A 67,332-nucleotide genomic window follows, 5' to 3' on the forward strand; every position below is an offset into this window, starting at 1 on the left:
GCTCGGCTCCAGCGGCCACCTTCCCTGGTGGGCTCAGGCTACACTGTCCCTGCTGGCCGCACCGTGCCCAGGGCACAAGGGAGGTAGGCACCCCTTCAGAGCATGTCCTTTCTCGAGGGGAAATCTTCCCCAAGGGCCCAGGAGCTGCCAGAGGTCTCGGCCAGCGCGTCCTCACACTGTGGCCCAAAGCCGTCCCCAGCAGGCTGGTGCAGAGGTACTCATGCCGGCCTACAGCTGAGGACGTGTGTCCCCGAGTCCCCAGGAGACTGACACCAGTGAGGGGGGGATGTGGGGGCCAGGCCCTTGGGCGTGGGGGGATGGGTGTGTTTCTGGAATGAGCAATGGTCACAGGGCCTTGGGGGGCCACAGGGGCCGAGTGGGGGGCCACGGAGGGCGGGCCGCAGGCCAGGGGAGACGGGCCATCTCCCCCCTGTTACGGACTTCCCTCCCCCGGCTTCCCAGCCTCCTCATGCTGGCGGGATGGGCCTTTTTGGAACATTCCAAGTCTCACTGGCCGTGCCTGGGGTTCCAGGCCCTGGGGAAATGGGACAAGGGACGGAGAACAGTCCTGCCGGTGGCATCTAATGGAACGTGCTGTGGGGCCCCGTTGGGAAATTTGGTGAAATGAAGAATCTTCTGGAAAAGCAAATATTTTCCCGATATCCGAGGTTTGAGTCTGGGTTTCTCCTCTTGGGGGTTTCGGGAACACCTGCCACTGAGGTCGAGGGTTTTGCATCACGTGTGCTCTCAGGGTGCCCAGGACAGCACCTCCCTGTATACCTGCCGGTCACCCCCACGTGGGGTGTGTTGCTGAGGGGACCCCAGCCGTCCCCAGCCCGGCAGAGGCCGTCCTCTGGAGCCCGTGATTCAGAGCGAGGGCCGCTGCCCCTGCTGGGTGCCTGCGGCGGGGATGCAATTAGATTTAATGGGACAGAGCCCTTTCTCCTGCGCGTCTTCGCTCCCGCCCACCGCCTCCCTCCAGCGGCAGGAGAGGACGCGGGGAGGTGGGAGGTGGGGGACCCACAGGGGCCTTGACGTCAGCTCAGCCTATAAGAGGCCGCCTGGCAGAGGGCTGTGAGGCGAGCCCCGGACCCACGCCGGCGCCATGCCCACTCCCAACACCGCCTCGCCGCAGGCCAAGGGCTTCCGCAGGGCTGTCTCGGAGCTGGACGCCAAGCAGGCCGAAGCCATCATGGTAAGGGGGCTGCCGGTGGCCAGAGGGACCGGAAGTGCAGAGTGTCCCCCGAAGGCTGATGGGGGCCCCGGACTCAGCGTCCACATGACACCACGGACCTGGGCACAGTGTGGGGTCCTGGCTGTGGGCACCTGCTCTGCCCAGGCTGGCAGGCGACCCCCGTGCCTGGGTGTTTGCATCTTGTGGGTGGTTCCTCCCGGGCCCTGGTGGCGGCTCCTGGTGGGAGGCACTGGCCACCCAGGGGTGCAGGACCCGGTGCTGAGCCCAGGGGTGGCCGGGGCTCCGGGGTGATTTCCACCTGTCCACCGGCCACGCGTCCATGCCCATGAGTGACCTCCTGTCCTGAACCCCACTTCCCCTCCCTAGCACCCCCGGGCCCCCCTGACAACCAGGACAGCCTCCAAAGCATCGCCCAGCACCCCGGGGACCCCGAGGTCAGCAGCTCTGTGCTGGCCAGCGCCCCCATGAAACTGGATAATTGGAGGCCTCTCCGGCTATCAGAGGGTCTCCGTGCCCTCGGGGATTGGCCCGGGATCATCAGCTCCCAAACATTTCAAACGGGCTTTTGTTTTTAGACCTTGGATGAGAGCATGATTTGGGTTCTGGAAATGTGATTTGCAGGCACCTGCTCAGGGAACTGCCCCCCTGTCCCCTCAGTGGTTCTCCTCACCCCGGGAGGCCCAGGGCTCTCCGACCTAGGGCTGCAGACCTGCTCTGTCCACACCCGGAGGCCAAGTGGGGGCTCGAGGGGTTTCTCCTGCTCCCTCCCCACCATGTTATTGGAAGTTCAGCTCCGAGGGATGAGCCCCAGACGTGCAGCTCCTCCTCCATGCAGGCTCTGGGGCTCATGGCCTTGGGGACAGGCTGTGGATGGGCACCTGGGTCCAGATGAAGGGCCACATGTCCCTGTGCTGTGGGGAAGGGCCGGGGGAGGAGGGTCATAAGGAGAGGTCATTCAGAGGGGCTGGTGTGGGGGGCCCTCCTAGGAGCCAGACTACGCCCTCTGGCCGATGTCCACCTCAGGATTTTGCGTCACCTCCTGTCACCTCCTCCGGCTGGGGGCCCAGGGGCCGAAGAATGCAGGCTGAGGGTGCCAGGGGCACCTCCCCTCACCACACCCGCCCCTAGCCTGTGACTATACACCTTCCTGGCTGCCCCCGGGCTTAGTTCTGTCCCCGCAGGCGAGGCCTGGCCGGCCAGTCCCTCTCCCACGGGCAGCAGGTGCTCACGGACACCGGTGGGTCAGAACCGGGATGGGAGCGGCCGAGGGCTGGGGGAGCTGGGCGTGCCCTGTCCCCGCAGTCCCCGCGCTTCATCGGGCGGCGCCAGAGCCTCATTGAGGACGCACGCAAGGAGCGAGAGAAAGCAGAGGCCGCGTCGGCTGCCTCCTCGGAGCCCGGAGACCTCCTGGAGGCCGCGGTGTCCAAGGAGAAGGACGGGAAGGCCATGCTGAACTTGCTCTTCACCCTGCGGGGCGCCAAGACCTCTTCGCTGTCCCGAGCCGTGAAGGCATTTGAGGTGAGAGGGGTAGGTGTGCACCTGCGGCTGCTGTGGGCAGGGCTGTCCTCTCCATGGGACTCACACAGAAGTGTGGCTGCCCAGGTCACAGAGGGCGATGAGGGGAGAGGGTCCCAGGAGCCCTGGGCCTGGGGTTTTGCCCGTCTGAGAGCTCCGGGGGGCCCGACGGCCCTCAGAGTAGCCCTCATGTCCTTGGGAACTCCCTGAGCCCCAGCTCTGGGGCTGAGGCCACCAGCCCTGCCACCCCTACCACCTCACACATGGGGTGACACACGGGGTGAGTGGGTATAGCTCCCAGCAAGGCAGCCTGGAAAGTTGGGGTCCCCCACACCCACCTGCCCCTGACGGACTCTGGCTAATGTGACAGCTGACGGCATTAGCTGCTCTGGCCACACCGGGCCGGGCGGGACACTGGCTCCTGGCACACGCACCCAAATGACATTAGAGCTGGACTCTTCCAGCAACTGGACCGCTGTGTGGCCCGAGGGCCCGTTGAGACCCAGGCGCCCTCGTTGCTGGGCGACGGGAGGTGGTGCGGAGCGGAGCCTTCCTGCCAAGCCCCTGGGCGCTCCGCGGCGCTGAGCGGGGGCTTGAGGCTCCTGGGGGCTGCAGTGGGCTCCACTCCCAGCCCTGGATGGGGCCACCAGGGGTGGCAGACCTTCCAGCTGGCAGCTGGGGACTTGGACTGTCTGGGTGTGGCCGAGGGACACGTCTCGTTACCCCGAGCACTGGATGCGATGACTCCCATTACACAAGGTGGACAAAACCCCATCTCCCGGCCGCAAGCCCTGCCCAGGCCGCAGGCTCTGACCCGAGTGGGGAGAGCTTGGGTGTCCCCGGCCACAAACATCTGACCCCACAGTGGCTCCTCCTTCCCATCTCCCCGTCTCCCGTCCCCCTCTATCTCTCCCTTGTTCCCTAAGACGTTTGAAGCCCAAATCCACCATCTGGAGACCCGGCCCGCCCAGAGGCCACGGGCAGGGGGCCCCCACCTGGAGTACTTTGTGCGCTGTGAGGTGCCCAGTGCTGACCTGCCCGCCCTGCTCAGCTCCGTGCGCCGGGTGGCGGAGGATGTGCGTGGTGCCGGGGAGAACAAGGGTGAGGCTGCTTGAGGACAACCCCTGACCTTGAGATGGGGGTGCAGAGGCTCTCACAGGGGACCCCTGGGGTGACCCACGTGCAGCTTGGGGGGCCCCCTCCCTGCTGGTTCAGGCCCTTGTCCGTCTGTGTGCTGTCTGCCTGGCAGTCAGAGCCCCCTGCCCCCCTGCCCTCTGTCCCCTGCCCTCCTGCCTCGAGGAAGCCCCAAGGGAGGCTGCTCCTGGGGTGGCCTGACACTCATGAAAGCTTGTTCCATCCAACACCATGAAGTCCTCTGGTTCCCAAGGAAAGTTTCTGAGCTGGACAAGTGCCACCATCTAGTCACCAAGTTTGACCCTGACCTGGACTTGGATCACCCGGTGAGCCGGTGCCCACGGGCCTCCTGGCTTCCTGTGCCCCCGTAGTCACGGCTAGGGTGGTGGGGTGGGCCCCAGGCTGACCCCAGATGGGGCATTTGTCTGTCTGCTGTCTGGCTCCCAGGAGAACCACTAAGGTCTGGCTAAATGCAACCACCAGGCACCCCGCAGGTGGGGTGGGCAGGGAGGCGATGGTGGGCAGGGAAAGGGTGCTGGGCAGGGAAAAGGAAGTGGGCAGGGAGGGGGCGGCAGGCAAGGAGGGGGTGTCAGGAAGCCTCTCCAGCGCGACCACTGTGCCGCCAGGGCTTCTCGGACCAGGTGTACCGCCAGCGCAGGAAGCTGATTGCAGAGATCGCATTCCAATACAAGCAGTAAGGACCCTGGGGCTTCAGTCTCAGCCCGGACCCATCCTGGAGGGTAGAGCTGGTGGGGGAGGGGACGTCTCTGTCACCATCACTGTGGACACTCAGCTGAGGAAAGCAGGCCACTTGCCGAAGCTGCATGGCTGCCAAGTGCTCAGCCCCAAGGCCTTCCTGTCGGCCCTCCCCCACATCCTCCCCGACGGTGCCCCGCTGACTGCCACCTCCCCCCGCAGTGGTGACCCCATTCCCCGAGTGGAGTACACGGCCGAGGAGATTGCCACCTGGTAAGGTCCCTGCCGGGGTGGAAGGGACAAGGAGGGCCCTGTGCGAAGGCCATGGGTAGAGGAGGGACTTCCCAAGGCCCTGACTGTCCATCTGGAGCGAGAGGCTGCTGGTGGGTTGGCCTGGCCCTCTGACCCTCTGTCCCTCAGAACCCCACCCCTGAAGCCACAGGCAAAGGTCCCTCCCAGTGGCCAGGGTCTTCAGGGTCCGGCCAGAGGCCTGCCGTGAGGGGCCCCTCAGAGTGCCCACGAGGGGATGAGGGGATGAGGGGATGGGATGGGGGGGCCCGCAGCCAGGCCTGGGCTCCTCATCTGCAGGAAGGAGGTCTACACCACCCTGAAAAGCCTGTATGTGACCCATGCCTGCCGGGAGCACCTGGAGGCCTTCCAGCTGCTGGAGCGCTTCAGCGGGTACCGTGAGGACAGCATCCCCCAGCTGGAGGACGTGTCCCGCTTCCTGAAGGGTGCGTGTGCCGCAGGGGACAAGCCCAGGGACGGAGGTGTCCCCCCTGGGCACGGAGGCGCCCCTGCCCTGGCCCCGTGCCCTGACCACCCGTGGTCCTTGCAGAGCGGACAGGCTTCCAGCTGCGGCCCGTGGCCGGTCTGCTGTCCGCAAGGGACTTCCTGGCCAGCCTGGCCTTCCGAGTGTTCCAGTGCACGCAGTACATCCGGCACGCGTCCTCACCCATGCACTCCCCCGAGCCGTGAGTGTGCACCTGCTCCCCCCGGCCTTGCCCACACTGCCCAGCCTCACGCAACAGGGCCAGCAGGGCGCCCGTCTGCGGGTGGAGGGCCTGGGTGTGGAGCATGAGGGCGGGTGCAGGGGGGTGGGCTGCTGGTCCCCCAGCCCCCCCGCGCCACCCCTCTCCCCACCCTCACAGGGACTGCTGTCATGAGCTGCTGGGGCACGTGCCCATGCTGGCTGACCGGACCTTCGCTCAGTTTTCCCAGGTGTGTCTTCGAGGGCTGGAGAGGGGGGCGCTGTGGTCCTGGGCTGTGGTCCAGGGCTGGGGGCTGGGGGCTGTCCGGGGCTCCTGCCACCTGAGCCATTCCACCCGAACTGTGCCCAAATCCCTTAGTGGCTGGACGGTGGCCACTTGGGTCCAGGAGGCTTCAAGGACCTGCGTCATCCTGGGATAGAGGGGCAGGTGGGCCGTGTGGGGTGTGCCTGGACCCCTTCTGGGAAAATCACCTTATAAAACAGGAGTCAGCCCCCCTGGTGCAGAGCTGACCTGGGGAGGGCAGTCCCATGGCCTCTGCTGCCACCTGCTGGCGTCCTAAAGAACAGCAGGGAGCGGTCTTGGTCTTTTGATTCATCTTGAGGGCCCCTCATCCCTGGAGGGTCCTTCACCCCTGCAGGGTCCCCCCATCCCAAGAGTGTCCCTACATCCTTGGAGGGCTCCCCATCCCTGGAGGGTCCCCATACCAGGAGGGCCCCTACATCCCTAGAGGGTCCCCCCATCCCTGGAGGGTCCCTCACCCCTGCAGGGTCCCCCCATCCCAAGAGTGTCCCTACATCCCTGGAGGGCTCCCCATCCCTGGAGGGTCCCCCATCCCTGGAGGGTCCCTACATCCCCGGAGGGTCCCTCCATCCCTGGAGGGTCCCTCACCCCTGCAGGGTCCCCCCATCCCAGGAGTGTCCCTACATCCCTGGAGGGCTCCCCATCCCTGGTGGGCCCCCCATCCCTGGAGGGTCCCTCACCCCTGCAGGGTACCCCCCATCCCAGGAAGGTCCTTATATCCCTGGAGGGGCCCCCCATCTCAGGAGGATCCCTACATCTCTGGGAGGTCCGTCACCCTTGCAGGGTCCCCCCATCCCAGGAGGGTCTCTATATCCCTGGAGGGCCCCATCCCTGGAGGGTCCCTGCATCCCTGGAGGATTCCCCCATCCCTGAAGTGTCCTTGTATCCCTGGAGGGTCCCTATATCTCTGGAGGGTCCCTCACCCCTGCAAGGTCCCCCCATCCCAGGAGAGTCCCCATATCCCTGGAGGATCCCCCATCCCTGAAGGGTCCTTGTATCCCTGGAGGGTCCCTGAATCCCCAGAGGGTCCTTGCGTTCTGGGTAATGTCCAGGAGGCCCCTGGAGCAGGCGCCCATGCAGTGGTGAGCTGAGCCCTCCCTCCTCAGCTTCTCCTGCCTCCACAGGACATTGGGCTCGCGTCCTTGGGGGCTTCTGATGAGGAAATTGAGAAGCTGTCCACGGTGGGTGCCTTCCCCTGCGGGGCCTTGGGGGGTGGACTCAGGACACCTGGGCTCAGGCCAGGGACCCCTATCTGAGCTGAGGTGTCCACCTCTGTCTAGGGAGTGTCACCTTTACTCTGTGACCCCCAGAGCCTGGCCAGGCTCTGCTAGGGGAGTGGGGGGTGCCCGAGGGGTGGGGGGTTGGCAGTGCCCACGGCTGCCTCTGCAGCAACACTATGGCTGTCCTGCCAGCTGTACTGGTTCACAGTGGAGTTCGGGCTGTGCAAGCAGAATGGTGAGGTGAAGGCCTATGGCGCTGGGCTGCTGTCCTCCTACGGGGAGCTCCTGGTGAGGGCCCCCCTGCCACGGCTCCCAGCCCAGGGAGGGGGGTGGTCACACGGGGCCTCCCGGGGACCAACCCATCAGGGGGCCAAGAAACTCATCCCACCCACACTGGGCCCCAGGCCTGGGGAGGAGGCTGTGGAGTCAGGCCATGAACTCCCCCACCCACGGAGCCTGGGGTGTGGGGCTCCTGAGACCCCTGGTCTCCCCCAGCACTCCCTGTCTGAGGAGCCCGAGATCCGGGCCTTCGACCCAGACGCTGCGGCCGTGCAGCCTTACCAGGACCAGACCTACCAGTCGGTCTACTTTGTGTCTGAAAGCTTCAGCGATGCCAAGGACAAGCTCAGGTAGGCCAGGGCTCCAGGGCCTCGACACCCGCCCCCCTCCCCCGCCCCCAGATGGGCTAGCCCACAAGCAGGGCCTGTGAGCCCTCTGGACAGAGAAAACTGTGCACACCCTGCCCACAGCAGGACCCCCAAAAAGTCCTGGGGAGGGAGGGGCACACCTGCCAGACTGGTGGCCAGGGCAATGTCAGGTTCTAGGGGACAGAGTTTGACTTTTACCAGAAGGATGTGTGGGACCCTTCCCAGCCTCCTGCAGGCTGAACAGCTGGGGCCGTGGGATGGGAGCAAGGAGGGGCGGGGTGGCTGGGAGGGAGCAAGGAGGAGTTCGCAGGGGGGCCGGGGCGGGGGCTGAGGGCCGGTGACCAGCGGCCTCGGCAGAGGGGGCTAAGCCCCGTGCATCCCACCTGCTCGTCCTCAAGAAGGGCCTTGTTTCGCAGCCAGAGGCTGTGTGTTCAGAGGCGGGAGACGGGGAGGGCTGGATCCCACAGGCAGGGGGTAGTAGGGACAGGAACAGACCTGGAAAGGACTCCTGGAGGGGTGGGGTGGGACAGGGGTCCAGCAGAGGCCTGCATGGGAAAGGCCTGCCCCTCCCCTGCCGCCTACCCTTGGAGCAGGCCTCGGCCCTCCGCCCCCCCCCCCCCCCCCCGCTGCCCCCATCCCCCCACCCCCATCTCATCCAGTCGGTTGGTCTGGTCACAGGGAGCTCTCGCCCTGCACTGATGAAAGAGGCTGCAGACTCTGCCCCAGGCTGGCCCACTCCTCCCTATCTCCCCAGTGCCCCCCGAGTCCCCACCAGGTGACCGAGGGCCCATATGCCCTGCCCTCCCTAGGAACTACGCTTCCCGCATCCAACGCCCCTTCTCCGTGAAGTTCGACCCATATACGCTGGCCATCGACGTGCTGGACAGTCCCCACGCCATCCGGCGCTCGCTGGAGGGGGTCCAGGACGAGCTGCACACCCTCGCCCATGCGCTCAGCGCCATCGGCTAGCTGCAGCCGGAGAGGCCCCTGCAGTCTCCTCACCCTTCCCCGGCCTCCCCCGGCCCCTGCCCAAGCAAGGGGCTGGGGCACTGGGCACCCCCAAGAGCCTGCCAGAGACCCTCCCCACGGGAAGGCACCCCACCAACCCCCACCCTGCTGCTTCCTGGCTCTGCCTGCAGTGTCCTCGTCCTGCCCGTGATGCTGTGCGCTGCCCACTCACAATCCCAATAAAAGAAAGAATCCCTCTGAGTCCCCCTGGTGTCGTCTGTGTGTGGGGCTCGTGGGCCATGAAGCCATCCTGGGCCCCTCTCGTCCCGCTCCTGGCCTGGCTCAAAGTTTTCTGTCTCCCTCCTCCTCTAAGACCCCACCAGGCAGCCCAGGCCCAGACAGGGGACCCCTCTGTGCCTGGATGCCCTGCTTGCCCCGGAGGACCAGCCTGTGCTGAGCTCCAGCAGCTCTGAGGGCGTAGGTAGGGGGTCCTGGGTGAGCCCCCCATCCTCATGGTGTGGCAGTGCAGGGGTGGGGACTGGCCATCAGAGCCATCCCGGGGCTCACAGCTCTGCGTTGGGAGGTTTCCAAGGCAGGGCTGCAGGCTGGGTCCTCCCCACAAGCCAGCAGTCCCCACTGCAGGGGAGACAGGGCCCCAGGGGCCAGCCCGTAGCAGGTTCAGGAACAGGGCCCTGAGGCATCCCACTCGCACAGAGCAGGGCCTAGAAATTGTCCCAAAAATGTGTTCTGAGCTGGTTCCCAGAGGGCCTCTCTGGGCCTGTGTCCCCAGCAAGGCAACTGGGGGCTGGATTCTGGGCTCTGTAAGCTGCGCCTCTGCTCACTCGACGGGGCTGCACATGGCCCTCCAGCCGGGGCCCCAGCCTCCTCCAGCGCTGGCCCGGTCTGTGGTGCCCCTTCTCCTTCCTACTCTGCCCTGGTCCTTGGAGAGAGCAGCCTGCGGGCTTCCCAGGAGGGGCCGGGCTCCGTGCTTGCCACGGGGTGGAAATGCCAGCTGGTGTCCTGGGCCCTGCTCACTCCCCGCAGCCACACACAGCCCGGGCCCTGGCTTTAAGCTTTTAGGATGTCAATCCCAGCAAACTCCTACTCGTCTGTCAGGGCCCTCCGGGGCAAAGGCTTCTTCCCCAGCCCTCCCTGGAGGTCTGTCCTCCTGTCCTCTGTGCCTCAGGTACCGTGTCTGTGCCCAGACCTCCCATACCTTCCTCTCTTGAGCCCATGAGACCCCAGTGGGGCATTTCTGATGGCTGTGAGCTCCACTGAGACCCCGAGGGAAGGGCTGACAGCTGGCCCTCACCCCTTGGGCCCTCCGCCCTCTCACCTGGGTCTGCCTCCACCCAGTTTCCCAGGCTGCAGACGCCACGGGCTCCGTGGTGGCCTTGGGGATTGCCGCACAGCCTGGGTGGACGCGACAGTGGGGATAGCACCCCATGACAGTCGGCATCCGCCCTTTACAGAGAGCGGCATGGGCACAGCCTGAGTTCAGAGTGTGTGGACCCTGTGCAGGGACACAGGCCAGGGCTACCTGGGCAGAGGGTCCAGACTGGACACTGGGGTCCATGCCTAGGCAGGGGTGCAGGAAGCCCCCAGCCCCTCCTGCCCCTGGGTGTGAAGTGAGAGAATGGGGCAGGGCTCAGCCTGTCCCAGACCTGGTGGCAGGGGGAGGGGGAGAGGGTCCTGACCTCTCTCCTGGCCCTGTCCATGGGATTGGGGAGCAGCACAGGGGCCCCAACCATGTGACAGTCCAGGGCATCGATAGTCTGGAAGGGGCCAGCATGGAGGGGGCGGGTGCGGAAAGAGCTCCAGAAACAGGGGCAGACACGGAGAGGGAGCGTGGGCAGGACATATGGGGCCCCACACAGGGGGTGTCTGCAGCCCCCACAGTAGAGTTGAGAAGTGCGGCCCCACCTGAATGTCTGCACAGCGGCCGGTCCCCGAGCTCGGTCCTCTGCACGGTACTCTGGGGTGCTAGGGGTCTCAGGGCTGCTGTGCTGGGGCTGGGGGGTGGGCTGTGAGCAGGGAGGAGATGCTCCCCCACAAGCGCCCCCCTCATGGTCTTGCACCATCCTAGGGACCTGGAGGGCAGACCAGGGACTGGCTGGGGTCCAGGGCCCGGGCAGAAGAAGCCCCCAGCTCTGGCCCCCAGCTCCCCTGCACTAATGTGGAAAATGTGGCTCAGGCAAGGCCCAGGTGGGGGGCTCTGCCCCCGTGGGGACATTTGGTCCCAGCTGTTAGTGGCCATCAGGCCCCTCGTTAAGACTCTAATGACCCCGAGGCCCGGGGTGCTGACGACCAAGGAGCTCTTCCCGCAGACCCAGCACTGGGGAAATGATCCAGAAATTGCAGCCTCAGCCTCCAGCCATCTGCCACCCCCTCATGGCCAGGCCGTGGGCTCGGGAGCTATAAAGCCAGGAGGGCCCAGCAGCCCCCAGCCCCCGGGACCAGCTGCACCCCGACACGGCCGGCAAACAGGTCTGTCCCCACGGGCTCCCCGCCGCCGCCTCCCCGCCAGCCTGTGCTCTCAAGGCAGCAGGAGGAGAAGAGCTGCCTCGGGGCCTTTTCGGGGTGGGCTCAGGGTGGGGGGGGCCGTGCCCCTTGCCAGCCTCAACCCTGCCTGTCCCCAGGTCGCCATGGCCCTCTGGATGCGCCTCCTGCCCCTGCTGGCCCTGCTGGCCCTCTGGGCGCCCGCGCCCACCCGAGCCTTCGTTAACCAGCACCTGTGTGGCTCCCACCTGGTAGAGGCTCTGTACCTGGTGTGCGGGGAGCGCGGCTTCTTCTACACGCCTAAGGCCCGCCGGGAGGTGGAGGACCTGCAGGGTGAGCCCCCGCCGCCCCCGCCCTGGCTCCCTACCTGGCCCCAGGGGCAGGCCAGGTGGAAATATTAAAAAGAAAAATGACTTTCCCTTGGTCTACATCCTGCAAGGGACCAGCTCCTTGGTCAGGGTCGGGCACCAAAAGCTTGAGGGCAGCCTCCCACCTTGGCACCACCCTGGGGCCTGGGAGCCACTGGCACGGGGTGGGGTGGGCGGGGCGCGCTCTCTCCCTGACCCTGACCCGCTCTCCGCCTGGCTCCTCCGCAGTGAGGGACGTGGAGCTGGCCGGGGCGCCTGGCGAGGGCGGCCTGCAGCCCCTGGCCCTGGAGGGGGCCCTGCAGAAGCGAGGCATCGTGGAGCAGTGCTGCACCAGCATCTGCTCCCTCTACCAGCTGGAGAATTACTGCAACTAGGGGCGCGGGGGGCAGGACGTGGCAGCACCTGCTGCAGGTCACGGTGGCCGCAAGCCTTCGGCTCTCTGCACCCCAAGTGATTCAATAAACCCTCTGAATGAGCCCTAGTGGTGTTGTCTGTGCGGCGCAGGGGTTGAGGTGTGGGCCAGGGGCCCTTCCAGGGACCCCCTGTTTCCTGTTCTCTCTACACCAGCCCCCCCAAACTTGGCCCCTGCCCACTGGGTGCCCAAAGGCAAGCTCCTGCCCATTGTCGGCTGCCCCCTGCCCCAGGTGCTAGGAGGTCCCATGGCCCCTGGCTGCTTCAGCACAGGACAGAGAAGGACCTCGGGGGCTCTGGGGGGCCTGGGGGCTGGTTGGGAGCAGATTTCCTTAGCTCAAAAGCCTTGAGCTCTCGGGGGCCCCCAGAGAGCTTTCCAAGGAAAGGGAATAAGAATATTCCAGCAGTTTCTCCCCACCTAGGCCTGCAGTGCTCTACCTGTAGTGCTATTTCTGATGGAGGCCATGCAAAGGGAAGAGACTGAGTGGGGGCCGGGGACAAGAGAGTGCCCAGGGCTGGGCCTTTCTCCTGCCCCGCCAGCACCCCCGCTCTGGACAGGCCTAGCACTGCCCCAGCCGCAGCCCAGATCCTGCCAGAGGAACTCCTGAGTGCCCTGGAGGAATCAGAAGCCAGATGGCAACCCTTGAGCTGAGGGACGGGCTTGGATCCTGTGGTTACTGGGCTGGGGCCTCGGGCCTAGCACTTAGGGAGGTCCTGGCTGTGTTCCCCCAAGAACTGCAGCCCACAGGGCCAGGGCCAGGGCTGGGTCTCCCTGCTGCCCTGAGGCCCTCTCTTCCCACTCGGCAGCCCCAGACCCAGTGGTCAGGACTAAGGATGAGGCCACTTGAGGTTCAGGTGTTCAGGGCTCCTCCAGCGTGGGTCCACTGGGCACCCCGCCTGAGCCGTCATCCGGCGTGCCAGAGGACCTGGGGGCTGTCTGGGCTGGCTGTGGCCTGGGAGGTCAGCGGGTGACCCTGGCTGCACAAAAGTCTGGCCGGCCAGCAAGTCGCCCAAGCCAAACCAATCTGCACCTTTCCTGAAGGCTCCGCCCGGGCTGGGGCCTGGGATGGCTGGGCCTGGGGCTGGGTGCCCGGGTCCCCTGAGGCTGCAGACCACTCAGAGGTGGCCTCGGAGCCCGAAGTAGATCCTCCTGCTGGGGCCTGGCTGTCCTGGCAGCCTCTCTGAGCCCTGAGGTCCCTTCCCGGGCCACCCCCTCCCCGCGACCTCGACACCCCCAGAGGCAATGTGGCCATCCCCAGCTAGCTCCGCCCCTGGAGCGGCTGGTCGGACACTGGACCCGGAAGAGGAGGGGAGGAGGTGGCTGGCATCAGTGGCGAACTGTCCATGGGAACAGCCAGGTGGCCCCATCCGCAGGGGTAGAGGCCGGGGCGTCCTGCAGGAGTTGAGGTATGTCAGTGCCCGTGGGCCGGGCTGCGCGCAGCTGGGACGGGGAGCAGGCTGGTGGGGTCAGGGCGTCCCAGAGTCAGCAGTTAGCCCAGCCTGGGTCCTGGCTGCCTGGCTGCTGGCGGGCAAGACCCTGAAAGATGACACAGGGGCTCCTTTCTTTCAGGTGCCAGTGAATTCTGGGAGCCCCCTGGAGTCCAGGAGCATGTGGGGCCTTCCCAGCTGGGGGACTCAGCACAGCCGGTGTCGGGTGGTGCTGGGGGCTCGGGGGCGTCCCTGAGGTCTTCCCTCCTGGGGGGCACGGTTCAGGAGAGGGCTCATGCCCTTGCGGTGGGAAAGGCTGCCCACCCAGAGACCCGGTTACGATATGCGGTCCCTCTGGGCCCCCCTGCCTGGGCTGGGGCCTGTCCCTCCTGAGACTGACCCCAGGCCTGAAGCCCAATCCAGCTGAGCCTTCTTGCCCGGCCCCCAGCCCCCAGCCCCCCGCGGCTGTATTCTTAAAAAGGCAGGAGGGAGACTCCCCGCACCCCCTGCACCAACGGATCCCGGCAGTGGGGAGAAGTGGGTGCCCATGGTCACCAGGGTCCAGGTGACAGAGGCGGGATCAGACCCAGTCTCCTGCTTGGCACCACCCTGAGTACCGAACCCGACGCCCCCCAGGTCACCCTATGGAAGCCAGGCCCACAGACCTTGGCTCTGCCACCCCATCAGGGCGCGCGCTCCGCCTCTTCTGGGAATCGGGAGGACAGTCGTCCGGTGCCCTCAGACCCTGCCTGCCCTTGGAACCTGGGCTCTCCTCGCCGGCGGGGCTGCCAGTGGCGCTCAGCGGCATCCAGTCCAAATGCCCTTCGGCAGGGGCAGCGGAATGTGGAGGAGCAGCCCCCTGACCCTGCTGGGCCCCCATCCCCCTCACTGGAGGGCCAGGGTCTCCCGGGGGACACTGCAGGCCCCCCTCACTCCCCACGCACTTGCTCTCCGGTCTGTTCTGTGTCCCACTGTCACTGTTGAACCCGTATTCTCAAGGGGGAGACTGAGGCTGGAGCCAGGATGTCTGTCCCTCGGTGCCCACACACAGAGGACGTGCTGCCAGTGCAGCTGCCTCCAGGCTGGCTCCCCAGATTGCACCTGCCCCTGGCACCGATAAACTGGCACTTCCGCCTGGCCATTGGGGCAGTATTTGCCTTGTCGTGTCAGTAAATATTGACCGTCCTCGCTGCTCTCCAGGCCGGAGCAGACCCTGAGGGGCAAGGGAGGCAGATGCAGGGATGCCAGGGTGGGTGCCCTGCCCTTGGGGGCCTGCTGCCTGGAGGGGGCCAGCCCCGGAGAGGGAGCGAGACCAGGAACCGGTGGCCTGAGCTCTTGGAAAGGCCCCCCCGGCGGAGCCCCGGCGGAGCCCTGGGCAGCGTCTGTGTCCCTCCGGGCCGCGAGGGGAGACACGCGCGTCCCCTCTTGGGGAGCCTGGCCTGGGACCCCGCCCGCTCGGGCCCCTGCGCGGCGCCTTCAGGGAGGGGCACCTGCCTGTGCCAGGAAGGCGGACAGGGCGGCCGTTTGCAGACACGACCAGCAGAGGGCGCCAAAGCCCCACTTTTGAAGTGTCCCTCGGTCCTGCCGCCGCCTCCTCCCTGCAGCTCACAGGAGCTGCCCTGGCTCTGAGGCCTAGAGGGGGCGGGCGGGGGTCTCCGTCCCCCGACCCCCACCCTGCCCTGGCCAAGTACGGTCTGGGCTTCCCTGCGGGACCAGCTAGACAAAAGTCCATTCTGGGAGAGTCTCCAGGGAGAGCCTGAGCCCCGGCCCCCCGAACGGCGGGGCCCTGGGGCCTGGGGTGGACAGGCCTGGGGTGGCTTTCTCCAGCACCCCCACCCCAGCGGGGGCTGAGCTCCCGAGGCCAGTGGAGGGCCGGGCGCCCGTGCCCAGTCCGTGCTCTGCCGAGGGGTCTGAGGGTGCTGAGGGCTTCGCAGCGGGGGGGCTGTGATCACTGTGGGGCCAGGAGGTCCCTCCAACCCCAAGGCTTTGGGGGGGCAAAGACCCTGGGGCCCAGGAGGCCTCAGGCAGGGGTCCAACTGGGTCAGGGTTATTTCTTTCCCACGTGTAGCCTCGTCCCCACCCAAGTGCCGAGAGGAGAGAGGTCAGTTCCAGAAAGAACATTTTGGGGTAGGAGGCGGACAGGGATCTGGGAAGTGTGGAGGCCAACAGGGTGGCGGGGGGCTGGCTCTCCTCCCCCCCTCCCTCCGGCACTATTGTTTCTGGCCTCGGCACAGGGACAGCAAGGCGGATTCCTTCGAAAGTGGACACTGATGGAGGCGCCTCCCCATCATCCCCTACAGCGTGGTCAGGCCACGCCGGCGCCGAGCCCCACCGGCCCCCCACGCCCCTCGGGTCCACAGCTCCCAGGTCGCCCACCAACCCCTCCCTACCTCAGTGCCTCCTGCTCATCTGTGGATGTGGGGGGACCAGGGCCCACGGCCTCCAGGGCTCCACTGAGAGGTCCCTGATGCTGCCCCCGATGCAGAGCTCTGGGCTATACTGAGAGTTCACCCCAAGACTCCCACGCTCCCAGGCACTGGGCAGAGACACGGGGCTCTGGGGGCACTGCCGAGCCCACGGCCAGGGGGAGGCTGGAACCTGTAGGATGCGGGAAGTCACCTGGGGCTGCCTCCCCAGCTCCCTTCACGCAGGGAGTCTCAGAATGTCCCGACCCCAGAGACTGGGACTGCCGGACCATGTCGCAGGGTCACTGGGGGGCTGAGCCTGGGCCCCTACAGTCACACTTGGGGCTCCCCGTCTGTGACCCCAGGAGGGCAGGTCTCCCCAGGGAGGACAGAAGGCCTTGAGGTCCCGGCCTGGGGGTCACAAGCCCCTGAGCCTCTGGGCAGGCCCCGCCCCCTCCAGCCCCGCGTGGACGGGGCTGCTGAGCCATCAGAACTTGGGGGGGCGGGGGCCCGCATTCGCCGGCCTCGCTCTGACCCTCTTCCCAGCCCATCTGTGTTTTTGGAAAACAGAGCCAGCGCCCCAGCAGCCCTGCCAGCTTGTGGCCATTCCCGCTGTGACTCCGAGCCCACTCCTTTGTTCTTCAAAGGCCGTCCTCCCTCCAGAACCTGGCCCAGGTCCAGGCCAGCCTCCCGCGGGGCCACCTTGCCTGCCCCCCGACGCCTAGGCCCAGTTGCTGAGGGACGTTGGAAATTCTCTTCCCTCTCTGGACCTCGGCTTCTGCACTGTGGCTCTGGCCCGCGCGGATGCTCACTGGGCCTCAAGACAGGGCTGGGAAGAGGTGAACTGGGGAGGCCTGGAGTAAAGCTGAGGCTCTGAACCTGCGGCTCTGGCTTTTCCTGACCCTCTTCGACCCTCCCTGGTACTCCCTGGCCCTACCCGACCCTCTCTGTCACCCCCTGGCCTTCCCTGACACTCCTTGACACCCCCTGACCCTCCCCGGCCCTCCCTGGCCCTCCCTGATCCTCTGTAATCCTCCCTGACCCTCCCTGACACCCCTGACTTTCCCTGACCCTCCCTGAACCTCCATGTCCCTCCTGACACTCCCAAACCCTCCAAGGCCCTCCATGGCCTTTCCTGTCACCCCCTGGCCTTCCCTGACACTTCTTGACACCCCTTCACTCTCTCTGGCCCTCCCTGGACTTCCTGATCCTCTGTCACTCTCCCTGGCCCTCTCTGACACCTGCTGGCCCTCCTGACCCTCCCTGACACCCCCTGGCCTTTCCTGATACTCCCTGAAATTCCATGGCCTTCCCTAACACCCTGTGGCCCTTCCTGACACTCCCTGATCATCTGTAATTCTCCTTTACCCTCCCTAGCCCTTCTTGACCTTTCCTGACCCTTTCTGACATCCCCTGGCCCTCCCTGACCCTCCATGGCCCTCCATGGCCTTCTGCAATCCTCCCTGACCCTCCCTCACAACCCCTGGCTTTCCCTGACACTCCTCAAACCTCCATGGCCCTCCCTGATACCCCCTCCCCTTCCCTGGACCTCCACAGCCCTCCACACCCCTCTCCCATCCCCTGTAACCCTCCCTGACCCTCCCTGGCTCTCCCCGACCATCTCTGTCACCCTCTGATCTTCCCTAACACTCCTTGACACCCCTGACCCTCTCCGACTCTCCTTGACCCTCCCTGACCCTTTATGGCCCTCCCTGGCCCTTCTTGGTCCTCTTCGACCCTCCATGCCCCTCTCTCATCCCTTGTAACACTCCCTGACCCTCCCTGGTCCTCCCCAACCCTCTCTGTCACCCTCTGGCCTTCCCTAACACTCCTTGACACCCCATGACCCTCCCCGGCTCTCCCTGGCCCTCTCTGACCCTCCCAGACCCTCCCTGGCCCTCCCTGGCCCTTCTTGGTTCTCCTCAACCCTCCATGCCCCTCTCTCATACCCTGTAACCTTCCCTGGTCCTCCATGACCCTCTCTGTCACCTCCTGGCCTTCCTTAACACTCCTTGACACCCCATTGACCCTCCCCGGCCCTTACCTGATCCTCTATAATTCTCTCTGACCCTTCCTGGCACTTCCTGGCCCTCCCTGGCCCAACTTGGTCCTCCCCAACCCTCCACGGTACCCTGGTGAGGTCTGACATGCTCAACCTGTCAAAGAGATCTTTAAGGAGCAGGGGTAGAGGAAGGGTGGAAAGGCCCTCCCCAGGCCTAGAGGATGGGTTGGTCCCTGGGGGCCCACGGGGGTGCTTTCTGGACCCTGGCCCAGTTGTGGAGAAAGGAAGTGGCAGAGAGGCCCAGCTCTGGAGGAAGGAAGAGTTGGCTGAGAAACACTTTGGTGCTAGCCACACACAGAGCTCAGAACAGAGGTCAGGCTGAGAGGCTGCCTGGAGGAAGTGTCGTGGGCCCCTACACAGGCATCTCAACCTTGAGGACAGGTCCATGTCAGGCTATTGCTGTGGGTCAGGTACAGCCTAAGCCATCCTCCCTGGAGCCACAGTGGCAGCTGTATTCACCCAGATGCCCCCCAGGAACCTCCTCATGGCTGGGCATGAGCTGGTCCTGGCCAAAAAGAAGGGCAGGCTGAGTCTGGGGGACACGATGGGGCAAGTCCTGTGAGCACTTCCCGTGCCCTCAAGCCTCAGCGTGTTGGGGACAGCTGGAGTGTCCACCCAGGCCAGTGCCACGCTGAACGGGGATTGCTGGTAGGCCAGGTGGACCAGGGTGCAAGGCCTTGCTCTGCTGCTCATGGCTGGGTGGCCTTGGGAAAGTTTCTGAACACCTTTGGGGCTCAGTTTCCCTGTCTCTCAGAGGGAAACCAGAGGAGGCTGTCCCTGTGGTGGCTGCTGAGAGGGCCCAGCATGGGGCACTATGTGTGTAAGGATCCCCTCCCAGGGCCTGCCCAGCAGGACAAACTTCATCCATGTCACTGTCACCCCATGAAACACTGTACTGAGGGCCAGGCTGGTGAGTGAGGGGTTGAGGAAGGCCAAAGCTGGGCTTCAGGCTCAGTGATCTGTCCTGAGTCCACTACTTGCTTCCGGTGTCAGCAAGCTGCTCCCCTTTCTGGGATCTGGTGGCACAGGGACAGCGCCATGGGTCCAACTGTCCTCCCAGGATCAGGGGCGAGAGGAAGCTGATGCAGTCCCCACGGTGTGGCCTGTGGGTATGGGGGGCCCCTGCCAGGACGACCAGTTCCCCAAGGGGGTAGCCTCAGAGCCTGGAGTCCTGAGGCAGCCCCCACAGAGAGGAGACCAGGAATGGAGAAGGAGCTAGACAGGCCCCTGCAGGCAGGCATCCCAGGACCAGCCAGGGCCTGCAGCCGCCCTACCAGCCACCTGGGGTGCATCTCTGTATGGCACCAGGGAAGAATGTTCTAGTGCCAACGGTGAGGGGAGTGAGGGACAGGTACACATTCGCATTGGGGCAGTAAAATAGTGAGCATTTATTGGCCTTACTCTGCGCCAGACACTGATTCCAGGCTTGATGCCCCAGTACATGGGACTCACGAGGTCAGGAGGAGGTGGAAGCTGAGAGCATGGCCCAGCTTGCTCACCTCCATGGGCAAAGCCGGAATGTGAACCGAGCCAGCCTCCAGGCCTCCCCTTGTCCATCCGTCCCTTGCCCCCATCAGGCTGAGCTGCCCCAGAGCCCTGGTGATGAGGCCTGCGGAGCCCTCAAGTCCATGAGCTGGCCTCTGCAGTCTCCTCCCCAACCCAGGGCCAGTCAGACTGCCTGCTGTGCAGATGCAGGGAGTCTCCTGGCACAAAACCTAGCGCATTCAGGATGGGGTTCTCTCAATTCCCAGGTTTGGTAAAGTGACCCTGTCATCGTCCAGGTGACACTATTACCTATTTAAGGGAAACTAGACTTTCTGAGGCTGTAGCTGCACTTCTAACAGATAGCCACAAGGTGTCGGGCTCGGGCCAGATTTGGAAAACCCCGCTCCCCGTCGGGCTTGGAGGGCAAAACTCAGGCTGCCCCAGCTCCTCCCCAGGTCCCTGCCTGGGGTGGGGGTCCCAACACCCCTCCCAGAGCTTCTCAGTAATCCATCTGATATTATCCTGATACAAATATAATATAGACACCTCTAATTTTCAGAACACAGCAATGCTTCTGGAAGGTGTCCCAGCTTGCACCTGTGGTTTTGGGCATCTGTGCCGCATCCGCTGGTGTTGGAGAGTCCCCCAAGGGGGGCATTCCCTTAGGCCTCCCTCCACCACCTGTTCTGTCATGCCAGGATGGAGGCGGATAGGAGCCTCCGTTCTGAGTACATGAAGGTGCAGAGCCCACCTGTAAGTACTCTGACGCTTTCAGGGGCTGCCTGGGTGAGAAATGTCCTTTGGCCCACCCCCAGCCTTCTCCCCAGGTTGTTCTAAGACCAGTGGGCTCTTTCGCTGTAAATCTAAAAGTGGCCACCAGGTGTCAGCATGAGGCCGCTCAAGCCGCCAAGTGGAGGAAACTCCGCACTTCATGATTTCTGGGGGTGCCCCAGGAGTCTCCTGAATAAATGAGTTCCTGGCCAGAACTCCAGGGCGGGATGATCCTCTCCCAGGCCTAAAGGTAGGGCAATGAAGTTTTTGTTATGAGGTGTCCCTGCAAGCTTGGAGGACAAGTTTAAGTTCTCAGTGAGATTTAGTTCCATTGGGCACTCCAAACTTGTCCCTTTTGTGTTCCCACTATCTGTATCCCCTTTTGGCCATGTGCTCTCCCTCCACCATGGAAAAGAAATGGAATACAGGGCCATGGGTCCCAGCCCTCACCCATCTCTCTGACCCAATGCCTCTAGCACTGCCTTAGTGGTGACCTGGCTTAGCTAGTCCTCCTGGGCCCTCCCCACCCTAACCCATCCTCCGCCCCCCTCCCCTTGCTTAAGCACTCTGGGTTCCAAGATTCTGGTGGGTTAAAATCGCCCTGCATATTCCCTTTTGGGCCAGGCCTGAGATAAGAATCCAGATTAGGGCAGAACTCAGATTCAAGACACTGTTTTAGGGATGGGAGCTTCCATGTTTCCAGGAAGTGATCTGTGGGTTTGAAAAGCTACTTCCTTTTCAGCCCCTTGGCTGCCCACCTTCTCAGTTTGGTGGGCCTCCTGTAGAACCCTCATGTCTGCCTTGGAGTCAGCTCTTGCACTCCCCAGCCACGCCTGTGGCTTGGCAGGTCCCAGCTAGGTCTTCCCATAAGAACCAGGCAGTAGCTCCTTGCAACATCTGAGTTTCTTGCAGGGGACAGCACGGGATGCAAAGCCTTCAGGCCATAGAGCCCACTTGAGCTCAGGGTCACAGCCAACATGAGCAAGTGCCTACTCTACCCCAGGAACTGTGGGCTGACTCACACTGACTCCCCTCCATGTGCCCCAGACCTGCCTCAGGGCCCTTTAGCATCTCTGCGTCCCTCCTTATCCAAGAGCCCAGCAGGAAGTCCCACCAGCCCTCTTCCTGTAGGGTGGTGTGGCTCTGGAGCATCTATAGCCTTTGAGACACACTTGCAAGATTGGAGTCCCCCCTCAAGTCTCTATTCTCCACCAAAAATCCTGTCGTCCCCACCGGATGCACCATCCCTCCAGCTAAGGAAGGGAGTTTGATTGAGGGTTTGTGTGAGAGTGAAACCCTAGCATATGCCAGTTAACTGTACCCAGCTGGGGTGCAGGGAGCTGGGATGGGTGGGACTGGTGGCCTCCTGGGACATACCCATGTCTTTGCCCCTCAGTGAATCTTTGCTCTGCTTCCTGCTCTCCCTACAAGCCTTGGGAGATAGGTTTAAATTCCCTGTGAGATTTAGCTCCATTGGGCAGCATGTCTGCCTGGGCCCTTCCCCAGCTGTTGATGGCCATGAGGCTGTGCATCGATTGGAGTTTCAGCCACACTCAAAGGCTATGAGCCCAACATCCCACCCTCAGTACCTAAGAGCAGGACTGGTACTCAGGGTTGCCACCTGCCACCACACCTATGGTGCAGGGGTCCTATCAGAAGTGACCAGTGAGAGAAGGAAACTCCCAGACGAGGCCTCTACCCCCTAAGGACTGGAGAATGTGACAGCGCTGCAGTGCAGCTGCCTTGGGAGCACCTAAAAAGAGTTTTTTCTGACCATTCTCGAACCCTGCTTTTTTTCTGCTTATGGCCCGTTGCCATTTTACCCGTGCCACGCCCACGGGCATTCCAGGGTGTCAAGTGACTGCCAAGTGTCAATCTAAGGAGGCCCCACCCACTCACCACCCCTCCCCATAGTCCCACCTCTTGGAGGAGTGCTTCCGGTCTATGCCCCCACCCACACACGCCTCTCTGTGGGGTCAGGGGGCGGGCCAAGTCTCCACCCCCCTGTGCACTGTGCCCTGGCATGAGAAGGTGCCACAGCCAGCTGCCCAGTGGCCCCAGCACCACTGAGTTGGCGCAACGCTACCCAATTTGGAGGGGCTCGAGGAAAGGCGTGGAGGGGACGAGGAGGTGAGGGGCAAGACTAATTTCAGTTGGCATTGGAGCAGGTGCTGTGCTCCGGTGGAGAGCCTCTCCCGCTTCTACGCTTCTAGGGGGCTATTATAATGCACACTCTAAAAGTGCCCTTCGTCGTCTCTCCAGCCTCAGCCTCGTCCCCCTCCTCCTCCTCCTCCTCCACGTCAACCCGGCTGGAGGGTCTGGGCACCCCAGCCAGAGCACCCCCTGCTTTGGCGACGACTGCTAATATTGGCCCGACCAGCGGATCATCGTCCGGGCAGTTTCGGCAGAGAGCCTTGGGCACCAGTGACTCCCCGGTCCTCTTTATCCACCGCCCGGGCACTTCGGGGACTACGCAGCGACTAGAGTACAGGTGACCGGGCTTCCCTCCCTCTTGCTGCAGCCTCTGTGTGAGAAGCACTGCATGCTGTGTTGAGGCATGGGTGGGCTGGGGGCTTGGGGCAGCTAACAAGATCCCCATTTCTGAAAGGGGGGACAGAACCTGTGCTGTGGGAAGGAGGGCCTAGGGCAAGCTGCCTAAGTGTAGCCTCAACTTTGGAGGGAATAGGAAAGACAAGTGGGGAGGGGCTCTTCTATAGGGCTATGCAGAGCCACAGAGGCTTTTGCAAGGAAAATAGGTTTTCCTTCACTAATCTGCCAGGCAGAGTGGGAGGGGCAGGGGTGGAGGGTAGGGCTGTTCTTCTCCACGGGAGTGAACAGCTGTTCTTGCAAATGTAAAAGGCAGGGTTTTTCTGTGTGAGAAGTTTGCTCTTGCTGCAAACCCCCCTCCCCCCCAACCACTACCACCAATCCCAACCAAAGAGAAACAGGAGACCATGCAGAGGGGCCAGGGGCCCGAGGTTTTGGAACAGTTTTTTTTTTTATACCATTTTAAAAGTAAAGCTTCCCCCTCTCCCCGCTCCCTACCCCTCCCAACCATAACCAAAGAATCCCACTAAATAACTGGAAAGGAGAGTGAGGAGGAGGACAAAGGATGGCCAAGTGCCTTGGTACCCCTCAGCAGGATGGGAAGACTAGAGCTCCTGTCCCCCTGCCAGCATGCCCCCTCCCCAGATTCTCCTGGTGCTTCTCATTCCCACAGAATGGACATTGGGGCAAGGGCAGTTTCCCCAGGGAGCATGCATAATTCTGCATGTGAAGCTTCTCTCCCCTTCATCCAGGGTCCCAGACTTCTCCATACAGCTGGTGGGGATGGGTTTCATCTCCCAGGGAAGCCCAGTGTCCCACCGCACCACCCCCCAATCATCCAGCTGACTTCTGCATACAGAACCATGTGTCCTTTGCTTTGTGCCTGGCCCCCTCCTTGCTTCCAGCAAAGGTGGGAATGTTGGAGAGTAGGGGGTGGTCACACAGTGTGCTGGGATCCCCAAGGCAGGCCTTGTGTGGGCAACCCCCACCCCATGCCCAGGCACACATCCACACCAGCCAGGAAGGGGCAGCCCACCCCCCCAGAAGGGGCTCCTGCCTCTTCATGGGCAGGCACCATTTCAGGCTTGGCTGCTGGGAAGCCCAGACCTAGGTGAACTGTGGGCCACTTCCCCTTTCCCTTGTACCTTGAAAAAGGGGGAGGTAGGCAGCCAGAGGAACAGGAAGAGGAGCTGCCACCCCAAACCCTGGCAAGGTGACCTGCAGGCCTTCCCACTGAACAGCCAGGGGACTGGAAGGGCTCTGGCTTGGGGGGATTTGTTTTAAAAGTGCTCATCTCAGGAACACCTTTGTGTTTTCCCCAGGGGAAGAGTCACTGCCGAACTCCCAGGGGGGGAGGTAGATCCCAAGCCCCAAGGCCTGGCATCTCATCCTGCAGAGGCCCCTGCCCAGGCTGCCCCCCAGCTGGAGCCGCAGCCCCAGCCGGAACTGCAGCCTGAGCCACAGTCGGCCAGAGCCGCTCGAGAACCCAGCCCTGAGGTGAGCTGCTGCGGCCTGTGGCCCAGGTGGTCCCCCCGCGCTCAGCACTGAGACCCGCAGCAAGCTCCAGCGCCAGAGCGGTGAGTGTCTTCAGATCCCCAGGGCCAGGCAGAGGTGTCAGCTGGCTGAGCTCTCCAAGTGTCAGGCTGGGTGCCAGGGCCTCCTTTCCTTCTGTCCAAGGGGCACCCCCTCCCCACCAGGCCTGGGGAAGCTGGGGTGTGTTCAGTGTCACACGGCGGGTCATCTGTGATTCAGGGGGTCTGCTCCAGGTGCCTGTCCCTGGTGTGAGCACAGCAGGCTCCTTGCACTCTGGGCTCCTCCAGGGGTCCTTGGCCAGGGAGCTCCTGGCAAAAGAAGGCAAGGGAAGGGAGGGAGCCGTGCATGGGAGGAGGCAGGGGACATGGACCAGGTGGGGAGAGAATTGGAGGAAGGAGAAGGAAAGCAACAGGGGCATTGGGGGAGAGGGGAAACTCATCAAAGGGACAGAAGCTGGAGAGCCCAGGCAAGCGGGCCTGGGGTATGTGAGACCCAGGTCCTCCCTGCTCTTGGCTGCCGGGCTGTGGGACCTTGCACCAGTGGCTTGACCTCTCTGTGTCCCCATTTGTCAAAGTAGGTGGCAGTCTCAGACCTCCTGGCTGTTCGATTATGAGAGGAAAGGGAGGTAGTGACCCAGGGCCCACACAGGCACTCTGAGCGCTGCACGGGGCCATACAAGCACCGGTGTCAGGATTCCATTGTGTTCAGCCGGAGGGGCTTCCTGTGTGTGTGAGTGGGGGTTGGGGGGGAGAATAGAAAGGCCCGGGGTCAGAGCGCCTGGGACACTTCTGAAGCAGGCTTGGAGGTGACTGCCACGCTAGTTCACTGACAAGGTACTGGGACAGGGGCTCAGGCAGAGCTGCCCTAGAGGGGTGCTTAGCTCCAGGGTCTCGGGAAGCTTTGGAAGTGGGGGCAGGGTGGGTATCTGTCCCTGCACTGGACCTTAAAGTGACTGAGGTCCCCCTTCAGAGTTGGCAGGGAGGGACCCAGCAGGTGACCCCCTTCCAGCCCGGTTGGCCCATCTGAGAGAGAGGCCATGACACTTTTAAAGTGTCTTTATTTTGGACACGACATAAAATAGCACAATAGTGGCCGTGCCTGGGTCCCTCCCCAATGCGCCTGCTCACCCCCTCCCTTGGGGGCCCCCACCCGACCCCTACCTACTTTCAGCTTTTGTTTCATGGATCATTGGCTTGTGGTGCCTGGTGCCTTGGGTGGCTGGTGCCGCCTGGTGCCTTGGGTGGCTGGTGCCGTCGGGTCCTGTTGGTTCTGTCCGAGTCCCTGTCCCTTGCTTCCAGCTGGGGCTGACACAGAGCTGGGAGCCCCTCCTGGAGCCCAGTCCATGATCCGCGTGCGCATCAGTGGCGGGTGCTCTGCGGTGGGTGAGGGAGGGGCGCTCAGGGGACCCTCGGAGAACGGAGCAGAGTTTGCAAAACGCTGGGCTTGGTCCCAGGGAGCAGGGAGCGGCCAGCTCGGAGCCAGAGCTGTGGGAGGAAACCCTTGAAGGAGAAAGGCCGCCTGCTGGGAGCAGGGGAGCAGGGGAGCAGGGGAGCCGGGAGGCGGGCGAGAGCGCAGCCGCAGGCCTGGGGCGTAGGGGCCACGCTCTTAGGGTGAGTCCGAATTTTGGTGGGGGGACGATTCTTCTCCTTCTCCGTGGAGCAGGGGTTTGCGGTCTGCAGGGGAGGCTCTTGCTGCTGCCGGGGCTGGAGCAGGGCAGGGGGGAGGGTGGCGCTGGGGCTGAAGTGCTGCCAGCCAAGCTCTGTGCAGGAGAGACCCCAGCCCCACCACCGCTCAGGCTGCTGCAGCTAGCTCCTGTCCTACAGTGGAGGGCCGGAAGTCGGGGACAGCCTAACACTGGTGCTGGCTGGGGGCAGTCAGTACCTCTTCTGAGCCCCAGGGTGACCCGGATCTGCCCCTGCCAAGCCTGCCCCCTTAGCCATACTTTTTGACTAAATAAGGCTACGGTTCAGCGGGCAGCTCTTGGAGGGGGGGAGGAGAAGGGGGAAGGGAGAACATATGCAACCCCCCCTCCTTGCCCCAGTGCCTCAGCCTGGCACCCCAAAGTGGCCTCAGTTGTCCTACCTCCAAGGTCCAGGCAGAGGCTGCAAGGGCATGTCTCCAAGCACCAGGCAGAGGCTTCTCCAGGGCGGGCGCCTGTGTGAGCAGAGAGCAGGATGGGGACCCCCCGCTGCTGCTGTGCCCCCCTCTCCGCATGCACCCCTAACTGGGGGAAAGCCCACCCTTTGCAAAGGGGATCTCACCTCAGCATCCCTCCCACTCCCAGTCTGGAAAGCAGGCCTGGCGGAAAGGTGGGGAGCCCAGCGCAGAACCTCAGGGAGCCCTGGGTTTGTCCATAAGCTGAGGCCCTTCCGGGGGACGACTGGAAATGTGCTCTGGGCTCCCAGGGACTCAACTCCCCGCCCCAAAATTCACTGGTCCCCATGAAGCAGAGAGCACCTTGAAGGCGCCCAGGGTTCATGGAAGCTGGAAGCTCCCCTCTCGCCCTCCCTCCGTCCCCAGGCACACCCGCACAGGCCTGAAAGCTGGGGACACAGGAGTCTACACGGCTGGTGGAGAGGGGAGGGGGCGGTGATGGGTGGGGGGGAGACAGGCCAGATGTTCTTGGAATGGGACACGGGGTGATTGATGCGGACTGGAATTTGAAGGGGGAACATTCCCCACGTGCCTGGCCTGGGTGGAAAATGGGCTGTTTTTCATGGTGGTGGTGTGGGGAGGGGGGGGGTCTCCCTGTCTTGCCAAAACCATGTGGAGGGCTGCCTCAGCCTAGACTGGGTCCCCACACCTGTCCAATGGCATTAACCCCTGCCTTCCCAGAATGTCAGGCTTCGAGCCGCCCTTTCTAGCTGGGGTCCCTCTCAGGGGTGACCATGGGGTTGAGCAGTGCCCACTGCAGTGGCCCCGGGATCCCGCTGGCCCACTGTGCCCCAGAAGTGCCTTCCTCCTGGCAGCTCTGCACCCTTCAGATGCTGCCCACCCCCAGGGTCGCTCAGGTCCAGGGGGTGACCCTGTTCGTGCCAGCAGCGCCTTGCGGCTGCGTCAGCTGCAACACTGGCTTTTAAGCAACTGGCCTTTCCCAGCCGAGATAGTGAGGCTTTGCAAGAAAATGCTTGGAGAAAACGAAAGGAGACCCCTGGTGCCCCAGCCACCATGCAGTGTTCCCCCCCCCCAGGTCTCCCTTCTTCTTCCCCAGCACCCCCTTCTTCGGGTTTCCAGGCAAAACTGGTTTTGGCCCCGCGTGCGGGCTGGTTGAAGCCCGAAGCGCGCTCGCGGGGTGCCCGGGCGCGCGGGGGTGGCTGTGTGGGGTGCTCCCGGGCCCCCAAGCCGAGCCGGGGACGAGCCTGCCCGCGGCGGCCGCCGGGATGCGGCTTCGCCTAGGCTCGCAGCGCGGGAGCGCGTGGGGCGCGGCGGCGGCGGGGAGCGCGGGGCCGGCGTCGGAGGCGGCCCAGCGGGGAGCGGGGAGCCCCGGGAGCGCCGGGGCGCCGCGCCCAAGTCGCTCCCTCTCGGGTCCCGGGTGCCTCCCCTCCGCCCCGCGGCCGCTCAGCCTGGCAGCTGCCACAGGCGCGCTCCCGGCGACCAGAAGGCCCGGGAAAGAGCTGCGCTTCTCCTTCCGGGGCGCGCGCCCCAGGAGCCGGCGCTACCTGCCCGCGTCCCCCGGGAGGGCGCCCCTGCTCCGCGCGCGAGCCCCCAGACGCGGGGGAGCGGCGGCGGCGGCGGCGCGGCGCCTGCCCGGCCCCGGGAGCCCCACTGCTGCACCTCCAGGGTCGCAGCCCCCCGCGCGACCTCCCTGCTCCTACCAAGCGCGGGCATCGTTATTATTTTTTTCCCCCTGTGACACTCCAAACTGAAGGCTTGCTCCCAGGTCCTCTACATGCATTTCCCTAGGCCACGAGATTTTTCTCGCATGTCCATGTCCGGGCACCTGGAGACACGCAAGCCCCCGCAGGCTTCCCCAGTCACCTAGTGGCCTGGGTCCCCCAACGCATTGGACATTTTCTCCCAGGCTGTTAGCAGTTGTGTATGCCCTGCTCCAGTTGATGCACCGCCATCCCATCTCCCCTAAAATCTCAGCGTTAACCCCGGGTCATGTTGCTGACCAATTTGCCTGGCTCCCCAGACGGTGGACAGGGTGTTGCTGGCACTTAGGCACCGTCTCCAAAACAAGTGGAGCTTTCTCCCTGTGCCTCCATAATTTGGGGCACTAACTGCAAGGTCTCTGAAGCTAGCCTGCTTGTGTCTGTCCGGGCTCCCCCACACTGAAGCCCTGTTCTCCTGGTTCACCACACTTTAGGACGCTGTCCTCCGCATCCCACAAATGTATTGGCACCAGCCTGGGTTCCCTAAATCTTACATGAAGACTCCCAGGTCCCCCCAAAACACTGAGCACTTTGCCCAGAACCTCCAAAGTGTGAACGAGCCTCCCTAATTCCTTCACGAAAACTGAGGCATTGCACCCAGAGCCTACCGAGCCCTTTTCTGAATCATAAATAGTCTGCACTCTGGTTTTCTGACTTCCACAAAGTTGAGAGGATGATTTCTGATCCCCAGATCTCATTGAGCAATATTTTTGTATGTGTGGGCCATGAAAATTCAGACGCACTGCACTGGTTTTCAGGGTTCTCCAAGCTTCTTGGTTACTAATCAGGTCCCTTACAGATCAGACACTGTCACCCAGGCCCCAGAAAGCACACGGAGCAATGACTCGAGATGTGCTTTAATTGTGACCGTGGGTTATGCAGGTTCCCCTGGGCCACAGCACACAGGAAACAAACCCCTACACAAACCAAAAGTCTTGCTGTCCTGGGCTCTGTTGAGTGTCCCCAGTAACCAAATATTCGGAACATTTTCTCTCCACCATAATAACACTTTGAGCGTTAAAACACTCCCTGTGTCCCACTGGTTTATTGACAAAGATCAGGATTTTCTGAAATGCACACAGTGATCTCAAACCCCAGGATGACACTGTACCCTTTCCTTGATCCCTTATATTTGAACACGCTGAGCTCTCTCAAATATCACGTATTGCCCTCCAGGCCCGAAAACAGTCATTACTACACTCGGGTCACAGAAAGGCACTGATTTCTTGGACTCCAGAGCATCTTGCACACCCACAAAGTCACCTAAAATGTAAGTAACTTTTCCTGGGTCTTTCGCACATGGCAAGCTCTCTGTAGATCACCAGTTTTGGACACTGATTTTCCGGGCCTCGCAACCTACGAACTCTTAATACTTTTACCCTAAAACTTAGATATTTTTCTGAGGACTCTCAACAACTTCCCTGGATCCCTAGATTCAAAAATGGATTTCCTGGGGGTCTTCAGATTGAGGCATGTCTCCCAGTCCTCCAAATTAAATTGGGACTTTTTTTTTCCTCCACAAAACAACTGAGCTTTCCACCACCCCTAAACATTGAATTTTGGGTCTTCTGATTTAATGACCCTTGCTCCCCAAGTCCCCCTAAATTTAGGCAACTTTGCATGCCCCACTCCTAAATGAAAATGTCCAGGGATCAAAAAATACCCTAGAAACCTCAGGTCTTCTGGGCCTGTGTCCTACAAGCTTCCTGGCTACTACCCAGGGTCCCTGACATTTAGATATCTGCCTCCACTGGAGAAGCCCCATGGATCCCCAAAACTTGGGACATGTTTTACTTGGGTTCCCCAAATGCAGACAGTGACCAAGAAAACAGGATAATTTTTTTCCTGCTCGCCAAAAATAAACTAATTGAAGCCAGTTAAAAATTAAAATGTAAGCGGACATGGATTTTCTGCATTTCCCCGATGTACGGATCACAGTCACAGGTTTAGATAGTATTTCCTGAGTCTCTAAAGGATATTGAAGATTGTCTCCAGAGCCAGGACAATTATGGAGGTTACTTCCTTGGCAGCACCCGCTTCCAGGCCACTAAGTTCCATTTCTAAATTGTGGAAGTGAATATCTAAGTCCCTCCAGCACGCTGATATTTCTCCTGGATCCCCAAAGTGTGCTCAGTGTTTCACTTTCCCCAATTTCAGATAATGTGCCTCTGAGGTCCCCCCAGGTTTCACTCTGAAAATTTCCCCAGTCACCCCAAAACCTATCTCCCACAAATCGGCCTGGGGCCCCCTTAAGCTTGCTGACCAACATATTGGGTGTCCCCATATTTTAGACTAGGATCTCTCGTCTCTCCCCCCACCCCCCGCCCCCGCCCCCGTGGCACTGAGCAAGGTCCACTGATCCCCCAAACTCGGACCCTGTATTTGCAGTCTCAAATTGAGTCACTGATTACAGGACCCCACACGGACGGGGCCTGCCCAGGGTCTCCGAGGTCGGGCACTAGTACTTTCATCCGCAGAGCAGAGCACACAGAGCTCTGCCTGGCGTTCCCGGGCCGTGCGCATTGTTCCCTGCCCCGCGCGCGGCGGGCACTGCTCTTCGGCCACCCTTCGTCTCCCGCGAAGGCCCCGGGGCTCCTAGGATTTGGGACATTTCTCTCCGCGCTCCCCCGACACGCTTGGCCCAGCAGCCTGTCCGCCAGGACGTGGGCAGTGCTTCTCCCGCGTCCAGGAGGACGACTGGGCATTGCCCCCAGTTTCCCCCAAATTTGGGCATTGTCCCCGGGTCTTCCAACGGACTGGGCGTTGCCCCCGGACACTGGGGACGGCCCCTGGGGTCTCGCTCACCTCCAGCAGCGTCCACCGCCGCCGCACAGCGCTCGCTCGCCGCCTCGGCTGCTCGTGCGCCCGCGGACGCCGTCTCCAGCCTGCAGCCTGCAGCCTCCGGCCTCGCGGTGAGCTCCCCGCCGCCGCCGCCGCCCGCTTCCCCGCCCGCCCGCCGCCGTCGTCGCGCGGGGGACCCCGGAACGGGGCGCGGGACCTGCGGACGGCTGGCGCTTGGCGGCCGCGCTCCTGGGGACGCGCGCCCCAAACCCGTGCCGCTTCCGTTTGCTGTCTGCAGAGACCGCAGCGGTGGGGAAGCTCGGAGGCCCCGAGGCGGGAGAGCCCCAGGAGGGAGGGCCCCAGGCGGGAGGGCCGGGCCCCGGGTCGCAGGGACGCGGACGAGAGGCGCACCCAGTGCGCGCGGCGGAGCCTTCCCGTCCGCCGGACAGGGGACTCGGGGAGGCGCGCGCCCAGCGCGGGAGAGGTGATTGATGGCGGAGCGAGGGGGCGAGCCGGCGCGGGCTTCCGCCGTGGCCCCTTCCCCTCGGAGAGGCACGGGTGGCCGGGGCGCCGGGGGGCGGCTGGGGCGCCCGGGCTCGTGCGTGGTTTTGACTTGGTGAAAATCACCACTTCTGACGTCGTCCACACTCTCCAGGAGATGGTTTCCCCAGACCCCCAAATTATCGTGGTGGCCCCCCGGGCTCAACCCGACTCTACGCAAGTCCAGCGCCCTGAGGACGCGGGAGTCATTATCCGGATATTTTGGGTGGGCCCCCAAGGCGAGCTGATTAGACGAAGGCCGGTGAGCTCGGTGTTGCAGGTAGGATCGGGGCGCGGGTTCCCGCCCTGCTGCTCTGTCCCGCCCGGTCCCGCCCGGTCCCCGCCCGGCCTCTGCCGCGGACCGCACCTGGCGGCCGCCGCGGCTCCACCCCAGCTCCCGCGGCACCGGGGGGCGCTCAGGCTCCGGCCGCCGCGCTGCTCGGGCAGGTGGCGGCTGCGCGCCCGCCCGTGCCCGGGGATTGCGCCCTGCCCTGCAGCCCACCCCCCCCCCCGCCCCCTGCGAGACTCGGGGACCCTGGCCCGGCACCGGACCACCTGCACCCTCGCTGTCCGTCGGGCGCTGCGGCTCGCGCGGGGAATGCCGCCTGCTTTTCCCGCTTCGCGCCCCCCGCGTGCGCGAGCCTAGAGAACCCCTGGTTCCCCGGAACCCGAAAGGGGGGGCTCCCCCTATACACTTTGGAAAGGGGACTCGGGATTTCTGTCGCCTTCTGCCGCTCCCCGCCCCCAACCCCACCGCGCCGCGAGCACCCCACGGCCCCCCCCACCGTCGCCCCCGGACCCGGGGCCCCCCAGCCCTCGCCCCCCCTCGCTCGAGCCGCGGGGGCGGTCCGAGGGCGGGGCCAGCGCCCGGAGGGCGCCCATTGGCGCGGGCGCGGGGCCAGCGGGGCCCGAGCGGGCGCCGGGCCGCGGGGTGGCGCGGCTATAAGAGCCGGGCGTTGGCGCCCGCAGATCGCCTGCTCTCCGGCGGAGCTGCGTGAGGCCAGGCCGGCCCCCGGCCCCCCCCTTCCGGCCGCCCCCGCCTCCTGGCCCACGCCCGCCCGCGCTCGGCCCGCCAGCGCCTCCACCCGGCCGGCGGCCCCGCGTCCTCGCCGCCCGCCGCCACGCTGCTGACTCCCGCCTCGGGCGCCGTCGGCGGGGCCGCGCTCCGCCGGGCCTGCGGACCCCCGCCGCCTCCTCCTCCATCTACCTCAACGCCCTCTCCCCGCTTCGCCCGAGGAGGCGGTCCCCCCCGCAGGCAGTCCGGCTCGCAGGCCGCCGGCGTTGTCATCCCCCGCGCTGCCCCCAGCCCTCCCCGGCGCGCGGCCCGCCGCTCCCTTCCTCGCCGCGTCCCGAGCGGCTCGGCGCCGCCTCCGCCACCGCCACCCCCTTCCCGGGCCCGGGCTCGCGACGGCAGAGGGCTCCGTCGGCCCGCTCCGAGCCGGGCGTCCGCGGCTCGGGCGCCCCTCCGCTCCGCCCCCCTCCACACCTTCCCCGGCCCTCGACGTGGCGCCCTGCCCTTGCTTCTCTGTGCGCCCCCGGCCCCTCTCTGGCCTCTGGCCCCGGCGCCCGCGCTCCGCTCGCCCGCAGCCTGCCCTGCGCTCCCTCCCGCCCCCCCCAGCGCCTCGCCTCCGACTCCCTCCCCCTCCACGCCCGCCCTCTCGCCCCGCCGTCCCGAAGTGGATTAATTATACGCTTTCTGTTTCTCTCCGCGCTGTTCTCCCCCGCTGCGAGCCTGCCCGCCTCTCGCTGTCCTCTCTCCCTCTCGCCCTCTCTTTGGCCCCCCCCGCTCACGTTCTCTCTGGGTCTCTCACTATCTCTGCCCCCCTCTGTCCTTGATACAACAGCTGACCTCATTTCCCGATACCCTTTCCCCCCCTAAAAGTACAACATCTGGCCCGCCCCGGCCCGCAGACAGCCCGCCCTCCCTGAACTATCAGAAGAGTCCCCCCCCCAAAAAAAAGCCATCCCCCCGTTCTGCCCCGTCGCACATTCGGCCCCCGCGACTCGGCCAGAGCGGCGCTGGCAGAGGAGTGTCCGGCAGGAGGGCCAACGCCCGCTGTTCGGTTTGCGATACGCAGCAGGGAGGTGGGCGGCAGCTGCGCCGGCTTCCAGGTAAGCGGCGTGCGTGCGGGGAGGGGAGGGGGCCTGCGGGCCCGGGGGGGCGGGGGCCTGCCCGGAGGGGCCGCGCGCCGGTCTCCCCCTGCGCCGCCGGAGCGGGGCGGGGGGGTGGTGGTGGTGCGCGCGCTGGGCAGGGGCCCCGGGACGTGCCCGGGGAGGTGTGCGCTGTCCGCAAAGCCGACTTCCTGGTCGGTTGGTGGGTGCAGGGGGCTGTTGCAGAGAGTCCGCCACCCGCGCCGCGTGTGGGAGGGCCCTGTTGGTCCCCGGGGTGCGGGGTAACGAGGAGGGGCGCAAGGCTCAGAAACCCACCCTGGTATGTTGACTCGGTGCCAGCAAGACTGAAGGAGGAAGACGGGGTGGGCGGGGCCAGGATGGAAGAGGGGGCGATTTGGCAAGAGGCTCAGACCAGGCGCCACATTTGCAGAGGACCCCCCCACGGCTTCCCCCCCCTTCCCTGTCCCCAACATTTCCACCCAGGAATCTGGGGAGAGGGGCTGCTGGGAGGCGCACGGGGGCAGGGGTGTTCAGCCCACAGAGGGTAACTGCCCCTGCCCAGTGGGCAGATGGAACCTTCCATACAAGGAGGTGTAGAGCAGCCCCCCGTCCTAACCGCCTCCCCCCACATCTCCCGGTGTCTGCTTGGGCTGGGGGTGCAGCAGGAGCCCCCCACCCCCACCCCGTGGTACCGCGCTAAGGGATGGACCAGGGCTAGCTGTTGGGGGTGCAGGAGAGAAGGGACTGGCTGCGAGGACCGAGGGGGCGGGAGCAAAGGGGGCGGGGGGAGTGGTCAGCGGGAGAGGGGTGGGGGGTAGGGTGGAGCCCGGACTGGGAGGAGCCCGCTCACACATAAAAGCTGAAGCACTGACCAGCCTGCAAACTGGACATTAGCTTCTCCAGTGAGGCAGCCTTCCAGTCTCCTCCTCCTCCTCCTCCTCTTCCTCCTCCTCCACCAACCCCAGCGAGCCTCCTGTCCAGCTGCAGGTAACCAGGGCTGTTGAGCGAGGACCCGCTGCCCTCTCGCTCCGGCCTGCCCTCCTGCTGATGGCCTGGGGCCTCGGCCCCTCGGCCCCTCCTCTCTGCCTCTGCCCTCCTCACCCCTACCCTCCCTCCTCCCGGGCTTGCTCACCTGGCCCACACCTCTCCCTGCCTCTCCGGCCTCTGCTCTCCGCTTGTGCTCTGGACCAGACCCCGCACTAGAGTGGCCGGGCTTGCAGGAGGACGCAGCTGCCGCTCGGCTGGCGCCCAGTCGCTTGCTGGCCAAATTGTTCTTAGAATTTGGAAGGGGGCAGCAGCGGGGGCAGCCTGGGAGCCTGGCTGGGGCGCGGCCTAGGGCAGGAGGAGGTGAGCAGGGTGGCACCTTAGATCCTGCTGTGGAGCTGCCCACTGCTCTTTTGCGGGTTTCAGGGAGATCGCGCTCCTTTCTTATTCCCCCTCCTCTCCTACAGGATTTATGGCATCAGAAATTTCCTGGGCCTAGCCTGCTGCAGCCTGGCTCCAGGCTGGGAAGGGGCTTGCTGGTTGGTGCCCCCCCCCCCACATGCCCACTGGGTGTGGAGCCTGGGAGGGGCACCTCTGGGCGGGCTGCCCAGCCCCTGGCGTGGGTAGCATCAGGGTGCCAGTGGGCTCCAAGGCACTCGGCGGTGACTGTCACCCCTGAAAGGGTTTGTACTTGGGCCTGCGGAGGGCAGACTGGGGCTGCCTGCCTGGAAGTGTGGGGAGGGGCTTCCACTTTCTGGAGGGAGCAGGGGCAGCCCCTGCTCAAGCAGCCCCTCCCAAGCCCCCCCAACCCTTAAGAGATCTGGTTAACCCTTGCCTGGGGTCTGCAGCCACACAGCCTATGCAGGGGGTGTGTCCTTCTAGACTGGGCCCTGAGGACCTGGTGTCCAGCCTCCAGGTGGCCTGACCTGTGGGGTTTGGTACCCCAGTGGGGAGAAGATCTGGTGATCCCAGAGGGACTTTGAAGTGTGTCTAGCCCTGAGTGGTGTGATGCCAGGCCTGCAAAGAACGCTTTTGGCCTTTGTGTTTTAGGGTGCCCAGGGCAGACTGGAGTGGGGGACTGAGCGATTCAGGAGAGCAGGTCCTCTGGGAGTGTGGTTGGCACTGGCACTAGCCACTGGATCCTTGACCTGGGCTTTGCTCAGCCACAGACTGGGAGGGGGAGGGGTGGGACTGGCCCTGCAGGACCCCCTGCTGCTGGGGGGGGTAGCTGGTCCTCTGGGATGCACATGCTCTGTGGTGGGGTGGGGCTGTCTGCCATCTTGGCTGATGCTGGGAGGTCCGAGGAGTGGCCACTGCCCCGTGCGGCCCCGCCCCCATGACTTCATAGGCCAGAGGCCAGGTTCAGTGTCCGGCAGCTGGGGGTGGCTGAGCTCCTGCTGGGGTGATGATGGGGGATGATCATCCCCACATGAGACTGCTGACCAGCACCCGGTGCCAATCAGAGATGTGCTTCAGGCACCCCGCCTGGGCAGTGAAAGTGCGTGTTATTTCTGCAATTAAAAGATTCGTGTTTAGGAGGACGCCGCGCTCTCAAGCTGTAATGGAACTTGGAACGAGGGGACAGCTGGGCTGGTGTTTGGGGTTGGGGGTAGATGGTGGGGCCAGGCCCCAGCGGGGCAGGCGGGTGAGCTCATGGCCTCTTCCCTCTACCCCGCAGATGCCGATGGGGGTCCCGATGGGGAAGTCGATGCTGGTGCTGCTGACCTTCTTGGCCTTGGCCTCGTGCTGCTTTGCTGCTTACCGCCCCAGTGAGACTCTGTGCGGCGGGGAGCTGGTGGACACCCTCCAGTTTGTCTGTGGGGACCGCGGCTTCTACTTCAGTGAGTAGCTCAGCGTGCGGTGAGGCCAGGGGCAGGGCGCACACAGCAGGCACTCAATAAATGCTGGAGGGCACCCCCCCCCCCCCCCCCGCCAAACCATCACCCAGATGCCTGTGGACGCCCTCTAGGATGCCTGGTGTGGGGGGCCAGGCAGAGGGAAACTCCTACAAGGTGACCGCCCAGGCTCTCTTGCTCTGAGCCTTTGTGAGCACAACTGAGTCCACGTTTAGGGGGCGCCTGCAGTGTGCCTGGGTGGGCTCACACTCCCTGACTTGTCCACAATACGACTTGAAGTAGAACACTCTCCTCCCAGGAAGGGGGGATATCTGAGTGGAGGCCAGCCCTTGGCAGGTGGGGGTGGGGGCGCTGGACTGGGAGAGGGGGAGGGAGGGGGTTGCTTTCCCTCACTACTTCTTCTGGACCTGCTTGCAGACAGAGCTGTGAGCACTGAAGTTCCCCCCACATTTGCACCGTGCCCGACCTTTCGACAGTGGGATTACCTGAATTAAAATTAAATAAAATAGGTCAGAGACCAGTAAAAACCAAAGCATCTGTCGCAGCTCCACCTGGGCACAGTGGGGGTGAGAGGCATCCCTGCTATCGGACAGCACTGGGGGCGGGCCACCATGTGGGGTGCCCACCTGCTGGCTCAAGAGCTCTCTGGCTGCTCCTCATGCTTCTCTATTTCCATCCCTGAGACCTTTGCTTCTCCTTGCCCCGTCCCCATGTGGAACCCCCAGGTGGAGGTGATCCCTTCCTCGGGGGTGTGGGCCCTTGACCTCACCTCCCAGAAAGCTGGGCCTCCGTTTCCTTACCTAAGGATGGGGCAGAGGAGCAGGCCCAGGTGGACCTTGCAGGTGGAGAGGGCAAGTATGCCTCCTGGGTTTAGCCCTGATGCCGGAGCTGGGTGGGGGTGGGGGACGCCCTCGTGGTCAGGCCTGGCCCTTGCACTCCACATGTGGCAGGCCCCTCTGCAGCCTCTACTTACCCACAAACACCAGCCTCAGTATCTCACAGCTTCTCTCTGAAAAGCGCTCCTGCTTCTCCTTGCTTCTGAAGCCCTGGCCACCCTGGTCTCACCTGTGCCCTCTCTCGCGTGAGCACCTGCCTCGTTTGGGGGCAGGAAGTGGCATGGTAGGGTCTGGTGCCCAGGGAGTGGGTCCCTTGCCAGGAGGGCCCGGCTGAGCCCCCTGCCCCCGTGGGACATCCTCCCCAGGGGTGCCTGCCCTTGGCCCCCCAAGGTGAGGGCCGAGACCTTTCCTCGCAGCTGACCTTGGAGCCTGAGCAGCGGAGGGACGGGGAGGACGGGAGGAAAGGAGGACGTGGTTTCATGCAGGTCCTCACTCCTCCCCTCCCGTCTTCCTCTTCCTCTCCCAAGCCTGCCTCAGCGTGGCGTCTTGAGGGCTGGGAGCCACCCGGGCTCCTGCTCTGCTCAGGGACGGCGGCACTTGCGTCCCAACCTGGCCTTCAAGATGGGACCCTGTGCCCCGCACTGTGGGGGCTGGATCCCTGGTGGGCGGCCTCCTGAGCCGGCCTCATGCCAGCACATTTTCCCCACTTCCCTGGGCAGCGGGACTGGGGTGGGGGCTGTGTCCACTCTCCATGCGAGCAGGGAGGCACCAGGAGGCCAGGGGCTGGTCCTGGCACATGCACCCCCACTTCCCCTCCTGTCCTTCCTGGGCACCCCACCTGCCCACTCTTACACCCTTCCTCCACGAGGCTGGCTATCCCCCTGTCCTGCCCTCCCCCCGCTTGCCTTGGGCGGCCACCGGCCAAAAGCCCGCTTGTGGGGGGACCGTGGGGGCCGGTGCTCAAGTGCGGCTCTTCTTCCCCCTGTGGGACTTCCAGGCAGGCCGGCGAGCCGCGTGACCCGCCGCAGCAGCCGTGGCATCGTGGAAGAGTGCTGTTTCCGTAGCTGCGACCTGGCCCTTCTGGAGACCTACTGTGCCACCCCCGCCAAGTCCGAGAGGGACGTGTCGACCCCTCCGACCGTGCTTCCGGTGAGAGGGGACCTGGTGTCGGGGTGGGAGGTGTCACCTCTGAGCTGGGGGACCAGGGTGTGGCCGGCGCCCAGGGCCTGCAGTGTGACTGGGGTCCCCACGCTGTGGTCATGGCTGGTCACCCATCGGATGGCCCCCCACGAGCCAGGCACCCCCTGACTGGCCCTTCCCCCTCAGGACAACTTCCCCAGATACCCCGTGGGCAAGTTCTTCCAATACGACACCTGGAAGCAGTCCGCCCAACGCCTGCGCAGAGGTCTGCCTGCCCTCCTGCGCGCCCGGCGGGGTCGCATGCTCGCCAAGGAGCTCGAGGCGTTCAGAGAGGCCAAGCGTCACCGTCCGCTGATCGCCCTGCCCACCCACGACCCCGCCACCCACGGGGGCGCCTCTCCAGAGGCATCCGGCAATCAGAAGTGAGCCAAAATGTCGCGTAATTCTGCAAGACGGCACCGTCCACCTCGTGCCCTCCTCTTGACCAGGGGCCATTCCATCGGGTCCCGCCTCTAACATCTCTCGAGGTCGCGTTCCCTCTGCGGGCTCCCCCACCCCCAGCCCCCATGCCCCAACCTCCCCATGTCAGGCTCTTCTCTCCTTGGCCCTCTCCATCAGGCTGAGGAGATCCTAGTAACACCTCTAAAAATGTACAAACTCAATTGGCTTTCATAACCCCCCAAAATTACCCCCCCCAAATTATCCCAAATTACACAACAGAAAAACCTACGAATTTCTGAAAATCTCTCTCTCTCTCTCTCTCTCTCTCTCTCTCTCTCTCTCACACACACACACACACACACACACATCAGTCCCCTTAAAACAAATTGGCTTTTTAGGAACACCAGCAAAATTAATTAGTTAAAAAAAAACAACCCTAAAATTATCAATTGGCTTAAAAAAAAAAATACCAAAACCAAATTGGCTTAAAAACAATTGGCATCATGAAAGAATTAGGCCCCCCCCTTCCTTCTCTTCCCCAGGGACCTCGAGTCAGATTGGCCGTGGGCTCGAGCGCCTGACCTCCAGGAGAAAGGAAGGGACCCCATCTGCAGGTAGGCACGTCACCATCTGCAGCCGGCTCGCCTCCTCAGGCAAAATTCTGGCCACATCTGGGGAGAATTGGCCTTCTTACAACAGCAAACCCCCAGACTCGTTCCTCACTCTGTTTCCCATCCTCGAAAGTCACCATGGAGCTAGATGGGGGCTCCCAGGGAGGCGAAAGGAGGGGAGAACAGAACATGAACACCGAAATTTGTGAGAATAAACTTTAATTGGCACAAACCCCCAAACACCCTAAAATCCATCCTCCCAAAACCCACGTCGCAAAATCTTACATCATAATTCCCACCCTAAAAATCACACACACCCACAGACATTCCTGCAGACACTCCCTACATGCATGCACTCACACACATGCTCACACACATGCATATACTCTCACACACATGCTCACACATATATGCACACACACTGCCTCACACATATGCTCACACACATGTACACACGCTCTTGCCCACATATGCTCACACATATGCACACACAAACACCCTCACCTGCACACCCTCATGCCCACACACGCACACATGCACACGGATGGGTGAACCCAGCACAGTGCACGTCAGACCGCTCTCTGAGCTGTTCATTGGTGTGGTTTTCATGTCCTGAGCTCCCTTCCTGGCCCCTGGGATGCGCTCCTCAGGTGGGAGAAGAGCAATCCATCTTTCTGAGGTGAGGGAGGTGGCTTTACCCACGGCCCCCGTGGTGTGAGCCCGACACCCCCAGGCCCCACCGGCACCCGTGCCCCCTGCCATCATGCAGACTGAGGAACTGATTTGGCCAGACTGGAGGTGGCTGTAGCCGAGCAAGACGTGCCCTACCCGGTAGCCTGACCCCCTAGGTGTGCTCTTGTGAGAAAGATCTGGGACCCCCAGCACACCTAGGGACCATCTTTGCCAGCCCCCTGGGGCCTCTCAGAAATGGGAGGTCCCCTGGAGGCAGGCAAGGATGGTGGGGAGTGTGGGAAGTCTGGCGGTTGGAGGGGCGGGTGGGGGGCAGTGGGGGCTGGGTGGGGGGATGCTCTAGAGTAGGAAGTGGTCCCGTGAGGTTTGGAGTTGACAAGTCAGGAGCAACAAGTGCAGAATTACAATCCAATCAGGAACCCAAATTTACGCCAATTGATCTATTTCCCCCCTTTAATTGGTTTCTCCTGGGGCTTTTTTCCTTTTTTTTTTTTTTTTTTTGATCCCTCCTTAGCTTTTTATGCGCTCACGTTACTCCCGTCCCATGTAACAGGGGAGCAGTGACAAAGTAATGACGTACGAAGCCACCACCACCACCACCACCACCACCACCACCACCACCACCGCGGTAAAGCCGCACGTCCTGCTCTCCGCCATTTATCGTCCCATTTTGGTTTTTGTTTTAATCTGTCCCTTTTGCTTGGGTTGAGTGGAGAGTGGGGCCTCCGTGGGGCGCTGGCCACTGCACCTCACGGAGAAGCCTGAGGGATGGGAGTGGGCCACTGCCCGGCCTGGCCTGTGGGGACAGTGGCTGGTCCCCGGAGGTCCTGGGGAGCGGAGGAGGGGGCGGGGAGGCGTCTCCTCGGTGTCCGGAAGGTGCTCGGAGGCCACCAGGAAGGGGCCCCCAGCTGGCCCAGGCTGGCTGGGGGGGAAGGGGTTGCAGGTGTGTAAGTAGAGGGGCTCCATCGGGCTGGAGCAGGTGGTCGCCTTCCGTGCACTTGGGGAGCCCTCCCCCCACCCCTCGGTGACACCTTGCCCGTTTCCTCAGCACCCTGTCTTGTCCCCAGGAGGCTCAGAGCTCCACGGGGCATCCTGGGGCCCAGGCAGGGTGAGGTCGGGGAGTAGGGGAGGTCAGGAGGATGCAGGCCCTGCAGAGCAGGAGAGCTGCGAGAATGGTCCACCGACTGGGGTCGCTTGGGCCCCGAGGCCCACGGGTCTGGTGATACCGAACCAGCCACCATCTCGGAGCCTAGGGCTGTGGCGGGGATCCGGGCGGCTGGGAGGTTTACCTCACCCCCACTTCTGCCCTCAGTGCAGCCCCCCTGCATGGCAGCCTGACTAGCATTCTAGAGGCCCGAGGCTTCTGGGCCCCAGTGACGGGGCTGGCATGGCCCAGGGGGCGGTGCGTGTCAGCCCACCAGCGGCACAGAGGGTCCCTCGGCAGGCGTCCGGGGAGTGGGCCATTCGGACTATTGGACAGAGCCGAAAAGAGCCAAATTGTCATAATTGGGACCCAGACAGATTGGCCTGAGATCCAAAAAGACTTGGAGGCACCCCAAATTGCCTGCCCATCCTGCTGGATGCCCACCCCACCCAGTGTTACATTCTGCCTCTTGTGGGGTGGGTGCTCCAAGGCCGTCTGCTGACGCTCCTCTGTGTCCCCCAGCAAGCAGCTCTCCCAGGGTCCTCCGCCATCCTGACCCGGGCCCCCATCTGACCTCCTGAGCCCCGACTGTGGCTGTCCATCTTTTCTCCCTCCTCAACTGTCTTCAGCGGGACTCCCTCTTGGGTCCCCCCCACCATCACCTGAAGACCCCCCACGCGCCAAGCACCGAATGTCACCTTGCCCACTGTCGCGGCCCATCTGTCTGGCAGTGGCTGGTGTGGGCCTCCACTTGACCCCTTTAACATGCTGATATTTCTGGCAAAATTCATTGCTTGGGTTTTGTCTTTAACATTTATCGCTCGCAATCCCAATAAAGCATTCAAATGTATCTTGTTCTGAGTTCTCTGCTTTTTCACTTGCATTCAGGATTGAGGAGGGTGGGAGGGAGGTCCCTGGGGGTGCAGGCACCCCTCTGCTGCCTTCACAGTGCACAGGGCAAGTGAGAACAGCCCAAAAGCCTGCACGCTCTTAGCAGTGACCATGGCCATCTGCATGGGGCCAAGGGTCCTGCTCTAGGACATTCTCAGGCACCAAATCCTCAAAGTTGGGGTACCCTGAGGCAGGAGAGGCCCCGGGGTGGGGTGGTTTCCAAGAGCCCACAGTGAGAAGTGAAGTGTCTCCACTGCCAGTCCCAGGGATCTCTCCCAGCCTGGGGGTGGGTGCTGGGGGTCCACCAGGTCTGAAAGTTTCTGGAAACTGTAGTTGTTGCTGGACACAGGGATTCCTATCAACTGCCTGTCCAGTTGCACACACAGACACACTCAGCCTCCCTCCAAGATGGAGGCTACAGCAGCAGAGGACCCCCCCCCCCCCCCCAGCCCCACGCGCCCTTCCCTGACGGCTCTGGCTCTGGGCTTTAGGTTCCTCAGGCTGGTGGGAGAAGGTGGCGAGCCTGAGTGGGGAGAATCAGAGGAAAACAAACCATGAGAGACTCCTAACTCTGGGGAAAAAACAAAAGGTTGCTGCGGGGGAGGGGGCGCGGATGGGGGTCACTGAGTGATGGGCACGAAGGAGGGCACATGATGTGATGAGCACTGGGGGTTATACTGTATGTTGGCAAATTGAATTTAAATAAATAAAAAAGCAAAGAAGGTGGCCAGACAGAACCTGAGCCTGCTGCCTCCCTGCCCCGCCCCCAAGCCCTGGCTTGGCAGGTGCACGTGGTGGGTAGAGGGGCAGTGGGACCGGGTGGCATTCAGCGGGCAGGCCCAGGCTCTGGCTGGGTTAGGGGAGGCCTCCCCTCCTGAGCCCCTTCCTTTCTGTTTCTAGTATTTTCTAGTACTTCCCAGCATGGCACTTGTGGCAGGCTCAAAGCCAGTCCTCCAAGGTCTCCAGGGGTGTCCAGATGGGTGGCCACACTGCACTGAGAATTCCAAGCTGAGGGACCCCGGGGGGCAGCCTGGAGGAAGCAGGACCAGCCTCCAAGGATGAGGGAAAGAGCCAGTTGGATTGGGACACTGTGCCTATCTTGCTGCAGCCTGAGGATGATGGAAGTGGGGCTGGGGGCACCAGACGGGGCAGAGGGCCCAGGCCCTTGCAGTCCTAAGACAGCTCAAGATGAACCGCCCTGCCCATTTCTGCCCTCCCTGGAGACCAGGTCCAAGCCCCATGCACGACCAGCCCCCAAAGACCTACCGAGCCCTGCCTGGCTCCCTTCCTGGGGCTCTCAGGATGCTGGGCTCAGGGTCCCCCTTCCTCCCAGCTCTGGACAAGCCATGCCCTCCCCAGCTGCCCACCCACCTCATCCAGGGCCCTCCCTCACTGCAGCCCAGCCCACCTGCACCCCTGCCTGCCCTGGCTTTCCTGAGACCACCGTCACCCCTCCTGAGCTCCTGGCAGCCCTTCTGGGTTAGCGTGGACCCTGCTCCCCTCTGCCTGGCCAGCTGAGCCCCCCCAGGGCCTGGACTACCCAGTTAGGCTTCTCAACCTCTCCTTGCTCTGTAAACTCTCAGCTCATCCCCGGGGCCTCATTCACTCATTCATTCATTCATTCATTCATTTATTCATTCCCACATGTGGATGAGCGCTCTCATGTTCAGGGCACCACAGGGTCAGTGTCATGGAGGGCAATGTGGGGTTGCTCTTGGGAAGCAGACGGATCCCTTGGAGAAAGTCATTTTGGAGCGCAGGCCTGAAGGACCTGGGGTTCTGGAGGGGTGAGTGGAGAGGGACCTCTCTCTGGGGAGGCCAGGGTTAGGGATGGAGGAGGGGCTGCGGCTGGGGGAGGGGTCCGTGGAGAAATGAGGTCAGGGCGGGGATGGGGGCTGTATAGGCCATTGTCACTCATTCAACAAACATTTGCGGATCCCTACGGTGGGCTCAGTGGTGCTCCCCCAAAAGACCACATGTCCACACCCCAGCTCCTGGAATCTGTGAATGTCACCTTGTTTGGAAAAAGGGTCTCTGCAGGGGTCAGTGAGGGATGAGCTCATCCCGGATCAGGGTGGGCCTCAGTCCAAACACAGGTGTCCCTGGGACAGGAGAGGAGGGGCGGGCCCATGGGGGAGGGGCCGATGCAGCCCTGGGAGCTGGGGGAGGTGGCGAGGGAGGGGGGTCTTGGTCCTGGAACACCTGCGTTCAGTCCCGAGAGCTGACTTTGGACTCTGGCCTCCAGAATCAGGAGAGAATAGATTCCGTCCTCCAAGCAGCCCAATTTGTGGTCACTTAGGAAAGTTACATGAGGAGACACCTGCTCCGCCCCCATCCCTGTTCCAGGCGTGGAGGCTGCCGCAGGGCACAGAGCAGGTGACACATCCACCCTGGAGGAGCCCTGGGGCCACACTGCAGTACCCGCTTCCTATGGTTGCTTGTCGCCACTCCCGACCCCGTGGAGTCCGGGTGGGCTTTTAAAATGTCAGAGAGGGCCGAGGTCTGCGCCTTATTTCCCTGCAGATAAGCGAAGTCCCCAGAAGGACCCCTGGGTCTGGGCAAACCCATGAGCATGTTCCTGCCTTGGGGCCTTGGCACAGGCTGCGCATGCCTGGACCACTCTCCTGCAGATACCTGCCCGTCTGCAGACCTGCACCCCCTTACGGAAGCCCGCCGTCGTGCCCCCTCACCAGGGTGCTCGGTGCTTGGGTAAGCAACTACAGGCTGGAGGCAGAGGGTGACACTGAAGCCTGGCTGTGAGTGGTTGGAAGGACACGGGCTGTTCCCTGAGCTGGAGACATGGACTTACTTTATGGGCTACTGACGCCCACTGGGGTCTCTGTCTGGCATTCTCACCGAACTGCAAAGTGGCCTCTGCCATGGTCCATCCAGCTCCCTCCATGTCCTGCAGACCCCTGACCCGGTACCCCTCACCCACTCCAGAGTCTCCTGCCCTTCTCCACCCCCCATTCGGTCAGTGGACAAAGCCCACAGCTCCACCGGCAGCTGGGCACTGCTGCTGTCCAGCTCATCTCCCCTGCAGCTACTCTTCCGTGCCCTCTTCCAGCCTGCAGGATGCCACTCTCCCCCTAGGACCCTCCATGGGCCACGGGGTAGAGTGCAAACCCCAGGCCAGGCTTTCCCGGGGTCACTCGTGCCCTACATTCTTCAGCATCTGGAGAACCTCCCTGTCTTCTCCACAGGCTCCTCCTTCTTCACACACACTAGCTGCTCTCTCCCGGGCCCTTGGATATCTGCTCCTATCCCGGTAACCACCCCCCAGGCTCCGTGCAGCACCTCCACCTGCCGCTGGACCAGTGGGGAAGTGCAGGTGCACTGACGTGGCAGCCTCCCGGGGGTCCCCCCTCCCCACATCCCTAGCCCCCAGCGCAGAGCTGGCTAGGAGGGCCTGGGCGGTGCCAAGAATGGCTCCATCACCCTCGCCCTTGGGGGTTCCTCACCCAGCTGCCCTCCCTCGCCTTCCTAGCGGCCTCCTGGCCTTGGACCGCCCGCCTGGTTGCGGCGCCCAGGCCTCATCCCCAGCAACCTGTGTCCGTCCGCCGGCCCTGCTGGCTGGGGCTCCCAGGGTCCCCGCTGCTCCCCGCCCAGGCCTGGCACAGAGCCGGCGCTCCCCGCCAGGGGTAGCCAGGTCAGGGGGCCCAGGACAGGCCCCACGGCCCGGCCTCTACCTGCCCAGCCCCTCCGAGCGCAGCCCCCGGCCTCTCTCCCTGCTCCCAGCCCAGGCCTCAGCCGGCCAGAAACCAAAGAGAAAATGCCTGTTTGTGCCAGTTACGCCGAAAGCAAAACAGTTTGTGGTTTCTGACCCAAATTTTTAGCCTTTTTTTTCAGAACATAACAAAGCTCAAGACAACTCCCTCCCCCCACCCCCCCAGGCAGACAGAAACGATCTGTTTACACTGGCCGCAAAACATTCCTGGCCCGCCAGCCCGGCCCTCTCCCCCAGGCCGTGCCCTCAGCGCTGCGCGGAGGGGCAGAAGGGGTGCCGGCCTGGAGAGGGGGACACGGGGGACACGGGCTGGGCCGGGAGCATCCCGGGGCCCAGAGTCTGGGGCGCCCGTCTGTCTAGTTGGAGGGGCTTCCGGGAAGCAACGGGCAGGGAGGAGCCTGGATGCAGCCTCGCCCTGTTCCCTCCAACGTTCCCCCACCTGCATCTGCCCCCAGCCCCTGCTCCCATCCCTCCACACAGACACGGGGTCCCTGGGCCTTCTCCCTGCTGTCTGCCTTACCCCCACTCCTTCCTGTCCTAATGCCAGAGGCCCACGTCCCCCTGCCCAGCTCGGCTGTGGAGCCCACGACGACGGGGAGGGCACATTCCCTGGCCTGGGAGCTAGCGTCCACACACTAGTGTAGGTGGAGTGGCAGGTGCAGAGCTGTGATCCTAGCCTAGACCGTGGGGCAGCCAGGCAGGGATCCCCCTCCCAGGACTTAGTGGGGGGCAGGCAGGACCGCAAGGAGCCCTGGCCAGGAGGAAGGACTGGCCCTTGTCCCATGCATACCACCCTAGGCCTGCCATGGCCCTTGGGGAACCCCTCCATGCCCCACAGCCTCACCCGTACCCTCCTCTTGCTTCTCCCTGCTCATGTTCCCATCACCTCTCCTTGCTGTCTCGGCTCCTTTCTGCACCCGTGCACTGCCTGTGCCCCAGGCTGGGTGCTGTGGAGCCAGGGTCTGAGAAGACGGACTCCAGTGTTGAGAGGGGTGCATCACAGACTCACTAGTGGGGGTGAGGCAGACATGCCCCAGGAACCCCACAGCTGAGGAAGACCACCAGGCTGCATCTGAAGGGTGTGCAGGAGCTGGCAGGATGTGGAGGGCTGGAAGGGGATCGTGGAGGGGGAGGGAACAGCATGGGTGGGTTGGGATGGACTTGCCATTCTGCATGAGCGAGGCACAGGTGTGGGTGCACAGAGAGGGACACAAGGCGCACAGTGGCCACGGCTTCAAGTGCCCTGAGTGCTAAGCCCAACCTGACCTTGACCTTGAGGGAGCTCTGGGCAGCAGGGAAGGATTTTCAAGGGGAGAGGGAGCTGCTCCAATGTGTGCTCTGGAAAGATGGTCAAAGCCCGGGGCGAGCTGAGGCCCAAGGGTTAGTGGGCCTGTTAGGTGCAAACGGGGCGAGCAGGGTGGGGAGGCACATCGGGTGGGAAGCCCCTGCACATGTGCCCTCATGCTGCGGGGCATCCCACCACCACAACCCCCCGCCCCCTACCCCGGAGGGCAGGGCCCAGCTCCCAGTGTGGGGGCAGGGGGTGGAGGTGGGGTGAGGGGGTGTGCTCCTGCTGCTGTAGGCCCTGGTCACAATCCAGTTCGGCTCCTGTGAAGCTGGCAGCCCCCACCCCCTTGCTTGGCCAGAGCATCATTTTGGAAGGTCTGGCCTGTACCTCTGCTTCCTTCTCCCTTCCTTGTCATCCCTGGCCTCCCCTCGATCAGGAACAGATGTGCCTCTGGAGCAGGAATTCTAGCTATTTGGTTAACCAGTCACTCAAGGGACTTTCTGATAAGGCGATTCAGTTCTCAGCAGAACCAGTGAGGGGGGCGGAGCGAGGACGGGGACTCCCACCCCCACCTTCCTTGCACCCAGGAGCCTGGGGTGCTCCCAGCCAGGGTCTCCCCACCAGCTGGTGGCTCTGGGGGACACAGGTTTCCAGGCCTCCAGTGGGGCCGAGGTGTTCTGGCAGGTGGGGGGGGTGGGCTGAAGATGCCAGGAGTCTCCCACCCCCTGGATCTGGGTGCAGCCAAGTCCCAGCCTCTAGCAGCACCAGCATGAAAGCTCACTGCCTGCCTCTCATCCATCCTTCCTTCCTTCATCATTTACCCAGCAAATGAGGCCCCAGAGCCTTGGCTATGCGGAGGCTTTGCTTGGGGCCCTGATCCTGTCTCCTCTCCCCAGGGTACCCCCACCAAACAATGGCTGACTCCCTGGTTGGGCAGGTCCTACAGTGGACCAGGCCTGCTTGGACTTTGGGGGTGGCACCCCCCAGAATTAGTCACTCAGGCTTGCCACTTTGGGTCCCTGGTTCCTTGGAACCCAGTACAGCATCTGATCTTGTTCTATTCCATTCACAGCTGCAGACTGTTGGGGCCACTTTGATCCTTTATTTGGTTTTCCCGCACTTATATCTCCCAGCCACGCACCCCAGTGCTTAGCCCAGTACCTGGTACAGAGTCCATGAATGGACAGATGGGTGAAAGGGCAGATGGTAGATGTGCATATGTGTAGATGGGTAGATGTGTGGACGGGTGTGTGTGTGGGGGGGTGGATAGAGGGGCACAGAGAGGTATAGATGGGTGTATGCATGCTTGGATATGTGGATGGGTACACAGAAACTGCAGAAGAAACAGATCTACCCGTGTGGTCACTCGAGATTGTCCTAGTGGGGGATGAGGGAGCAGAGCAGAGAAAATGAAATTTTATGAATGTCTATCCTCAAAGAAATTCTATGTGCTGTTTAGACTGTAGTATTTCCTGCTTTTTAGAGTCTGGAACATTTGTACAGGTTGAAAAATATTTGTTGATTAAATAGATTTTTTTTCAAAGATCTTGTTGAAGCGAACACCTATCTGGAAATTGTCTCAAGAAGATGTGAAAAATCAGAACATGTAGATAAACAAGGAGCTGCCTGAAAAATCATAAAATCCTACCCTAGAAAAAGGCACAGGGCCCAGAGAGTTTTACAGGCAAGTGTGGTTTTGCTGTTTTTTTTTTTTTTTAATGCTCAAGATCATTCTACAAAATGTTTCAAGCATAGAACACAGACACACTTCCAATTCATTTTCTGTGTCCATATGACCCCGATACCAAGGCCTGATCATGATAGCACAAAACGAGGAAAAACCGCAGACCAAGTTCACATGTGAAGATAGATGCACAAATTGTAAATAAAGGAATTAGCAAATTAAATCCAGCCGTGTGTTGAATCAAAGTAATAATATACCATGACCAAGCAGAGTTTACTTCCAAGAATGCGAGGATGACTCAACATTAAGAAATCCATTAATATCCTCATGTTAATAGGCCAAGAGAAGAAAAACCATATGATGATATTGATAGGTGCCAAAAACATATTTAATAAAATCTAACATGCGCTCCCAGTTATAAAACATGTTCCGCAGGCTTGGAATGGAAAGAAAGTTCCTTAACGTGAGAGAATACTTACTGCTTGCCCTGCCACACTCTGTCCCAGCCCACTGCCTGTCCCCTTCTGAGATGACCTCCTCATCAGCCGTGAGCATCCCTGACGTGGACTTCCATAGACATCAGACTTCCATTTTTTCATCATTGAATGTGGCCCGATGGGAGCATTGGCTACTGCTGAGCCCACTCTCACCCCTACCCTGAAATCCCTCTTCGTTCCAAGTATGGAGTGTGTTTCCTGCACGAGGTGTTCTGACAAACTGGCCCCCCTGCAGATAGCAACCTCAAACCCTGGACAACAAACAAACAACTACCCCAGGGCTCTAGAGAGTTAGCAGAAGTAGGTCATTTTTGGATAGGTAGTCACAGTACGGTGCAGGCATCTAAATCCCAATGGAAACCCTGCCATCTTTCTGGCTGGAGGAGCAGGAGAAGGAGCCTGGGGCAGTTGAGGTCACTGGAGACCAAGATGGGAATCCCCAAGACAGGCAGAGAAGGGGACATCCCAAATTCCATGCATGAGCTCTGCCCGAGTTGCTGGCATAAGGCAGATGGAGATTTGAGCCGCCTCTTAGCACCCGCGAGGCAGAGTTTGCAGTTGGAGCCTAATCGAGCTAATAGCTAATATCAGTGCACCTGCACTCCCCAGAGAAATGCCACACATCCACGGTCTGCACAATAGAATATTTGCAGAGCCCTGGGCATAGTCCAAAATTACATGGTGCTCTCCTCCCAGGGGGAAAGACGGTTGAGCCAGGCCAATGCTGGAATGACCAGGCAGAGACTTTAAAGGAGGTACGATAACCTCAACCACCCTTGGAGATAAAGGAAAACACAGTCACAGTGAATGAAACGACAGGAGATTTCAGCAGACAAATCTCGAAACCGTTAGCAACACCTACACGGATGACGAGCGCTGAAGAACACGATCTCGGAGATAAACAAAAACTGCTGGATGAGATGAGTATCAGAATGGAGACAACAACAGGAAACGTCTGTGAACTCGGAGATCGGGGAGTAGAAGCTACGCAGCATGAAGAAGAGCGAGAAAGGCCGCGTGGACGCAGAGCAGACGCGGGATAGGAAGTCACAGTGCGGTGCAGGACAGGCTGGAGCAGAACGGGAAGCTTAATATTCCAGAAATAACGACTAGAAGCTTCCCAAACACAACAGATTCGAGACGTTCAGCGACACCCAAATAGGATCAGTTTGAAGCAAATCACGCTTGGCATGCCCACGTCAGGCCGATGAAAATGAAAATTAAAAATTTAGGGAAAAATCTGGAAAGGAGGAAACAGTAGCTTGTACAATAGGAACCGACGAACCGGGTACCAAGTGCTTCTCACCAGGAACCGCAGGGGCCAGCGGACTACGGGACAACATTCTCTCATAAACCCGTTTTCCTCCCAGCAACTCCTGTGGCCACTGGGTCCAGTCTCCTTGTCCGTCTGTTTGGTGTTTTGGTGTTTGTTCTGTTTTGATTTCTTGTCTCCCTCTCGTTCACTGTTGCCTGACCCGGGGCATCTCCTCCTCTCCCTCCCTTGGGATCCTCTCTGCCACAGCTCCTGCTGTCACGCAAGTCCTGAACACCCCCGAACATGGGCCCCTGGTGCCATCACCTGTGGTCAGGAGCACGTCCGTGTGCATCCTCCAGGGTCCCCCATCTTAAGGAAAGGCCAAGCCAGAATCCCGGGGGTTGGGGGCCCCATCGCTCTTACCTCACATCCCTGGGGCCTGTTGTCTGGGCACTCCTGCTCCTCCGCAGCAGCCTTCATCCAGACGTCCTGCAGGCTGGGGGCCGCCCCGTGCTCCCAGGGTACATCCGTGCTAGCATTTACTCCTGAGAGGCAGAGCCCGTGTCCCCATTTTACAGATGGTCAGCCCAGCAAGGCAGACGCTCATCAATGGCCATCATGGCTTCGGAGGGGCCCGCGGCAGGCACGTACTGGGCATGGCCGTGGAGACTGGCAAGCTGCCTGCCCCTGGGAGCTCACCGTCTGGAGGGAGAGCCTGACAGCTAACGAGGCGTTTAATGAGCCGATTACATAATTATGGGCTGCAGAGAATAACAGGGCTCACGGGCCTGCAGAGTCTACCCTCCCCACGCCCTGAGGCCGAGGGGCGGGCTGGGCTCTCCTGCCACCCCAGCCACGGTGAGACAGGTTTGTGGGCCCATCTCTTTGGGGAGCCCCAGACTCCGCTCACAGACGCCTCCCTGTCCTGCATCAGGAGCAGGTGCAGCGGGACAGCTTCACTCTCTTCCTGCCCCCAGTGGGGTGCATCGGAAACTTGCAGCGAGTTTCCCTCATGCTGACCTGAGGCCAGGACACAGCTCTTCCCCAGGCCAATACCTTCAGGACCGGCCCTGCACCCCGTTGTGGGTCACCCCACGACCCCAGGGCAAGCCTGCGGGCCTTTGTGGTGGAGGGATGAGGTCAGCTCTCCAGCACCGACCAGGCCTGGCCTCACTTCCAATTCTGAGTGATGTCTCAGATGCAGAGGTGAACCCTGGCGCATGGAGGGAGAGTCAGCATCACATTTCAGGAGTTCAGGGCATAGAGGGGCCAGGGGCTGCCCCTCCGGCCCCCAGGAAACACTGCCAGCAGCTTGGAGGCATAGGTGTGGAGGGAGGGAGGGAGGCATGTGCCTCTGTGTCCAGGCTCCCTTCTCTGTGTCACGGGGAGGTGAGTCTCTGCCGGAGAGCAGGACAGTGATGCCTCCGTGCCCAGTGTGGGCCAGGGCACGGCTACGTCTGTTCTCTGGGCTGGACCAAAGCCCTCCCACCAGAGCCTTGCATCACACAGGTTGGGGCCAGCATGCCCGGGAGATGCCCTGCAGCTTGGTGATGAGGGGCAGGCGCTCTGTGTGTTCCTGTCCTATGGGCCATGGGGTGAGAGTGCGGACATTGGCTGGTACCACCTGGCGAGAGCCACTCCCAGGCCCAGACAGATGCCAGCTCCCCAAATGAGAAGGGGGTGGCTCTGGGTGGCTTCAGGGTGGAGCATTCGACCCCTTTCCCGGCCTGGAGGCTCCCTAGGAGAAAGCACCACCCCCAGGAGCCCCCCAGAAGAGGAAAGCCCTGGGGGCCCAGGGCCTGTAATCCTGGTCATGCCTGCCCATTGTGAGTTCCATGGAAACTCCTTACACCAGCCTGGGCTCTTGGGTCTAATTCCCAGTGACACTGTAGGAAGTTCGCAAGGGAGGCTGGGCATGGTAGGGGCTTGGGGCAGGGCCCATCCCAGCACAGAGCCGCGCCCCCACCATACTCCGCTTGTAAGTAGCAGAAAGGTGAAGATTTTGCTCTCAGAGGTTCACCAGGGGGTCAAGAGAGTTCCTGGAACCAGAGGAGTCCTGCTGCTGCAGGGTCTGAGGTAGAGGGGCTTACAGGAAAGCAGTGGGACCGTGAGACAGACCTCAGGAAGTACTTCCAGCCCTGATAATGAGGAAATAAATAGCTGGGGGGGGGTGGCGTGGGTGACAGTCCAGGGGGTATTCACACCGTCATTGGGGGGAGCCAGGAATATTCAGGGTGCTGAAGGAGCTCCAGGAAGCAGGTTCCTCTAGGCCAGGCTGGTCAGGGAGGGCTTTCTGGAAGAGGAAAGACTCAGAGAAGGAGAATTGAATCAGGAGGAGGATGCAGTGGGGACAGGGAAGAGGGCAGGCCTGCAGGGGACCTGGGGCAGCTGTCCCACCAGGATCCTCTCACACAGGGGAGTTGGCCGGATTCAGAGCCGGGGGCTGGAGTGGGGTCCCCCAGCACATGGGGTGGCACCCCACGCAGGAGCCACATAGCAAGGAAAGAGGCTGGAAGCCAAGGACGTCCTTGATGAGGGGCACCCACTGGCTCAGTTGGTAAGGTTCCGACTCTTGAGTTCGGCTCAGGTCATGATCTCAGGATCGTGGGATCAAGCCCTGTGCTGGATGTGGAGCCTACTTGAGATATTCTCTGTCTTCCTCTTCCTCTCCCACCTGTGCACACATGCTCACACTCTCACTCTCAAAAAAAGAGAATGTCCTCGATAAAGCAGAGATTGTGTCTGTTCCCAGAACTCAGGACCCAGCAGGACATCTTCAGTGTCCCCCGTGTGAAGGGCAGTCCTGCCCGGGGAGGAGCAGGGTGTCGGCAGGAGAAGCTCACACTGGCCACAGTGGGGGTCACTTGCCCGTTGCGTTCTTGGAGCAGAGGGATGCATCCCATCACCTCCAGGAAAGCGGCGGAGGGACTTTGTTGTCCACGATCACCCAGAGCTTCCCAGCCAAAAGCAGCACTTTGGGAAACTGGTCCCTTGGAAAGAAAAGACAGACCCGTGGGTTGTTTGCCTGCAATAAACCTTCATTTCAAAGACTTTCAGATTTGCAGACAAATTGCAAAGGCAGCTCGGAGAGCTCCCGAATCCCCTCCTGTGCCCCCCGCCCCGTTAGCACCTCTGTCAGTGGGTGCATTTGCCGCCACTCAGGCTGGTGAGGGTCTGCGATTCAGCTGTGGCCCTGCTGTGGATTCCACAACGGACCGGTTCTTGTCAACTTTCGGTCCCAGTCCTCGGCCCCCGTGCTGCCCTCGTCTGTACTGTCTCCTGGTCTCCTGCACAAGCAGGCTTCTGTGGGTCAGCGACTGAACGGGTCATCCATGTGGCCTCAGGTCGCAGATCACACCTCGCTTTGAAGAAACCACACTCGTCGAGCTTTGGTGTAGTATCACAAAGAAAATCCACGTTCGTCTGGAGGGCTGTGGGGGACACGCCTCCTATCCTATAGAAGGACGTGCTGCAGATGCTCACATGAGAACCCTTGTCTCCGGCTCGACACACAGAGATTTTGGAGGTATTGAGCTGTGACACTCTTCTCACAGAATTGGTTTTGTTTTAAAAACTATAATTTTTGTTTTTGTTTTTTAAAGATTTTACTTTACTCATGAGAGACACAGAGAGAGAGGCAGGGACAGGCAGAGAGAGAAGCTGGTTCCCTGTCGGTCGCTTAATGCAGGACTCAATCCCAGGACCCCGGGATCACACCCTGAGCTAAAGGCAGAGGCTTAGCCACTGAACCACCCAGGAGTCCCTATAGTTATTTTTTATAGAATATAATTTATGTTAATATGCACTGAGTATCTGATTATTTTTGTGACTTTTAATTTATTTAAAACACTTCTAAATTTCTAAATTGTAAATATTTTTAAAAGTTAATGTCTTAGCTTTAACATCTGTGAGGCAAATCCTAGCAGCTGCAACTCTACATTAGCACACACTCCTTGAGGCCTCACTAATGTTTAGGAAGGGAACAGGGTCCCAGGGCAAGAGTAACAGAGAAGGGAGGTCACAGAGCCTGGGCGTGGGTGCAGCCAGTTCTGGGTTCAATCCCCTGCCGTTGCTCAGCTTCTCTCTGCTTCAGTCTCCTTGGGCATTAGGCAGACACCATAGGAGCGGGGCTCACATGGGGTGGGCTCGTGCTCCACAAGGGGATCTGGTGACAATGGCATCAAAGACTGGTCACAAACAGCCCTCCACCAAGGATAAAACCAGTTTAGGCTTACAGGAAAATTAGAGGGGAACGTACAGGGAATTCCTTTATACCTCCTCCCTCCCACGTGTGCACACATATGTGAACACACACACATGCATGCACACACATGCACACATGCACAGGGTCTCCTATTATTGACCTCCTAGCTGCCACATTTGTCAAAATTAACGAACCAATACTGATACCTAGTAACCAAAGTCCGCAGTTGACATGGGGTCACTCTTGGTGGTGAACATCCTGTGGGTTCAGATGCATGCGAGATGACACTGTCCAGCACCACGGTGTCACATGGAGTGGGGACCCTGCCCTAAAGCCCTCCAAGCTCCTCCTGTTCATCCCTCCCCCCCCAAACCCTGATGACTCCTGATCTCTGTCCTGTGTCCCTAGTACAGCCTTTTCAAGAATGTTCTAGAGCTGGGGTCACCATGTGCAGCCTTCTCAGACTGGCTTTTCTCAATTTATGGTTCCTGTGTGACCTCCCATGGCTTCAGAGCTCGTTCCTTACTAATGCTGAGCAATATTCCACCGCCCCGATGTCCCTCCGTGTGTCCGTGTACCTACCGAAAGGCATCTTGGTGGCTTCCAAGTTCTGGCAAATAGGAGCAGAGCTGCTAGAGACATCTGCGCATGGGTCTACAGTGTGGACGTAGGTTTTCTCTCTCAATTTCTATTTCAAATTACAGATGAGTTATCCCAGAATTATGTTTAAGGCAATTCCTCTGTATCCCTTTGTTGGAAGGGTTTTCGGGGTCATTTGCTGCTGTTTTAAATTCATAATGTTCTCTTCTCTGAAGTTTTAATGCTATTTGTACAAAGAGCTGCGTCTGTTACCAGATTCGCCCGCCCCCCACTGAGCTGTAGCGGCATCCCTGCGTCCGTGCCGTGGGGTTTCATTAGGGTGTCTCATTGGGCTGGTTAAACCCCTTTCTGTCCTTCCGTCTGAGAACACTCCTATTACTCAACCCTGCTTGTGAAGACACTTGTCTCTGGAACCCGGCTCGGAGAGATCCTTCACCCCCAGTATCACCAGCCCGGGAGAGATCTTGGCTGCCCCACCGTGCTCTGACCCTGAGATTCAAGGAGGGGGTCGGGTGTGGTGCGGGCACCTGCATCTGACGAGCAGCCAGGTGCAGGAGCCGGTGTGCCCCGGGGCCTGTCAGGAGGTCCAGAAGCCCACTCCCCCCAGCTCAGGCATCCGGAAGCCCTGGGTACCTGCTCTGTCCACAGAGGAGCCTGGCTGCCTCGCCGGGGCTCGGAGGGGACTCTGGCTCCCATGCATCAGCAGGACTTGGCTCCCGAGCCTGGGGGTCTCTGATCGGCCTCATTTGTTTGTAACTGTGTGGTTGAAGTCTAGCAGACTTGAGGAAGTGTACCTGCCTCACACTCCTGTGCCACCGGCCCCCGCCCCAGACTCAGGACCTCCCCCGGGGGTTCCGACCTTGCATCTGTTCGGTTGTCCCCGCTTCCGAGCTCCTGCTGCATGCCGAGCGCAGAGCAGGGGGTGCCTGATGGGCTCCAGCACCACCACCTGGTATGCTGTTCCTGCCAAAGGGGACCCCAGCCCTTGTCTCCATGTGGTTTTGAGAGGGGCTGTGGCCCGCCGCTCTGCCCACAGCCTCTGAATGTGAACCTTTCTTTGCATGCTCCCATTGACAGGGAACTCACTACTGCCCAAAGCTGACTGTTGCTTGCTAGCCCCTGACCTAGGCCATCCTCTTGGGATTCCACCTGCCCTCTCCTCAAACCAGGCAAAGGCCTTGCTAGAGGCTGGGATGGGCCCAGGTGCTCCCAGCTGAGCACACCTCCAAACTGAGGCCCCTCTGAGCTCCCCCTAGCCTGTCCGAGCTTCTCCCCCCTGCAGTGCTCTGGGGCAGTGAGCGGGGGGGCAGCAAAATAGCTCTGACTCCTCTGGGACCCCAGGACTCCACCTCTTCCCAGCCCAGAATCACATCTGACCATGGAGAAGCCGGCCGGTGGGTGGGCTGTCGGGGACAGTCAGCCTTCCAGGCCCCAGCTGGCTCTGTAGACCCCAGACTGGCTGGCCTGGAGGAAAGCCTGCCCTGAGCTTGCCGAGTGTCCCGTCCACCTGGGCTCCTGCCCCCACAAGAAGCCCCTGCTTAACTCACGTGCTCCCGGGTGGGGCGGCCGAACCCCCACAGTAGTGAGTGGGCTGCATGCCAGAATCCCATCTTGCTCAGACGTACCCTGGCCTCCCCCAGCTGGGACTGGGCCCCAAGGTCCCGCCGGGTGGGTTCCCTGAGGACCTGAACAGCCCACCCAGCTGAGCGCCTGGCTGTCTCTGTGGCCCGGGCCCTGGGGACCCCAGCCCAGCCCTCACGTTTGGGGAAAACCAGCTGCTTCCTGTTTGTGTCAGTGATTGGCTTGTTTTCCTGCGCAGCGGTTGAGGGTCGAAGCACCCAGTGAGCCGGGCGCTCCCCGTCTTTGTGGGGCCTGCTGTTCCGAGGAGAAACTTAATCACTTTGTTTTCTTGGTTTAGGTTTTGCTTTTTAATAAAAAAAAATGACCCGCTCGGCTCCGGCCCCGCGGCCCTAAAAGGCGTCACTTTCAGAGGCTCCACAGCAGCGCCAGGCGGGAGTTCCTGGGGGAGGGCAGTGGGGCCCTGGCGGGTCGCCCCTCGGGAAAGTGGGAAAGTCGGAGGGCTAGACTGGGAGGAGCCAGCCCCTCTGTCCTGCCATGTGGCCAGCAGGGCCCCAACCACAGGTCAGCATTGCCGAGCAGGGCCCTCAGACCCTAGGTGGGCCCAGGGAGGGGACGACCCCGTGGGTCCTCAGCTGGGGTGGATGGGGGCAGATCTGGGCACCCACTGGAAGCCTGGACTTCCAGGCTGGCCCCTCCCCCCTCCATCCTACTTCCTTCCCCCTCCCTCCCTCCTCCCTCTCTCTTCCAGGGCCTTGAACCCAGGAAAGGTGGGGGATGGACCCCTGGCACCCCCCCCCAACCCCTGCGTTCTCCAATGCTCGTCCCTCAGAGGCCTTGGCTTCTGGGCCCAGGATCCTATGATCCTCACTGAGGGGTTTCCTCTGGGCTGAGGTGGAGGGGAGTGGCTGCACAGATACCCCCGGCTGCTTTCCTCTGCCTTCCATCGATGTCACAGCCTCCCACCCAAGGACCCGGACTCACCCCTCCCTGTGAGCAGTGAATGTGCAAAGTGGCAGGGCTGCGGGAGGAGGAGGTGGCAGCAAGTGCAGACTCCAGTCCAAGATGGGTTGGAGTCAGGGTCCAGTGAGTGCCTAGCACCCTCGAAGCCTTCCTCACAGAGCTCCTGGCATGCTCTGCTCACAGCGCTTGGGGTGTGGGCTTGCCCCACAGTCAGGGAGAAGCGAGCCCATCTCTGGGACAGAGGCGGAGTGGGAGGGGATGTAGCGGAGGGGGGTCAGGAGGGAACCAAATGCTGGGAGCTGGTATGGGGTGGGCTGAGACAGGGGGCAAGGAAGGAAAGGGCCTGAGGAGTCCTGGAGCCCTGACCACACGCAGGACAAGCTGCCCAGGTCTCAGGAGCAGGGACGACTGAGCTGGCTGCATGGCATGCTGCTCATCTCATCGACACTGTTCCTTCCCACGTGGACCCCACGCAGACCCCATTATCGCTCAGCCTGGGCGCTCAGCTGGGGACAAGAGCAGCAGGACCCCACACAGCTTATAGTGGAATGTGGCGGAGGGGATGATATAGGAGTCTGGGCACCCTGCGACCAGGACCCGCCCTGTGGTGGCCAGCCTGCTGCTGGCCATGCACCTGAGCCGGTGAGCAGGTGCAGTGCTGCCCAAGGCTACTTGGGCTGGGACCTGTCACGGATGAGCAGGTGGGAACCATGCAATGGGGCTTGGGCCCCCTGAGCTTGAGGGTGGAGGCCCTGTGTCCAGGAAGCTCTGGGTGTTCATGTCGGAAGCAGACGAGTGCAGCGGGGGCAGACTCGGTCTATGCGTGTGGGTGAGAGCAGTGGGGTTAAAGACAATGTCCTAGTGGCCAACCCGTGTGCAGCTTCTGGAGCTTACAAGGCCAGGGGTGAGTCTATGGCTGATGAGAAGGGAACTGAGATGATCGAAGTGGGGGGCAGGGCCTGGAGCAGGATGCACCCATCCTTCTATCCTTCCATGACTATCCACCTGTGTCTCTCCCTCCATTCATCCCTCCATCTCCCCATTCGCCATCATCCCTCCCTCTATTCCCTTCATTCACCCACCCACCCCTTCCTCCATCTCTCTATCCCTCCATCCAACCATCTACCCATCATCCCTCCCTCCCACCCTCCATGTGCCTATCCTTTCATCCCCCCACCCCCCACTCACCCACCCATCCCTCCATCCATTCCTCCCTCCATCATGCCCCCACACCCCCATCTCTCTAACCAGATGCCCCATGGACCTTTGGGCAGAGAGTGTGCAGTGGCAGGAGTGGTCAGGTGCAGAGGCCCTGCCTGGCAGCAGTGTGGTGTCTCTGGCCAGTGGTGGGAAGGTGGCAGGAACAAGGAGGGGTGGCCTGGAGGCTGTCTGACATGGCCAGGCCCAGGAAGCTCTGAGAAGGATGTGGCTTCTCTGAGGCCGGGGCTAGTGGAGGGTCTGGCTTGGGTGTTGGGCATCTGGATGCTGAGCAAACAAAGTGTCCAGGGCTGAAGATGGGAGAAGACAGGGTGCCAAGGAGGGAGGTGGTGTTGGACCCGAAGTGAGGTGATGGCAGAGCCGAGAGCAACTGCCGAAGGACTACAGGAGCCCAGGGTGGCACTCAGCTGTGTTCCAGGCACCTGGGAGGATGGAGGGGGAGAGGCAGCAGAGGCAGCTGGCTCTGCAGGGCACAAGTGGGGCTCAGTGTGGACTTGGCACACCTGCGACCCCCTGGACATATGTGAAAGGGGGCTGTAGGTGGACATGCTGCCGAGGGCGCCCAGAGGTGGTGAAGGTTGGAGTCCTGGCCGCCGTGGCTGCAGCTCCTGGGCCGCCATGGGTACCCCTTCCTCAGGGTGGCCTCTCAGTGTTGGGGCCTCCCCCACCCCACTGGGCCGTGTCCTGGCCATCACCACAGCACTGCCCAGAGCGGAGGCAGGTGGGCAGAGGGGTGGGAGGACGGTGCAGGACCAGGGGCTTCGAAGATGCAGTCTGTGGCAGGGTCCAGGGGGCTGAAGTTCCAAGGTGTGCTCTGGGCCACAGAATAAACCCGCTCAGATGTTTTCTGCATTACGGAGTGTGTGGGGAGGGAGGAAAAAATGCTCCACTTTCCATTTCAGGCACAAAATAATTCGGTCATTCGTTTTCATTCCAATATCTGGAAAACAGCTGATTCTGGAAACCTAAACCGTCCCTGGGCATAGAGTGCTGAGGAAGAGAGCACCCCACGGAGCTGGGGGTGGGGGCTCCGGCCGGAGCAGGCCTCTTCCGTGCACCCTGGGCCCTTGGGGAGTGGGGCCGCGGCTGGGGCTTGCAGGACAGACCCCACCCAGGAGCCAGCCCTGCCAGCCAAGTGCAGCCAGGTTTCTATGGCACCCGAGAACCCGACATGCGGGGTTCTGGAAACTTGGTGGGCTAATCCGGGCCCTAATCCTAGCAACGGGCTGGGCCTACAGCTGCATGTTGGGCGGGGGGGATGCCAAGCAGGCACAGGGACCCTACTATGGAGGGCCTCTCTGTGACAGCGCCTGGGCTCTCGGGCTCCCAGCATTGGGCGTAGCCCCCCAGGAATGAGGGTCGTTGTGGGTGCCTTCCAGGCCCCCTCTGGGCTGCCCAGGGACCCCGAGGCTGTCCTTGCCTTGAGGTTGTCAGGATCAGAGGAGATTAGCAGGTACAGGAGGCTGAGGGCATGTGGGCAGTGGGGCTCCCTGCTGGGAGTGGGCTGAAACCCCGTGGCAGCTGGGGCAGGCTTGGGGACCCTGGTGTGCTCACTCGGGGCCTGGGCCCTGGGCCTGCCTGGTCTGCGAAGTTCTGATGAAGGACAGCTCTGGAGGCCTTGGCCAAGGGGGCCCACTGCACATGTGTGTGCATGAGAGTGTGCGCCCGTGAGTGCGTGTGTGCACGTGTGTCAGTGTGTGAGTGTGCACACACGTGAGTGAGTACGTGTGTGAGTACTTGCACGTGGGTGAGCAGGTGTGGTGGGAGTGTGTACACATGAGTGAGTGCATTGCAAGAGAGTGTGTGCACTCGGGTGAGTGTGTGTGTGTGCACGTGAGTGCGTGTCCGTGAGGGTGGGCACACATGTGAGTGAGTGCATGTGCGTGAGCAGGGGAGGGGAGATACAGAGAGGACACTGCTCGTGTGTCTGCTGTCTGCCGGAGCCGGATCCGTGGCTCTGCTGTGTCGCCCGGCCATGTGTATGTGGGGAGGATACTCCTGCCGTGACCCCCAGTCCCCAGCCCCGCTCTGGACCAGGTGGGAGGCAAAGGGCTGCAGCCCCTGAGCTCCTCACTGCCCGTCTCAGGACCAGCACACCCTCAGCCTTGTCAGGTTGGGATGGGGTCCCCTGTCCACAATTCCTTGGGGCACAACCCTCTCCCAGGGGCCTGGCACTCAGTGCCTGGGTAGCAGAGGAGGGCCTTGCCCTGGTGGCTGTGGCTTGGGCCCTGGAGATAGTCAGCAGGGTAATTCCACCGGAGGAGCTCTGCACGAGGCGCTGACTCGGTTTCCCCTCCACATTTCCCTGGCATCTGGGTATAGCTGGTCTGAACTCACTCTGCCCGACTGACCGGTCTCCTCTTCTGCCAACTGGTGGACTGTGGGAGGAAACCGGTCCAGACTGGCCGTGGTGGGGGCAGAGAAGGGGCAGCCACAGGAAGAGGATGAAGGAGGGAAAGCAGTCTCTCCTTCAAAACAGAGACTTGAAGAAGGTCTCAAGTCAGGAACAAGGTAGTGTCCAGACGATGGTGTGGGGAAGCACAGCCTGCCCCTCCTGTCCCCCTGCACAGAGGCACGTCTCTTCGGGGAGCTTGGAGGGCAGCCCCGGCCCAGGAGGACAGCCTCTCTCCACGGCCCTGGTCTCTCCTGCCCTCCTGCCTCCCCTGCACCAGCTCCCGGGCATCCAGCTCGAGGGCCCCGCACCCCGTCAGAGGTAGAGGCGGTTTGGGTGGAGCAGGGCAGAGGAGGGCAGGGACCAGGCTGGACCCATTGTTCAGAAAAGACGGAACTGACTTCAGCCCTGGGCAGGCCCCCCTCCACCCCCAGGTTTCCTGCTCCCTGGGCGGCCAGAGGGGACTTGGTCCACCTTATTTGGGGATTGAGAAGCCACCCTGTGTGTGTGGCCTTGGGAGTCCCAGCGCAGTGGGGGGGGGGGGGATCCCTGCAGGCGCTCTCTGAGACTCAGAGCCACAACCCGTCAGCAAAGAAAAGGCCATTGAGGACCCACCCATCCTCCTGGGTGCCCCCCAAGCCTGTATTCACCCACCTCCCCACTCAGGTGTCCACATCTGCCCTCATGTCTGTCCTCAGCCATCCACCCATCCCTACAGCCATACCCTCACCCACCTGTCTGTCCATCCAACCAACCATCCATCCATCCATCCACCCACCTGTCCATCCATCATCCATCCATCCATCCATCCTTCCATCCACCATCCACCCGTCCTTCTACCACACCCTTATCCACCAGTCTGTCCATCCATCCATTCATCCACTATCCCTCCACCATACCCTCATCCAGCCATCTGGCCATCCATCCATCCATTCATCCTTCCTTCCTTTCTTCTACCCACCATCCACCCAGCACAATTTTGTAACATCTTGGTTTGATAACTGGAAATCCATTGCCAAAAAAACCTTCTTGAATAAATTCCTTGGCCAAGTAAAAAAATGCTGCTCCATTTTGGTGGCTTGTAGATTTTAAATCATCACATCTGAGATGAGGGCCAGGACATGGGACTGTCCCAGTCAAGACATTCCATTTTCCATGATGCGGATGACAGAAACACACATGGGGCACCAGGGGGCTGAGCTCCCAGTAGGATAGGGCATCTCCTGGCTCTGAGTGACCTCGGAACAGCGCCTCATTCCTCTGGTCTCAGCCTGCTCCTCTGAACAATGGGTTGTGGAGACTGTCGTGACAGTCAGCAGGGAGGAAGAGTCTGCCGGGTTCAGCATTTGCAAAATGTCCCCAGTGCAAGCTGCGATGGCAATAGCATGGCTATCCAGGGACTTGGATGAGTGGGGGCCTCATTTCCCGGGAACCCATTCCTGGAAAGGAATCTTGCAGCCTCAGGCTCTGGTGGACAGTGCTCTGGGCCAGGAACTACCAGGACAGCCTTGGAGGGAGAAGCAGCTTTGGGTGGTGGCTAGGTGGCCTCAAGTCCCAGCATGAGCTTAACTGAAGAATCTGGGTTTGGATGGTGTGGTGCTGAGAGCTCATCCCATTTAAGTAGGATCTTGAAGGATGAATAGGAGTTTGCCATACGGAGGCAGGAAGGGCCTTCCACACGGAGAGAAGAGAAAGGCACTTTGGGTCTGTGGAGTTAATGTGGTGGAGCAGGCGTGCAGATCGCGTCCAGGCCTGGAACAGTCATAATGGTGGCTGGAAGGGAGTGGGGGTGGTGGGTGGAACCCAGGGATCTCCCACCCAAGCCAGGTTGAAGTATTGAACGTGGCCAGCAGTTCCCGGGAGCTAAGAGGTGGGCCAGGACAGGGTTCCCGGAGGAGGGGTGTGAGCGGGCCAGAGCAGCAGGCTCCGCGGGGAGGGGCCGGAGGGGGCTTTTGTGCAGGACGGTGGTGAGTCCAGGACCCTGCCCCAAGCACCACGCATCTCCTGCCAGGATGGTGTGCCTGAGGAGACTCTTGTGGTGCAGGGTCTGGAAGCCTCTGGATCCTTCCCCTGAGGTGAGGTGGGGGACACCCTCTGTTGTGAGTCTGGTCTGCACCCCTCCGTCCTGCTGTGCCCTCCTTCCTACTGGGATGCAGAGCTCTGGAAGCCCCTTGTCACTAGCTTCCACTGCCTGTCCCCTCCCCGCTCCCCCGAGTCTATGCTTTGTGGCCACTGGCATCCAGGACAGTCCAAGGCCAACTGCCCCCCCAAACCAAGACTCCGGGGGCTCAGCAGAGCGCATGGGGCTGGCAGCTGTCCCCAGGGCCATGATGTGGCCCCCAGGACCAGGAGGTGCAACTGGGACCTGGCATGGCACGTGACTCCTGGGGGCTGGGGTGCTGAGCCTGGGGGCCCCTCCCTGCCAGCACTGGGCGGGCTTCCTGTCTGGCCCCAGGAAGTGACCTCCTGCTGCCTCCAGCAGACAGTGACGCCAGCATCTGAGGTGACAAGGCACGGGGCTGGCATCTGCCCCACACATTCATACAGTCACCCATCCTGGCCTCGAGGGATCAGAGGCGCACTGGCTCGGGTCAGGCTGCCCTCAGAGCCAGCTTCTGGCAGGGATGAGGAAAATATGTTTACAGATGCCAGGGCGGGGGCACCCTCAGCACCCCTCACTCTGTGCCAGGACAGAGCTGTTGTCAGCATACCAGACCCAGAGCCCAGCACGCAGTAGGTGCCCAATCCACGTGTGGATGAATAAATGAAGACTGACCAAATCTAGCAAATCCTGAATTATGGACAAGCAGGACGTTTCAGAGGCTGGGTGGAGAATAGCGGCATGTGGAGTCTAAGCCTCCCTGCGGAGGGCACCAGGGGCCTGGGACGGCAGGGCTCTGTCCCCACCCCCTGACAGGCCAGCATCAGGAAGGTCTTCCCCGTGTGGCCACTGGCACGACTGTCTTATGGCCCAGACCCTCCTGCCCTGGGAGCCCCCGTCACCCTGTGCATTGCCCTCCCCGTGCTCTGCACTGGCTGGGAAGGGCACCACAGGCAAGCAGGCACCTGCTGGGGCTGTAACCAAGCACACCGCCTGGCACCGGCCTCGGGCAAGATCGGTGTGTGGCTGCCAGGACTGTTGTTCTCCACAGGTGCCACAGTGAGGGGCGTGGCTGGCAGGTGAGTGGGCAGAGGAGCGTGTCAGGGGTGTGCCTGGCCCAGCAGCCTGGCACCAGAGGGCCCTTTGGCGCCCAGAGGCCACACCCCACGAGGCAGCCCTGTGCAGGCTGGCAGGGCAGTGTGGGGATGTTTAATTACATTTTGCAATGAAAGTAGCAGGTATAGGAGCCACTCCTGGGGGACTGAGGTTCAGGGAGAACCACAGGCCCCAGCTAGCGGGAGCCCAGAGTTTCAGAGGATCCCAATGCACGCCCCTCAGGTGGGAGGGTGCAGGGTGAGGGCCCCAGGTGACAGGCATGGTGGCCTGTTGGTCGAGGAGGGTGGACCGGGCCCTGCTGAGCTGCTTCCCAGAGTCTGGGGTGCTCATCAAGAGTGGAATTGGTCCAACATGTCCAGCACCGGCCCATGGGACAGGGGGCTGGAGGATGGGGGGTACAGCAAATGCAGTCCAGGGCAGTGCTGGGAAGGGGGTGGGGCACCCCAGGTCCAGGTAAAGCTTGTGGGCACAGGGGAGGGGAGGGGAGGGGTCCTGGCCACCAGTGGGGCCTGGGTGTCTAGCCGTGTCCACGTCCCCTGCGGTCCATCCCCACTCTGGTGCCCCACGGGCAGGAGGCTCTCACGCCCTGTCACTGACACCACCTGCCCTCACCTGAGGTTTACTCAGCCCTTGCCCAAAAGATGCTCGGTCCAGAAAGGAGAGGCAGCGGTGGGAGGGGCCCCGGCAAACACATCCAACTGAGGAGGGGGCAGCTGGGGACACAGAGGAGGTGCCCTTGTCTGGTGGGATGAGGGGCTTCTTGGGGGGACACCGCTGGTCCTATGCAAATGTTCACATGTTACAACTGGGGATGTCAGGGGGACAAGAGGCCCAAAGGAGATGGCCGTGCAGATGGGTGGGACCCAGCTTGGCTGCTTGGTAGGGCACCCACTGGGGAGGGGGGTCCCAGGCACTCTGCCTTCTGCCCCAGTCTTTGGCTCCATGCCCCAAACTCCAGGCTGCCCTGCCTAGGGGCCCTGCCTCCACCCCCTGGAGCCCCACCCCCGCCCTGGCTGTGTCCTCCCACAAGGGAGAGGGTCTCCTGACCCTGCAAGACACAGGGTTCCCACTTTGGGCTTTGCTAGAGCCATGAGGACTGTTGGGGGCGGGGCTTCCTCCTGCCCAGGGCCTGGGGGTCCCGCCCACCCACTGCCAGGCAAGGAAGCCACTACTGCCTGCCCTCCCAGAGCCAAGCTGGCCCTGAGGCCAAGGGGAGACTCTCTGGGCCTTCTGGTGGCACATCTGGGTTCTGGTTTGGGTCCTTGGTTTTGGGAAGTGTGCCCAGCGGATGTTGAGGGCATCCTACGGCCAGCCTTTACCAGCTTTTTCCTGACAGTGTCCCTCTCTCAACCACTTGGATCTGCCTGCTCTGGACACGGGCTGCTCCCCAGCCTGGGGCACCTGCTCCCTTGGCGCTCTTTTGCCCTCAATGTCCGCAGGGTGGTGTTCAGATCTCACCCTGATGTGCCCACCCTCCCTCCAGCCCTGACATCCCACAGACACTGCAGTGAAGTACCCCCACGCATGTCCACTGGGGCCAAGTGCTCTTCTCAGCACTCTTGTCTGATCGTTTATTAATTCCTAACGCAGTCCTTCCGGCAGTGCCGGGGGGATCCCCACTTCCCAGATGGGCAAACAGCTTGCACAGTGCTGTGCAGCAGCGGGGCTGGGCCTGCTCCTGATGCTGTGGAGGAAGAAGGTGGCCTCGAAGCTGAGACACGGTGGAGGCAGGCGGTGCTGCCCCGGGAGGAAAGGGGCTTCCCAGGTCAGGGGCTGCGTGTGTGCAGAACCCAAGGGCAGAGGCAGCCAAGCCCCAGGACAAGGTCTGACTCGACTCTGGCTGAGTATGGTGTTCTCTGCAGGGGAGGGTGGAGTTCAAACTGGGGTGGCGAGGTCTTGGAGGCTGCCAGGTGCAGGACTGATGGGAAGGGTGGGTGAGTCCACGTTAGCCTCAGAGCTGTCCAGGGAGGGGAGGAGCCACCTGAGGTCTGGGGACCTGGGCAAGTGTGGCAGGATGCTCATGAGCCCCGCCACAGAGCTTGGCACGGTGGGGGCAGGGGGTTTGGGCAAGGCCCAGGCAGGTGGCAGGGGGCTCAGCGGGAAGAACTAAGAGAGGCCATATGCTCTCACTGAGGGCAAGCCCCTTTGGCCAACCCACGACGACCTGAGGGAATCTGCCTGTGGCCCTGCTGGGGTGCGTGACATGGGCCGGGCTAGCAGGGCAGGTGTTCCCCATGGGGCAGGTGTTCCCCATGCCTGCGCCTCCTTTCTTCACTTGCAAATGATTCTCCAAGGATGCAGATGTTTCATGGGGTTTCCCCGGGCTGGCCTGCGCTGCACCTGTGTCCCTGTGGCACTTGGAGACGGTGGACGGGGCCACGGCCAGGGTCCGGGGCTTCGGAATCATTTCTGGATGTGGTGGCTGCTTTCTGAGCTGCCTGGGCAGAGCCGGAAGCCTCAGGCTATCCGGAGGCTGGGCCGAGCTGGCTGTGAGGCCGAGAAGAGCAGGAAGCCACAGGACACGGGGAGGAGAGGGGCCTCAGGTGGGGACATGTGGCAAAGATCCACCCGGCGCCCCTGGGCTGTGGCCAGGAGTCAGCCTCGGGGTGGGGGAGCGCCTCAGACAACAGCTCAGACCCCTGGCCACTTGCA

The 67,332-nt window shown here is 62.0% G+C and overlaps 3 protein-coding genes and 1 long non-coding RNA gene across 9 annotated transcripts; 3 read left to right on the forward strand and 1 right to left on the reverse strand.

Moving 5' to 3' along the window:
• The first annotated feature begins 1,032 nt into the window (after window positions 1-1,032).
• Window positions 1,033-8,908, forward strand: TH (tyrosine hydroxylase). Its single transcript, XM_072791849.1, has 13 exons — window positions 1,033-1,195; window positions 2,498-2,713; window positions 3,637-3,811; window positions 4,082-4,170; window positions 4,471-4,538; window positions 4,763-4,813; window positions 5,129-5,274; window positions 5,379-5,514; window positions 5,692-5,761; window positions 6,957-7,013; window positions 7,245-7,340; window positions 7,548-7,681; window positions 8,509-8,908. The coding sequence occupies exons 1-13, from the start codon at window positions 1,106-1,108 to the stop codon at window positions 8,666-8,668; spliced, it is 1,488 nt and encodes a 495-aa protein (XP_072647950.1). The 5' UTR covers window positions 1,033-1,105; the 3' UTR covers window positions 8,669-8,908.
• Window positions 8,909-11,035: 2,127 nt separating this feature from the next.
• INS (insulin) lies at window positions 11,036-11,991 on the forward strand. The gene is made up of 3 exons (XM_072790405.1): window positions 11,036-11,134; window positions 11,287-11,479; window positions 11,743-11,991. Exons 2-3 carry the CDS (start codon window positions 11,293-11,295, stop codon window positions 11,886-11,888), a joined length of 333 nt encoding a protein of 110 aa, XP_072646506.1. The 5' UTR covers window positions 11,036-11,134; window positions 11,287-11,292; the 3' UTR covers window positions 11,889-11,991.
• Window positions 11,992-23,137: 11,146 nt separating this feature from the next.
• On the reverse strand, window positions 23,138-30,930 carry LOC140612623 (uncharacterized). The gene is made up of 4 exons (XR_012013764.1): window positions 30,837-30,930; window positions 26,239-26,310; window positions 25,321-25,640; window positions 23,138-24,464 (listed from the first exon to the last, which is right to left on the reverse strand). It is a non-coding gene; the product is annotated as an uncharacterized lncRNA (long non-coding RNA).
• Window positions 24,058-42,016, forward strand: IGF2 (insulin like growth factor 2). Of its 6 annotated transcripts, XM_072790401.1 has the most exons (5): window positions 24,182-24,200; window positions 29,208-29,301; window positions 36,127-36,289; window positions 38,129-38,289; window positions 38,467-42,016. In XM_072790401.1, the coding sequence occupies exons 3-5, from the start codon at window positions 36,127-36,129 to the stop codon at window positions 38,704-38,706; spliced, it is 564 nt and encodes a 187-aa protein (XP_072646502.1). In that variant the 5' UTR covers window positions 24,182-24,200; window positions 29,208-29,301; the 3' UTR covers window positions 38,707-42,016. The 6 variants fall into 6 exon arrangements, with proteins under 6 accessions (XP_072646501.1, XP_072646502.1, XP_072646500.1 ...); XM_072790400.1 differs by lacking the exon at window positions 29,208-29,301 and having other exon boundaries at window positions 24,058-24,200; XM_072790399.1 differs by lacking the exons at window positions 24,182-24,200; window positions 29,208-29,301 and adding an exon at window positions 32,956-33,464.
• Window positions 42,017-67,332: the final 25,316 nt, after the last annotated feature.

This window comes from Canis lupus, chromosome 21 (genome assembly GCF_048164855.1).
Source record: "Canis lupus baileyi chromosome 21, mCanLup2.hap1, whole genome shotgun sequence".
NCBI lineage: Eukaryota > Metazoa > Chordata > Mammalia > Carnivora > Canidae > Canis > Canis lupus.

Excerpts from the sequence above, each read along its gene's own strand:
- INS (XM_072790405.1), top strand. The coding sequence starts at position 11,293 with ATGGCCCTCTGGATGCGCCTCCTGCCCCTGCTGGCCCTGCTGGCCCTC. Across the intron at positions 11,480-11,742 it reads GGAGGTGGAGGACCTGCAGG|TGAGGGACGTGGAGCTGGCC; the intron begins GTGAGCCCCCGC and ends GCTCCTCCGCAG.
- TH (XM_072791849.1), top strand. The coding sequence starts at position 1,106 with ATGCCCACTCCCAACACCGCCTCGCCGCAGGCCAAGGGCTTCCGCAGG. Across the intron at positions 5,275-5,378 it reads CGTGTCCCGCTTCCTGAAGG|AGCGGACAGGCTTCCAGCTG; the intron begins GTGCGTGTGCCG and ends TGGTCCTTGCAG. Across the intron at positions 7,014-7,244 it reads AAATTGAGAAGCTGTCCACG|CTGTACTGGTTCACAGTGGA; the intron begins GTGGGTGCCTTC and ends CTGTCCTGCCAG.
- IGF2 (XM_072790400.1), top strand. The coding sequence starts at position 36,127 with ATGCCGATGGGGGTCCCGATGGGGAAGTCGATGCTGGTGCTGCTGACC. Across the intron at positions 36,290-38,128 it reads GGACCGCGGCTTCTACTTCA|GACTTCCAGGCAGGCCGGCG; the intron begins GTGAGTAGCTCA and ends TTCCCCCTGTGG. Across the intron at positions 38,290-38,466 it reads CCCCTCCGACCGTGCTTCCG|GACAACTTCCCCAGATACCC; the intron begins GTGAGAGGGGAC and ends CTTCCCCCTCAG.